General features: G+C 40.5%; 1 protein-coding gene across 1 annotated transcript; it reads left to right on the forward strand.

Annotated features, from left to right (window-relative positions):
- Positions 1 to 29,469: 29,469 nt before the first annotated feature.
- UPP2 (uridine phosphorylase 2) lies at positions 29,470 to 59,025 on the forward strand (the record flags this gene model as incomplete). The annotated part of the gene is given in 8 exon segments (XM_084256516.1): positions 29,470 to 29,531; positions 33,172 to 33,289; positions 39,273 to 39,431; positions 42,115 to 42,229; positions 45,948 to 46,157; positions 48,067 to 48,112; positions 48,114 to 48,208; positions 58,838 to 59,025. Coding segments are annotated over 8 exon segments (993 nt in total).
- Positions 59,026 to 65,757: the final 6,732 nt, after the last annotated feature.

Raw genomic sequence — 65,757 nt, forward strand, 5'->3', positions numbered from 1 at the left:
CATCTCTGAAAATCCATAACCAGTGGTTCAAGAAGAGATGGATTACGGGGTAAGGTTGCTGGACCTCTCCCCACAAGCCCTAATTGGTAGGGATACTAGAATTACTGGACATGAATAAGAAAGAACACAGGTTTTTATAAGAACTCTTCTAATGGATTCCCTTCTACGTAGTTGGAAGGGATACTGGTGCAAGGTAGGGGCATGGTGTGACCGTGCACTGGGGAGGCGTCAGGAACAGTGAATGTTAAAGCACATTTTAGTTTTGCTGCTCCTCCATATGGCCCTAGCCAGAGCTGAGTAACTCAGGAAGAATAAAGGAAACTGATGGCTCCCCACACATCTTCCCTCTCAGTTTTCCCTATGCAGTAGTAATCACTCCTCCAAGTCAAATAAGTTTTTAAACAATAGTGGTTTAAAAAGTTGCAAATTATTGGGCCTCCCCGGTGGCGCAGCGGTTGAGCGCTGGGTTGCGAAGCTGCCCGCGGCCGGATCGACCCCCGGCTGCTCCCCGGCCACCGGAGGAGGGTCCCACATGGCTCGCAGACCTCTCCTGCCGCCTGCTGCTCCCCTCAGCAGTGTACTTCGGTCCTTCTGCCTGCTCTGCTCCCCACTCTGGCTCTGGTGAATTCTCTCACCCTCCCGCGCTTCTGACTGTACCCAGTGCATGTATAAACCAAACAAACAAACAAGCCAGCAAACAAATAAATAAAGCATGCCTCTATAAAAAAAAAAAAAAAAAGTTGCAAATTATTAACTGAGATTCCTGATTCCATGTGTAACCAGATTCCTCTTGCTTTTCTGGGACCTCCTATTTGAATATCCCAAAAAGGAAGAAGTCAGAAAGTCACTTAAGGGCCATAGGAGTTTGGAAATACAGGCAAACCCCCTTCCAGTTCCAAACTCCCGCCCCTCTCCAATCTAAATATGGTAGGCTCTTTAAAGACATGACGGAGTGAAGGTATCCTTGGCCAGCCCACAGCTGCCCCACCCCTCAGCCAGGCACCCATGCTAGTGGAGTGAACTCTGACAATTTAAGCTTCCCATTGTGGCTCGAGTTCCTGCTTGCCTATTCCCCCATCACAGGTTAATTGTTAGGCATTTGATACCCTCAGGGTGTCACTAGGTGACTTTTATTAAAGAATCATATTCTAAAATAGTGGTTGACCATGGATCTATGGCCACCTTCTTCCACATGGAGATATATAAATGAAAAACAAAGCCCAAGAGGTAGATGGTTTACTTCAAAGGTTTGCCCCTGTCCTGGTAGGCTCTGGGACTGGAGAGTAGTTTGGGGATTTGTGCATCTGGCAATGGCTCTGTCAGAACCACAGCACCAGGGGGGCTAAAAGCCTCTCCATCTTTGGCCCCACCTTTCTCCTCTCTTTTAGCCTTTCTAGTTAACTTCTGAGTTGTTTTCAGGTATAAAGCAAACCAGAGAGCCTCAGGTCTTATTAGGGGTTCTTTCCCCTGTTTTCCTTTTCAAATTTCCTCATTGGTTTGCAGCCCCACATTTCTTGGCAACAGAGAATGTATTTTCATACTTTTTCCATTTTAAGGTGGGGTGATACATCGGTGAGTCATTTTCTGCATGAAAATCGTGATCCAGGAGAACAGGCTGTAATGGTGAGACCTTCACAGACCCTGTGGGAAGCCTCACCTCTGGGCACTTCAACGGACTCATGCATTTAGCATCTAAGACTGTTTCAAAGATTTTAGTCTACAGTAGAGCAGTCATCAGCTTTCATTTGGGATTCTAAAATGAACGGGGGAAAGTCACCTGGGAAGAAGTTTGTAAAATATTGCCATTGGTTTCTTATGATCATACATTAGAACTCAAACATTTTTGTTTAAGACCCAAATCTGATGGACAAATTTCAATTGGAAGAGATTTGCACAAAATGGCTCATAAATGATAAGAGCCATTATTTATTTGAACCAACAATCCCTGTTGCAATCTGAAATAAAATCCCCTTGACTCTAGGGTTCTTTCTTCACAATGGTGTTTCATTTTGCTATTTCTAATAGTCAATTTTCTTGACTATTAGAATAAAAATTGACTTCTTGATTTTATTTTCCTTTTGTTTTTTCCTGGGTGGAGGAATGGAAATAGTCAGAATAACAGGTAACCATACAAAGTGGAAGGCTTTCTGTTCTGTTCCTTACACAGAAATTTAGCAGAAAGTGTTTGGTTAAAGAGATTCATGTGAAATAAATAGCTGCATGACTGAGTTTTCTGAGAGTGTATTCTGACACAGACCACCTCCTGGAGACAGGGAAAATATTTTCTCTGTTCTGCATTTATAAGAAACTGTGAGAGTTCTTAGCTACTATTTGCTAAAAGTTTAAAGGCAAAGACTAAGTGACGATTGAGAAGCCAAGAGTTTTGCTCCAATTTGTTTACATGGTTACATGGCTTAGTTTATTTTTTTCCATGTACTACTTTATACTATCCTTGTTTCCTAATAAGGAAGAGATGGAAAAATATATCTCCAACTATAAAATTCTAGTCTCTAAAAAAGACCTTAGAATAAGAAAGATCTGGCATTTACTGAGTGAACCTGAAGACCAAAATTCATTATTCAAGGAATTTTTTAAATTATTGTTTATTTTTCCAGGTTTCTAGTTCTTATTTATTATGATTACTTCTAAAACATTCTTGTTGATTTTTTCACAATACAGTATTTCTCCCCTCAGATGTGACCACCATAGTTTCCCTGCCACCAAAGCACCCAGAATCCTCTACCATATTCCATTGTGTTCTCCTCCCCCAACTTTTGTTTTCTATTATTCCCCCTCCATCTTCTTCCCTTCCCCTCCTGAATGTCTCGTATCTGTGGTCTGCTTTCAAGGGTTAATATCATAGTTTGTATGATCAAGAAATTTTTTTAAATGAGTTTTTATTTGCTGTTATCAAGTGTAAACGTGGAATTTGAGTCAGGATGCTGCTCAGAGGTGGATGACATAACCAGTTGTGAGTTATTAAAATTCACTGAGGGGCCCTCTATAATCTAAGGAATATATATATGGAATGCCTTTCATTTCATAGCAAACCAATTAGTTTAATTAATTTTTTCCTATGGAATCTATAAACCAGGGAAGGAGTTTGCATACTTCATGATTAAATAAATTTTAATTGTCACTGGTGTTCATTAGTCAGATGCTAGGAAAGGAAGAAGAGTAGGGGGCAGGACGCGACAGCACTGTGCTGAGGCTGTATTAAGGACTCTTATCTATCAGAGGGAACAACTAAAATACATTAACAAATTTTATCTGGAAAAAGAATAACTACTACACTTTGCAAATCACAATGCTAATGACATGCACTGTCATTCAGTATTCACAAAAATTACAGAACTGTTCAATATCGTTCCTATTTCATGGGGTAAAACAGACTGAACTATAGGGACACTGCCCAGAGCCTGGCACATACTTTTTATAAACAAATTATGTGCTCTTCTCCTAACCTGCATCATCTTCCAAGTAATTGTCCTTCTACTCCACAGAGCATAATTCGTCTTCCACCCGTAAGAATATTGGAGTGGGGTTAAGCTTGCCAGATTTAGTAAATAAAAATATAAGAGGGTTATACATGTCCCAAATATTATAAGGTGCATATCTATAGCAAAAAAGTTGTTGCTTCTCTGAAATTCAAATGTAGCTGCTGTTCTCTATTTTATCTGGTGACCCTGGATGGGGTGCCATGGGCACTTACTGACAGGGAGGAACCTGGAAGAAAGACCAGGTAAGATTGGAACCTAATAATGCACCTGGGACCCAATGAATAGTGAGGAATCTTTCCAAAGAAAAAATGTACCATATTTACTCTATTTTTACATGAAACTGCAGGAAAAAGTGTGATAGTAGAGATACCAGAATATAAGTAAACTAGAAAGAAGTCTGCTTGTGGCAAATATTCAATAAACAGTGACAGCATTGGGAGCTACTGTTATCGAGAATGGACTCAATTTTATTACCTAGAGTAAGTTGTACCGCTATGTACCTAATGGCTGATATCCTGGGTACAAATAGTAGCCACTCATTACACAAGTATTGAGCAAACTGAATTAAGGTCACAAATTTTGTAGTGATATTAGCTGCCATGTATCAGCTCTGGCACTTTGATGACATTGTAAAACTTCTTTGTTCTTAGTGCCTTTATTTGTATGATAGAGTTGGCATTACTCTAAGAGTTATTGTGCTGGCAATCTTTGGTGTTCCTCAGCTTGTAGTTGCATGCTGCAGTCCTTGCCTGTGTTATTAAATGGTGCTCTCTGGGTATCTCTGGCTTCACATGGCCATTTTATAAGGATACCAGTCATAATGGATTAGGGAACTATTCCATCATGCTCTCATCCTAACTAATTACATTGCAATTATTCTCTTTCTCTCTCTGTATGTGTGTATATATGTATACATATATATATATATACACACACACGTGCATATATATAGACATATTTTAAAGATCTATTTTATCTATTTATGCATACAAGAACTGGAGTACAGACCAGAGGTGCAGGGGGTGAGAGGATTCACCAGAGACAGAGTGGGAACAGAACGGGTGGACTGACTGAAGTACACTGCTGAGGGGAGCAGTGGGGAAACAGGAGGGGTCTGCCACACCATGTGGGTAGCTCCCTGGCCGGGTATGGAACTCAGGCCACAGTGGCTGGCGATAGCTTGATAGCACTGACTTTTTTTTTAATAATAAATTTTATTTTTATATTCCCCATACAATTGCAACCCCCTTATTTTGAACCCAATCCCTCCCCTCCCGCCCTCTACTCCCCATAGAGTGTCTCTGGTTCATAGTTTTTGGTTGAATTTGATTTTCACTTTCTTATAGTTATTCATTTTCCTGGTCCCTTATTTAAGTCTTCTAGATTCCTGCTATGAGTGAGACCATCCGGTATTTTTCTTTTTCTTTCTGGCTTATTTCGCTGAGCATGATCCCTTCCAGCGTTATCCATGTTGCTGCAAATGGCATGTGTTTATCTTTTTTGAATGCTGAGTAATATTCCATGGTATATATGTACCACATCTTCTTGATCCAGTCATCTATTTTTGGGCATTTGGGTTGTTTCCAAAACTTAGCTATTGTAAATAGTGGATAGCACTGAGACTTTAACCCCTGAGCCACTGGGGAGGGCCTTGCAACTATCCTATATTCAAATAAGGTCTGGAGTTCAACACATTCTTTGGGCAGGCACAATTCAACCTAACAAATCTTATGCAAGGTACCACATGGGGTGCAGTTGTTCTGTCTCTTTGGTTCCTCTTAGAACCTCTTTGTTTTCTCATACTTCCATTGTTTTAAATAACATTGATAGTTTTGAGGATACTGGTCAGATATTTAGAGGATGGTCCACTGTTGGAATTTGTCTGATGTTTTACTCATGATAAGTTCAGGGTTATTTGTTACTGGGAGGAAGACCATGGAAGTAAATAGACAATAGAAACCAATGCAAGTGTATTTAGATAAGAAAAGGGAATTGCTCAGGAGGTTGAGAAGGAGCAGAAGCACAATATTCATGAAAAATGGAAGAGAGGAATTGCCTAGGCCTAGGGAGATTTCCTGATTAGTTGTCAGAAAGGTTAAGGAGGGGAGAGATAAATGGAGGGATGTAAAGAAAAGAGACAGGGACAGAGAGTCCCGAGAGATATCAAAGCAAGTGACCCTGTTATGAAATGAGTTGTTTATCACTTGTTGAGAAAGCCTTCAATAACTAAGGGTTTGAATTGGTGGTAGGATGATGGACCATTCATCCATTCTGTCATTGAACTGAATCACTGAAATCTTTTAGCGTATCCCTTGTGTTGTACTATGTGAAAGTTACATTTTCACACAAGGCATCTATCACACATATCTTGATGGGAAGGCATAAGCAACCTTGAGCACCTGGTTGGCACAAAGATAGGTTTTAGTGACACACTTTGGCTGTGCTGGACAAAAGGGCAGAGTAAATCAACCTTGTCCTAGGGAGGCTGTACATACAGTATAGATATTTCAGTTCAAATTTAGCTATTTACTTACTAGGCATGTAAACTTAGATATGTTTTCAATATCTCCATGATTCAGTATGGGAATAACAATAAAAAAGTCCACTTCAAAGGGTAATGTAGAGGAAAAATGAGATAATGCTCTTTCAACATCTTTAGTAGAGCGTCTGGTATGCAGAGCTCTGGAGAGGGCCCCCACTCTCTATCCACCCCCATTTACTTCCGCCACTTCTCTCCCTCATAAGGAAGGGTAATCTTTCTCTCCCCCACCCTTTTCCTCCTCTCAAGTACATAACCCTAGTTGTCTCACACCCTAGTTGTTCACGGTCTCTTAAAGTCAGCCCTTTATTCATGCCTCTCACCTCTCTAATGGCCCAATCCAAAACACCTGCATTCTTCACTATTCATGAAAACTCTCATATCCTAAAATTCTCTCAGCTATTGATAGATGTTAAGGAAAAAAACATTTTGCATAGTTGGTTAAATAAGTCCAACATAAAGAATACAGAGTTTACAGGATTATTGCATTAATTAATACAAATTATTAATTTACTAATTCATGTTATCTTATTCAAGTACATCTCTGGTGTGTGTGTGTGTGTGTGTGTGTGCAGGGTCACTCTCCACGACTTTCATCTAACCTGAGAGCCTGTAGAGCATAGTGATTAGAGGGCAGAATCTGGAATTAGTCTGCTCTGGATTTCATATTGAAACTCAATCTCATATTAGTTATGTGACCTTTGTAAGTCACTTAGAATTTTCATGAATTAGTGTTTTCATCTCTACAGAAGGTCTGATGTGATTGTTGTAGGGTGAAATGAGTGATTCATGCAATGTACTTGGAAGAGTGCCTGGCACACAGTAAATTGCCCAGTGAATGTGAACTATCATGAATGGTGATAATCAAGGCAGTCATTCCCATTCCACTGCTTTTTGGAATCTCAGAAAACTAGGGTACAATTTCATATTTCTTCCTTGAAAGTTTTTCCTACTTATGAGAAGAGCATCTCTTTTTGTTTTGTCCATGACCAGCGAAGAGACTCAAGAACTCAGCATTCAAGCATAAAGGAGTAGGAAGGTTTGTGCTATGGACTGGGTTGAGACCTCCACTCCCAATTCATAGGTCGAACCACTGTCTTCCAACGCAATGGCATTTGGACATGGAGCCATTGGGGTAGCTAATTTAGATGAATTCAAAAGAACAGAGACTCATTGATGAAAGTGCTTTTGTGAAAAGAGACATTAAAAGTTTTTTTTTTTTCTCTCTCTCTGCCACATGAGCAAGGAGACACAGCAAGATTGTCACCACCCAGGAAGAGGGTCATCATTGGGAACCAACCCGGCTGGCATCCTGATCTTGAACTTCTAACCTCCAGAACTTAGAGAAAATAAATACCTGCTGCTTAAGCCACTAAGCCTATGGCATTTTGTTATGGCAGCCCCAGCAGACTGATTAGAGTTTTAGTGATAAGATGATCTCATAACCATCCAAGTATGAAATGTCAGAACTTTTCAGTGAACTGATAGAAATTTACCAACAAAGCTAAGACTTTATTCATTGACATGTGACCTGGTACTCTATGTTAATTGTAGTCACAGCTGGAATCCCAGCTAGATGTCTTACAGAGAATCATAACATTGTTATCTGAGATGGTTAAGAACTTAGAAGTTGTCTGACTCACCTTCCTGCATGGTGGATGAGGTTACTGTGGCAATGAGGTTACTGTGGCAATAAGTTTACTGTGCAGTTAAAAGGGTTAGCAGTAGCCACTCAGTGGCAGCCCAGTTCTTTCCCTGAGAGGCCGGTGTTCTCTTCACACAGTGCCTCTGTGTAGATCATTAGTCACAGGAAGCTCTGCTGGGACTATAAAGATGAATTAGCTCAAATTGGAGTTCCTAGGAAGAGTGCAAAGATTTCCTTTCCTAAGTCCTCTTTATGTGCATGAGAAAACATTGTGTAGTGGTATTGACCTTTTTGTTTGCAGTCTAACTCAGAGATGGCTGACCTGTTTTGTGTGATGGACCTAAGCTTTCTCCTGAGTTCCACCCCATCCCCTTAGTATGTGAGGTAGGGGTACCAGGAATGGTGGGCATGGGGCGGGGGGTGGGTGACAATTTGCCACAAACAGCAATTATTGTCCCTTCCAATTAAACAATATCTTTTACATTGTTGGGCATATTTTGGATCGCTTTCTGCCCTCTGCTCCTGCAAGATGGCCATGTGTTTGTGTGTTTGTAATTTTGTGGGCTGCTCATTGGTGCTAATTTTTGGTGTCTGTTTAGTTACATCTGGACCTGCAACATCTTTAGGTACAAAGATCAGGTAATTTGAACCCACCTTGGGTCTTCACTAGTCCATTGATTCTTTCAGAGGCTTTTATCCCTTCACTGAGGCATGGGAGAACTTTGGGTTTGCTAGACCATGGATGGGCACGCCACTGCATCCCTCAGGCAAAAACCTATTTTTGCAAATCATGTTTTATTGGAACGTGCCATGCCCACTCATGTACAAATGACCACAGCTGCTTTCATTCCACAACCACAGTGTTGGGCACTTGTGATGAGACTGTTTGGTCAGCAATGCAGAAAATATTTACAGCAATGCAGAAAATATTTACCCTCTGGCTCTTTGGAATAAAAGTTTGCTGACTGCTGCTCTTGACCAGTATTCTTCAGTTGAACTTTTTAAGATGGAAATATCTGCACCTTTTAATATAGTAGTTGTATCAGAATTACTCCACCAGCCAAAAACAGTTATTGAAGACTGGACATGTAGCAAGTGTGACTAAAGAACTAAGTTTTATTTAATTTTGATGCATTCATATATATATATTTTTAAGATTTGTATTTATTTATTTATACAAGCACTGGGTACAGTCAGAAGTGTGAGAGAATTCACCAGAGCCAGAGCGGAGAGCAGAGCAGGCAAACTGATGAAATACACTGCTGAGGGGAGCAGCGGGCAGCAAGAGAGGTCGGCACACCATATGGGATCCTCACCTGGAGGCCTGGGATCGAATCGGAGCTGCAGAGGCTGCGGGCAGCTTCGCAACTCAGCGCTCAACCGCTGCGCCACCAGGGAGGCCCTGCATTCATATTTTAATTCAAATGTTTTTATGTGTCCAGTAGATCCTGTACTGGAATGCACAGCTCTGACACCCTGAACAGGACTTGGAGAGCTAGGCGCTCTGCCTTAGGATCTCTTTTGGCCACATCTCTCAGTTTCTGCATCATTGCTCCTGAGACTTCTGTTCACATTCAAGGTTTTAAAACCAGGCTAGGTCACTTTCCTTAGGTGGGGAAGAGGAACATACTATTAGTTCCGGAGGTTCCAGATTCTTCCATATCTATTAGATATGTGACATGCAGCCAGCAACCACCTGTGCCCCAGAGACGGGCTGTAAAGACTCTCAGTCTTCTTCTCCAGGCCTCTGGGTCTGGATTGCTGGTGTTCCTTTGTAAGATACTGTCTCCTTTATCCCATGAGGTCACACACATCAGTACTTCTCCCTTCCTAGGACCATCAGATGGATGAGGGCAATGACAGAATCAGCTTAACTTTAAGGGAAGTCCATCATACTGGCATTCCAAAATTCTGTTCTTGATAGCACTCCTACATTAACTTGACTTACGTAAGGTTAGACTATGTTCAGATTCAACATACATTTGTTGCATATTGAATTTTCCAAGCACTCAATTCATTGCTAGAAAGGACCCAACTGCTTCTTTTCATTTTCGTTTCCTCTCCCCCACCCCCAAGCTGACAATTATAGCTTCATGATCATCCCTTTGAAACTGCTACAGGAAATTTAGAGAGAATACCTGCACCTTTACCACAGTATTTTCTTGAATAATTTACATTTTTCTAAGCTTTTATCTTCTCTGGAAGGTAAGCTTTCCATTCATCCACTCATGGCAGCACTCCCATACTCTTCTCTGCCCCTTTTTTCACCATAGTACTCATCACCTGTCAAACTCCACAATCACCTGTTTAATTCCCTATCTCCCTCTCTATTTTTTTTTAAAGATTCACTTTTATACAAGATTTATTTACTTTTATACAAGAACTGGAGTACCAGCCAGAGGCACAGGAGGGTGAGAGGATTCACCAGAGACAGAGTGGGGAGCAGAACAGGCAGACAGGCCGAAAGCACTGCTGAGGGGAGCAGCAGGCGAGACAGGAGAGGTCTGCCACACCATGTAGGTATCCCCCTGGCCATATGGGAATCTACCTGGCTGGCAGGGAATGAACCGGCACTGGAGAGGCTGTAGACGGCCTCACAGCACTGTGCCCAACCCGCTGGGCACAGTGAGAGAGGCCCTTATCTCTCTCTTTAGAAGCCAGGCTTCTCAACAGCTGGAGTTCTCTGGTTCACTGCTGTAGTGTTAGGACAAGGCTATGCTTGAAAGAAGGTAGGTACTTAAATATTTTTGAATTAACGAAAGCAAAGGGATTATACCTTATAGTATAACTCTGATGCTAAAAATCAAACAAAGCTCATTCCCTGTGGGCATGAAGTTAGAAAGAAGGCCAAAAGATATAAAGAGTATAATGCCTTTGTGGGGAACAGTAGGGGTAAAGTTATGAAGGAACATGGAGCCCCGTCTGTATCATAGACTGAAAATTCCAAACTTGAACAAGTAAAATAATTGCTACAAGAGAAAATATCTAAACTTACATGCCCTCTTTGCCAAATTCCAAATTTATACCATACTAGTCTTGATGATAAATACGGCAATCTAGATTCATTTCTGAAACATTAATTTACCTAGAATTTCAATAGGTATCAGCTTCTGGAGGTATATCTAAACTAATTAATTAATTTTTAATTAAAGTGATACTTGTATGTTCTCATCAGGTATTGCCACCGTGCTGCATCCACCACCGAATTATCCATAATCCACTGTGTTTTATTGCCTCTTAGTTATTTTTTAATATCTCTTATTTTTTAATAAAATAATTGAGTCATGGAGATTACTAAAGTTTCTGTTTGGAATTAACTGGAATATTTTCTTAATGTGTTTTATTTACCTAAGCAACTTTAAGCTGCAATGTATCTTAAGATGGACTTCTTAGAAAATAAAAGGTTACTACCAAACAGAATATCGACAGATATTCTATATATGAAAGCATACCATAAGCATACCATATTCTGTATATGAAAGCATACCATGAACTATAAAATATTCTGCATTAATAAGGCATTACCGCTATCATCAGCAGCAGCAATCCTGAGAAAACTTTGAAACGAAGTTCTCTTTCTCACTTTACCAGGAGTGTGAGAGATGCATAAACATCAGACCTGAACTTAACTCTCTGCTCTTCCTTTTGAAATCTACTTCTTAACTAAAAGATTCAAATTTATTGGAACCACACATCATTTCACATATTCCATAATTTTTAAAAGAAAGAGTATGGTAAGATAACAAATGACATTAAGTTAATAATTGCCATCCTGTATTATGGTATTATAAACCAGGTATTTAATGTATGTTTTCTTATATTACCTTCCCAACATTCTTATATGGCAATTTTATAAATATAGTTTTCTACTTTGAAACGAAATTGTGACACTATTACCATTAATTTACTTTATAGGAAACTAAAATTTGGAAAGATTCTGAGCTTGCTCAATCATATGTGGGTCCATTTGGTTTCAGAAGAATTATCTTCAGTATTTCATATTGTCTCTGTAGGTACAATATGCTAGTCTACCATTTTGAAGCAAAACAGCATCAATATATTGTGATAGAATTGTGCTTACTACTTCTTTCTGCTTCCAGAGCCAAGAATATGGGTTTTCTCTGAATACAATGACTTTCCATTTATCCACACACTGATTATACTCCAGGACAATACATCATTTGGTATATTGTTGGTCTATTTTTATAAATCTTGATGTGCTAATGTCTTCAAGCTCATCAAAGCCATAGTTCTCTTTCCTAGCTAGTTCAAGTCAAAAACTTTGTATATGTAGTTTTCTACTTTGAAACAAAATTGTGACACTTTTACCAAAATCCCAGTCTCTGTATTTTGTTCACCAAACTATGCTCTCATTAGCATAGGAATGAGGAAGAAATTAAGGCAAAGAAGTACAGGATTCAAATCAGTGTGGAAATATCATTGCTCCTTGTCTCCCTGGCACTCCCCACACCCCAAAAAAAAGAGAGCTGGGTCCTGATGAGAGGAGTGAGAAGGGGTTCAGTAACACAGGTTATTAGAAAAACACATGTTGTAGCGTTTAAAAAGTATTCATTTATAGGCTTCTATTTTTTAATATTTTCAAATAAAATTTAGTGCGTCATACCTGTGTCCTCTTGTAAATTTGGATTTTCAGTGTTGTTATACCCCAAATGAGTTAGAGATATGACTCAAACACTACCAGGAAAATGAAGGAATAGGTATATTCTTATAAAGTATATCACAGAATTTAACAGAATTGTATGAAATGCTGATATTGGAAAAACATGATCATAAGCTTAAAAACTGCTGATGTCAGTTCTGTATTGCTTAACATTGAGTGAAGCTATTTTTAGTGCTCAACAAAAATCAAGACTATTTTAAAGAAAAACTTGTGCCCTGAATCATTTTTTGTATTGTACCATGTGTTTGTTTTGTTTTGTTTGTTTTTGCCTGGGGACTGTTATTTTAAACAACACCACTCTACTTTTTACAGAGTTACTTTTGCTTATTCAACAAAGGATGTGCCAGCAACATGATACATTGAGACGAGTGGACATATCACCACAAGTCAATAAAAGAAAGGTTGTGTTTTTGTAACAGGGTGGTCCCCAGAAAAGGGGGAGGTTCCAGGTTTCCTGCCCCACCCAAGGGAGGGTGGAGCTGAGTAGGGAGAGAAGAAGCTGCAGAGGAGACTGAGGAAGGAAGCAGGATGGAGCCAGAAGGAGACCTGGAGGAGGCGCATGGGGCCCAGAGACACGTGAAGAAACTGAGCTTGTCTTTTGGTCGTGGACAGGGTGACACAGATGTGGGTGAGACCCATGGGGAGGTGACAATGGCAGCATTTATCTTCATTTTGATTTTGCTCTTTTCCTTCCGGGCTTGTCTGGTTGTTTCTGACCATTTTCTGTGGGTCCCCACTGGAAGATGCTTTAGACTTGGGGCAGGCTTTGGGGCCTTGCTCTGGGCCAATCCCATTTGGATGGAGTTTTACCCACGAGGGGATGGGTAACTTTGGGTGCTTGATTTAGAAACTAGATTCTTTGCCTTTCCTGTATTGTTTTCTAATTGTATTAAAGTTCCTTCCCATTAAAGTCTCATGTTTTGTGTTAATGCGGCAGATGGCAGAACCCTATATAGAATAGGCAGGTTTACGGGGTTTGGGCTGCCCCTCGCCCTGTAACATTTTGAGGTGAAGCTTTAAGCAAAGGCTAATGAAGAAAAGACAATGAAGAAAGACAGCTTTTGGAAATGAAGAAAGACAACTCATCACCTGATGCCACTGGGATTCAGGCTCAACCTTGAATAGACCCTCATGCCAAGGCCCTGGGGCTTTGCAGGATGCACATAATTATCCTGACCTGCAGGAGGTGGGAGCTGGGCCTGAAACTCTGCATTAAACAGGAGCCTTGGAAATTCAGTAGTGTTATAGGACAGGGAGAGGGGCAGCCCAAACCCCGCAAACCTGCCTATTCTAAATGGGTTCTGCCATCCGCCGCATCAACACAAAACATATGAGACTTTAATGGGAAGGAACTTTAATAAAACTAGGAAACAATACAGGTAAGGCAAAGAGTCTAGTTTCTAAATGAAGCACCCAAAGTTACCCATCCCCTCGTGGGTAAAACTCCATCCAAATGGGATCGGCCCAGAACAAGGCCCCAAAGCCTGCCATGAGTCTAAAGCATCTTCCAGTGGGGACCCACAGAAAAGGGTCACAAACAACTGGACAAGCCCGGAAGGAAAAGAGCAAAATCAACATCAAGATAAAAGCTGCCATTGTCACCTCCCCACGGGTCTCACCCACATCTGTGTCACCTAGTCCACGACCAAAAGACAAGCGCAGTTTCTTCACGTGTCTCTAGGCTCCATGCGCCTCCTCCAGGTCTCCTTGCTCCATCCTGCTTCCTTCCTCAGTCTCTTCTGCAGCTTCTCCTCTTCCTGCTCAGCTCCACCCTCCCTTGGGTGGGGCAGGGAACCTCCCCCTTTCCTGGGGACCACCCTGTTGCAGTAGGAAGAAATGCTTTCAAGACCAGCCTTGAAATGCACAAGTTTGTCTCTATCAGCAAATAAGGTAAAAATTTTTATAGTGAGAAACTGAAACAAAGTCTTCTGTGTGATTGTAGAATGGCAATTTGTGCTAGCAATGTGGTGCTGAAATCCTCACATTAAGAAATTAATGTAAATCCCGTCCTAGACTGGAAACTAGCCTTTGGAGTTTCTGGCAGAAGCAAATGCAAAGCAGCCTCCTAGGGATGCTTTTCATAAACCAATGCATACTGAACATGCATAGAAAACAAACACGGGCTAAAAAAATAGAAATTATAGATAAAACAGGGATGTAATCTTTTAAGAGAGAAATCAGCAGACACAACAAACAGGGAGATTAGCAGACCAAGTATGTGAGATAATGTAACAATCTGAAAGAAGTTATAAAATAACTGCTTAAAATGATGAAGTAGACTAAAATTGGAATAGAAATAGAAATAAAAGGCCACCGTTTAAAAAGAATAGTCAATTTTGAAAAAGAACCCATTTGAATATCAACAAATAAATATCCACTGAAAAAAAATCTCCATGGATGGTGCATCAGTTATCTACTGCGGGGACTGAGAACAGACAATGACAAGCATTTACTGCTTGTGTGTCTGGGTTCAGCAAGGGTTGGCTTTGTAGCTCAGCTGCCTTTGTCTGAGCTTGCCCTCTTCTTTAGGGGGGTGGAAGGGAAGGCTTGCCCTCTTATGGCTATAGGCTGAAGGTAGCCTGGTTTCATTTGGGGTGACTAGGGTGATAGGGTTCTGTTGTACATGTTTTTTCACCCTCCAGCAGAGTAGCCTGGGCATGTTGTTATGATAATGACAGAGGTGCAGGGCGTGAACTACTGGCACACCCTCACTTCTATTTCATTTTCTTGGCTAAAAGAGTGACCTGGCCAAGTCCAGAGTCAAGGTGTAGGGCAGATCACCCCATTTAAAGTGAGAGGGCATTGAATTGCAGTCATATGAAAGGGTGTGAAAACTAGGAGAAGTAAAAAATTAAGGTTGTTGCTGCAATAGATTGCAGATGGATGAAAGAGTTGGTTAAACAAACAAATAAAAACAAAGACCTGAGAAAAATTCCTAATTTGTAGTAGAGAAGCAAAGTAATAGTGTTATAGGACAGGAAGAGGGGTAGCCCAAGCCCCGCAAACCTGCGTATTCTAAATGGGTTCTGCCATCCGCCGCATCAACACAAAACATGAGACTTTAATGGGAAGGAACTTTAATAAAACTAGGAAACAATACAGGTAAGGCAAAGAGTCTAGTTTCTAAATGAAGCACCCAAAGTTACCCATCCCCTCGTGGGTAAAACTCCATCCAAATGGGATCGGCGCAGAACAAGGCCCCAAAGCCTGCTACAAGTCTAAAGCATCTTCCAGTGGGGACCCACAGAAAAGGGTCACAAACAACCGGACAAGCCCGGAAGGAAAAGAGCAAAATCAACATCAAGATAAAAGCTGCCATGGTCACCTCCCCACGGGCCTCACCCACATCTGTGTCACCTGTTATAGAGCAACCCCGATATTAAACGGGTTCCTGGCTGTGGGTCCTCACCCGCGCGCTTTAAAGAGACTTATGAATACTCTACTACAGACACACACAAAAGGGTTAATAAAAGGTTTATTTACAAGAGAAAAAGAAAATAAGGAAAAGGTACAACTCAGGGAGAAAATAGGGAAATAAAGTCTTTAATGCGTCCTACCCGATCCGACGACCTGGAAACCCAAAGTCACTCTCAGAGCTGACCGGATGCTGCAAGCTGGCCGAGAGCCCAAAATGGAGAGCGAGAGAGAGCCCCCCCAAAGCCCACGTGTCTGCCTTTTGTATCCACCTGGCTGCTTAACCCCACCCTCAGGTCCCAGCCACCTTCCCTTTGGTGGTGATGGGATTTGGAGTTCCCAGTGTCTTTGGCTTTGACCTGGGGTGGGGGTGGAGTCCACAAAGCCTATATGGAATTTGCTTTGGGACATCCTTTTCCCCCTAACAACCCAGTCCACGACCAAAAGACAAACGCAGTTTCTTCACGTGTCTCTAGGTTCCATGCTCCTCCTCCAGGTCTCCGGGCTCCATCCTGCTCCTTCCTTCCTCAGTCTCTTCTGCACCTTCTCCTCTTCCTGCTCAGCTCCACCCTCCCTTGGGAGGGGCAGGGAACCTCCCCCTTTCCTGGGGACCACCCTGTTACAATAGAATATATTAAAAAGCTAAGATATTGGAATGACAGACTGAGATGGCCTAACATATATCTAAATAGAGTACTAGAGAGGACAATATGTTCAAGGAAGAAATATTGAGTATTTCCCCAAATTTATACTAGATAAACTTTTTCATAATTTGGAAGCATAATAAACTCTGAGAAAGAAATTTAGTTTTTAAAAAGTCAGACCTAAACACAGGTCAGGGCCTAACTGTATATATAAATAGAAACACAAAATAAGTGATGAATAAAAATATATCAGTAATCACAACTGCTGGAGGACAAGAAAAGAAAAAACTGGAAAGGAGACACCACAAGACCAGAAATCTGGCTCACACAATGCCAAGAGCTGGAGGTGGGGGTAGAAGGGATTAGCATAGCCATTCGCCCAGCTGTAGGAGCTAAGATCCTTAGGCGCCAATGCCTAGATCACAAAGCACAAGAGGGAGCAGGTATCAGACTGCTGTAGGAGGTGTCTGGAGCTCGGACTTGAAGGTAAAGATATGGAGATTGAGGGCCATTGTAAAAATCTGGACCCTTTCAAATTCTACATAACTTTTTCAAAGTCAACAACAAACCACTCCACGTAGGAGTGAGCCCCTCCCAAAGAGAAGAAGAAGTATGTATCAGTGCAGTGTCTGCATTGGCTGGGGCAGCAGTCCTTCTGTCCACTTGTACCCATGCAGGTGCTTGATCCTTTTCACCAACTCTGTCCCTCCGCAGGGCAACAGCCTTCTGCTTGCCCGGGACCTGTGACCACGCCGGTGCTTCTCTTCACTGAACTCCCTAGCAGAGGCAGCTCTCCTCAAGGCCGCCAGCCTGCGACCACACAGGCCTCTTAGCAAATCTGTGCCTTCCTGAGCAGCCCTTCTGCCTGTTTGTGTCTATGCAAGTGTCCTTTGTTCGCTCCCTTTTATAATAAACTCCCTTTCTAAATTTTATTATTTTTTAATGATTTATTTATTTATGCATACAACTGGGGGTGTAGGCCAGAGGTGCAAAGAGGGGGTGGTGATGTTATGGAGCAGCCCCGATATAAAACGGGTTCCTGGCTGTGGGTCCTCACCCGCGCTTAAAAGGGACTTATTAATACTCCACTACAAACACACACAAAAGTTTAATAAAAGGTTTATTTACAAGGAAAAGGGAAATGAGGAAATGTACAACTCAGGGAGAAAATAGGGAAATAAAGCCTTTAATGCGTCCTACCCGATCCGCCAACCTGGAAACCCAAAGGCACACCGTGAGCTGGCCGCCTGCGAGCTGGTGGGGAGCCAAAAAGGGGAATCCCCCAAAGCCGGTGTCAGGTTTTATACCAAACCTGGCTGCTTAACCCCACCATCAGGTGCAAGCCACCTTCCCTTTGGTGATGATGGGATTTGTCTCTCCCAATGTCTTTTGACTTTGGTCTGGAGTGGGGGTGGAGTCCACAAAGCCTGTATGGGATTAGCTTTAGGACATCCTTTTCCCCCTAACAATGAGAGTGATGGAGGACAAGAATAGAAAAACTGGAAAGGAGGCCTCACAAGACTAAAACCTGACTCACATAAGGAGGTGGGAGTTGAGGGGAATAACAGGAACATTAACCCAGCTGTAGAGGTTGTGACCCTCAGGCACCAGGGCCTCATCACAAGGCAGGAGACCCAAGCAGGATCAGATGCTACAGGGAGTGGAGCACAGATCTGAGGGTAAAGATACGGAGATTGGGCCCACCCTGGAATATCTGGTCCCTTTCAGTTTTGCCTGTTACCCAACATTGGCAACAAGCAGGCCACTCCAGGGAGGAGTGACCCCTCCCAAAGAGAAAAGGACTATATCAGTACAGTCTCTGCACAGGCTCGGGGCAGCACTCCCTCTGCCCACCTGTGACTATGCAGGTGCCTCTTTTCACCAACTCTCTCCCTCTGCAGGGCAGCAGCCTCCTGCCTGCCCATGCTTCAAGGCCACCCGCCTGTGGCCATGCAGGCCTCTCTTAGCAACCCTTTCCCTAATAAACCTGCTCTTTAAATATAACTAATGTCTCTGTCTCATGGAGAAACTCGCCTGGAGAACTCCCTTGTGCTGCTGAAATGGGAGCTCTGGTGAAACCTTTCCCAGAGTGAACCTAAGGACCCCACAACTCCTCAAAACGACATCAAGAGGATTCACTAGAGACAGAGTGGGGAGCAGAACAGGCGGATCTACTGAAACACACAGCTGAGGGGAGCAGCGGGTAAGACAGGAGAGGTCTGCTGGGCCATGTGGGTAGCTCCCTGGCTGGGGAAACCTGCCCTTTTGGATGTAACTAACATCTCTGTGTCCTGGAGAAACTCGCGTGGGAACTCACCAGTGCTGATGAAAGGGAAGCTCTGGTGAAACCTTTCCCAGAGTGAACCCAAATGCCCCACTCTCCGAATTCAACAACTCTAAAAACTGTATCAACAATGTTGACAAATATATTTACTCAGATAAAAGATGCTTAACCTCACTAAGATATAGAAAATGAAGCCAAAGGTACTATTTTGAGACAATCACATTGGCAAAAGAGTCACAAGGCTAATAAAACTAGATTTGTCATCAAGGATATGAGAATATGGGGTACATTACACACTGTTAACACAAATGTAAGTTGGCAAAGCTACTTTGCAAGTTAGTGTAATAATACCTAGTAAAATAGAATACATGCAAACGTATGGTCAGGTATTAGTAAAACTCTTATACATACATAAGGAGATATACTTAGGGATGTTCACAGGGAAAAATTGGAAGCAACCTTTAAAAAGTAAGTAAGAAAGCAATCTTTTAAGAAGGCACATTGTAAGAGAATATATTCAGTGTAATCTATAGACAGGGGCAGGTTTAAGGTGTATAAATATATATATAATCTGCTCATATAGTTATATGCACATTCTTATAAGTGTTTTAAATGTACTCTAGAAGGATACCCATCAACTTCATGGCAGCAGTTAAACTCTGGGGAGAAGGCAAAAATAATCTAAAGGTAAGGAAGATGGAGAAGATTTTAATGGATTCTTCTAAGAAATAATCTGCATTACATATGGCAAAATGTTAGCAATTTTTAAAACATGTGGCAACTACACATCTGTTACCGTTATACATTTCTATATGTTTTAAATATTTTATAATTAGAAATTTGAAAAATACTCACATAAAATACTCAGAGAAACGCCTACCATCATCACAATAACAGATTGAAAGGCAAAGCCAAGGTGAAGTGTTCAAAGGAAACTCACTTTTGAAGTCATGACATTCCTAAGGTCAGGTATTAACAGAAATGTGAGTGTCACCACTATTATGTACTCCAGATTTTCTACTTCTTAGAAAAAATTAATGTTTAACTCAATGTGCTGCACTTAGTGGTGTTAGGAGAGAGCCATAAAACACACTGTTCTCTGTCACTCGGCTAAACCAAAATTAGAATCAGTCAGCTTTGAAATTTCATGACTTTCTGGGCCTGGAATTCACTACCTCCAGGATATATTAGCATTATTTCCCCATCTGAGTCCTCTTGGGCAGCAGCAGAAATAACCTTGGTTTTATGTTAGAGGTCAGGACTGAACTTTCCTTGAGTTCCAAGGAAACGAGTCCCTCTTTGCCCTCTCCTTTCAGCATGAGGTTTGTCAGACTCATAGAGAGCTTCCTTCCAACTGTGAGTCTGATTTCCCAGTGTATTTCACGTTCCAGTTGGGGTGCTTTCATCTGGGCTGAGACACAGACACAGGCTTTAATCTCTGAGGCCTGAAGTTATCAGAATGGGCAAGTCACAGGCAGTTGGGAAGCCAGGCCAGAAATGGAGTCTCTCAGTCCCAGGCCTTTTATTTTATTTAACTAAAAGATTTGACAACTTATTTTCAGATTTTGCAATATAAATAAACATTACTTTTTTTTTCTTTTTGTCCTCTAAAACTCTTCCCTCCCTGAGAGGAAGGGAGAGCAAGTGTCCCTGGTCATGCTGTTAGATGACATCCAGAGTCTTAGCACCATGATTTCCTGGTGAAGCGGAACAAGTGATGTAGAACTGATAGACTCTCTTTGTATCTATCTGGTTACTGAGTCATTCCTGGCCAAGTGGGCACCATCGTAGGACTGACTGGAGGTCTCATCTGCGGGGGTCCAGGCATCACTGGTAAGTGACCTCCCATGGGTGACCACATGCAGGAGGAGGTCCTGCTGGCATCATCCCAGGAGAGCAGAGCCATTCATTTGCGTCATGGGTGAACCCCATCTGGGGTGTTGTCATCACATCAGGGTGAGGAGGACCTGGGAGACTGGGCAGAGGTAGGATCCTTGCCCCTCAGGAGAAGGAGCAGAGAATGGAGTAGGAACAATCTTCTCTTGTTGAATATGGCAGTGGTTTAGTCAGTCAGGCCTAAGCCTGCTCTTCCACCATTTTTGACAGTAGCCATGCACATTCTCTTTGTGTTTCCACAACTGCAGTGTGTCTTTCTCACAGACAGACAGTCATGGCTGAGGTGTATATCTCAGTATCACAATAAAACTCGGGCATGTTGCTCTGCAAGCCACTGGTCACTCTGCTGGTCACTCCATTTGGTAAGGTCTATGTTTTTTTTTTTTGTTTTAAAGATTTATTTATGCATGCAAGAGCTGGGGTACAGGCCAGAGATATGGGGGGTGAGAGGATTCACCAGACACAGAGTGGGGAACAGAACAGACAGATTGACTGAAATACCCTGCTGAAGGGAGCAGCAGGTGAGTCAGGAGAGGTCTGCTGTGCCATGTGGGTTGCTCCCTGGCCAGCTGGGGATCAAACTTGTGCCAAAGTGACTACGGACAGCTTCATAGGTTGTGTCTTAACCACTTGTGCCACCAGGGAGGCCCAGGTCTATGGTTTTTAACTTAACTTTCCAGGGTCAGCTCAAAAGACAAGCATTTGCTGCAGGCAGGATGTTGAATCCTCCCAGCTGTTTGGGTAAAAAAGGGCAAAGGTCACCCTGAGGTGGGTTAATTTATAAAGTGTTTCAGGCGCATTTTAAAGGTCAATTTAAATTTTGGCAATGAGATGGTTTGTAATTAATCTTAGGACTGGACTATTATTTTAAAGGGGTTATTTTCTTCAGAAGCACCCACGTAACACACACCCACTACATCTTAGCTATGCTCTCCTTACCCATGAATGAGTGAAATCAATAATCCTTATCACCAGCAGTGTTAGATGTTGCAGAGATGTTCCTCACTTTCCAGTCCCAGTCACAACCCAGCTCCTCACATCCCAGTTGCCTTTAAGATCCAAGTTGAATTCTCTACTTTTGTTGATGCCTTGGTTCTTATCTACTTTAAAGGACTAACATTTAAAAACAGTGATGAGGGGCCTCCCTGGTGGCTCAGGGGGTTAAGACACAGCACTATGATGCTAACAGCAGCCACTGAAGTACAAGTTCAATCCCCAGCCAGGGAGCTAACCCACATGGCGCAGCAGATCTCTCCTGACTTGCCTGCTGCTCCCCTCAGCAGTGTATTTCAGTCAGTCTGCCTATTCTGCTCCCCACTCTGTCTCTGGTGAATCCTCTCACCCCCTACACCTCTGGACTATACCCCAGTTCTTGTATGCATAAATAAATACATCTTTAAAAAAAAAAATAAAAACAGTGATGAAATAGAATTTTCATGATTTTATAGCTGTGCTGACTACACCTGAATTCCAGTCTTGGTTTATTCATTGCAGGCTCTCAGGTACATCTTTTAACCTCCCTGGGCTTCACTTTCCTAAACTGAAAAGCTGGGGAAATATTAGTACTCATTTCACAGAGGTATTGTAAGAATTTAATGAGATAACCCAGAACCTGGACTGGTGTAATGCTGAATTAATCACTGCTGTTACAAACATTCTTTTCCTTGTTCTTTCAATTATTTTTTCTTGTCCTTCAGAATTCCATTCCAAGTTGGGAGTGATTACTTTGAACTTAGAGACAAGCTTTTTAATTTTATTCCTGACTGCTATTGATTCAAAATATCATGCTTCATTTCCAATAAAATGGTTTTTCTTGAAATTTTATTTGATATCCTGTGCCTCACATTTGCTTTTCTCAGACATCATTAAGAGCAGAAACATTCTACAAATTGGTAACCAGCGCATTCAGAAGTCAAGTGGCTTCAGTCTTAAACCCTTCTTTGACCAGGCCACTTGAGGCACTGCTGCCCTTTCTCAGGGGTCTGTGGGCATGTGGAGGCCCTGGTGTCGGTGGTAAGGTCAGCCACTGGGAAGAGGAAACTCAAGATTTGGTCACATGTGGGAGTTTAATCCCAGTAAGGAAGGAACCAAATCAGCCAGAGAATTTGCAGGTTGAATCCTGTTCATTTGAAGGCTGCCAGAAGAATGAGTCTGGAAACAAGGATAATTCTTCAGAAGCCTGGACAAACGTAGCACATTGTGCTTAGTCATCATTTCCTGAATGATTAAAGTCTCCATTTACCTTAAAAAACAGACTGATATGACTACGTGTACCCCCCACCCCCCAAATTCATATTTTGAAATTCTAACTTCGAAAGTGTTGGCATTAGGAGGGGAGAATCTTTGGAAAGTAATTAGATCATGAGGTTGGAACCCACATGAATGGGCTTAGTATTCTTAGAAAAAGAGCTCCAGGTGGGCAAACAGGGTAAAAGGGTACAATTGTATGGTGAAGGATAGAACTGAACTTGTAGTTGTGAATATAACATAGTGTATACCCTTGCTGACGTTCTATGATACACACTAGGAACATACATACTGCTATAATAAAAGAAAGAAAGGGACCCTGGGAAGCTCTGTCATAACTTTTTGGCCATGTGAGGTCACAGGAGATCTATGAATCAGGAAGCAGTCTCTCACCAGACACCAAATCTGCCAATACCTTGATTTCTTTGGATCTCTCAAACTCCAGAAGCTGTGAAACCAGTGTTTACTATTTAAGCCAACCAGCCTATGACATTTTCTTATAGCAGCCTGAACATATTAATGAACAAAGCCTCTCTGACAATAGTCAAGTCTTCTCCAAAGGTCTATAAATGTCCACACAACTTAAAATATATGTTTTTATTTATTATTTTGAATCATTGTTCAAAGGGAAATTTCTGGATATATATATATATATATATAATTTTTATTTATTTATTTATGCATACAAAAATTGGGGTGTAGGCCAGAGGTGTGGAAGGTGAGAGGATTCACCAGAGACAGAGTGGGGAGCAGAACAGGCAGAGCCACTGATGTACACTGCTGAGGGGAGTAACGGGTGAGTTAGGAGAGGTCTGCTGTGCCATGTGGTTTGGCTCCCTGGCTGGTGATGAAACTCGTGCCACAGTGGCTGGTGATAGATTGATAGCACTGAGACTTTAACCCCTATGCAACTAAGGAGGCCCCTGGATATATATACTTTTAAATATTAGGAAATATAATTTCAGAAAGAAAAACAGATCAAAGAAGTTTTATAATAAAAGTTATTTTCCCAAAACAAATTTCAACTTTGAAAAATTCCAGATGTCAATGTTCTAGAAAATATGTCATTATAGTGTATTTTCAATTTGTATATCATTACTGAGTTTTTAAAACACAACTACAATGACTCTAGAATCCTCCTGGACAGGAAGCCGCTCTTCTCTGAAAGGATTGGGGGCCACTGTCATCTGTCTCATGGACTCAGCCCAGGTTAGCCTCTGCAGAGGACCCTGAGGGACTTGGTTCACAGCAAAGACTTTACCTGTCCTGACTTCCCAAGACCCTGCCTTGGGATCTCGTGTACACAGAGTATTGCTTTTTTACAGAATCATGGAGGGATGAGCACTCCAATGAAGAACACAGTGGTGTTCCCAGAATTTGCACAAAGAATTGGACTCTTTATTGTTTGTAACTATAATAGAAATAGTACTTTGAAACATATGACTTGGCTCTTTTTTCCTTTCTGTGTACATGACCATTTTCATAGCCCACATTCCCATCCAACTGCTGTGGAATGGGAGTTGCAGTAGGGAATTAGGATTCTTGGAAAAAATTTTGAGTCCCTATTGAGGCAATGTCTATTGGAGGTAGAAGGATTAAAAAAAATTTTTGTGTTTCATTAGCATATCAAAAGCTAGTTCCCATCAACTTACACATGGAGATTGCTAGAAGTCAGGGGATAATGAAGATATGATTTATTTTGCATCGGACAAAGAGGAACTCACCTTGTACTTATGAGAGTGAGAGGGGAGCAATAAGGATAATTGATTAGACAAGGATACCATCCTCCCTTGGGGATAAAATTCAAGGTAAAGGGTGCTATACAAATATCCAGAGGCGAACATTACAGTCAGAGGCCTGCTTTCTTTGATGTAGCCTAGGAGAGGTTGCAAGTCTAGCAGAAGTTCCATACTCGATATGTCGTGTGTGAGAATTGGAGTCCCAGTGGCAGAGCTAGGAGGCAGGAGAGACAGCCAGAGATGACACCAATGACTCCCAAAGCGTAAATCTGGCTTGCAGGGACCTAACAGTTCCCAAGTGTCCGCATGATAGAAACCTAGGCTCTTGGATTCAGTTGCCTGTCAGAGGCCTGGGACTGAACAAAAAGGCCACAGATCAAGGGGGCTTTGAGGTTGGAGACAAATAGCAGAGGCCACAGACTTCAGAAGTAGGTGCAAGCACAATGCTCCATTAGATAGGACAAGCTGCCTCTGAGAGGCTCTGTTCAGAGACCCATGGACCACAGTGACTATCCACCATCCCACACAAGGTCACAATGGACAGCACCTGACCTGCCACCTCACATGGAGACAAAGGGCAGTACAGAAACTGAGCACATGGATCCGGGAGCCCTTCACATCCTCACTGCCGAAATCAAGCCCCTCCCCAGCCACTGATCAGTAGGCGTCATCTCACATAGGAGCAGCGGACAGAGACTGAGCATGTATGGGAAAGACAACAAATCATCCAAGCAAGACTATCAAACTGAAGACACTATTAAACTTGTTGATTTGCAAGTTTTCAAGTGGTCACCCTCTGCCCCAGCAAAGCAAGAAAGCCTAGAGGGCTAATAGAAAACAAGGTACATTTTTTGGTAACTATGAGTAAAGATGTTAAACTGCAACACATCTACACCATAAAGGATACAACATCACTTTTAAATACCTGCCTTCTTCTAAAAAGGATTTGAGGCAGCAACAGTCTGTGATAGAAAAATAAACACTTAAGATTTAAAGATCCACTAAGTCTTCATTATTAGATATGAAAAAGAGGATGATGATGATAAATTAATACATGTGTTTCAATGCATAGAAGTTTAGCTTAAGAAATGTAATTTGTGTCCTCTGTGTTCATGGAATGTCACTATTTTTGTAAAAGAAATCAGAGAAGCAAGAACTGACTTAGTCATTCTTGCTTGTATCTTAAGCACTTCTAAGATTAAGTATAGTGTATGCTCAGTAAATATTTGTTGAATGAATAATGAAAAAAATAAACCCTACCATCAGAATCAATAACTTAAGACGTTTTGGAACTCTTTCTAGTTATCAATGGTGCTATGAGCCAAATGGGGGAGCAGAGGGACTGTGTGTGGCAGGAGATAGGGACTCTGTTACTTCGCCTCACCATGAGAGGGCTGGACAGAGGCAGTGGGGGAGTGGGGGGGCGCAGCGGAGGAGTGAATGTAGGAACTTTGCTATGCTCTGCCATTACTGTCTCCCACATTCTGTGAGGTTGGTTATGGGTATGTGTGTGTGTGTGGGGGGGGGGTGTATGTGTGTGTGTGATTGTTTCCCGGGCTGGGGTGCTTGTTACAAACTGAGGTGAACTGATATGACCTTTGGTGGATGCTTCCTGGAGAGGTGCCCTAAGAAGACCAGAGACTCTGGGCCCAGAGCAAAAGAGAAGAAGGAAAAGTGCACCAAAGAGGTAGGCAGGTGGTAGGCCTGACCTGGTGGGTCCAGGGGGACCATTTGGTCTAAAATTAGATCTTATAGACATGTGCACACAAACTCACTGATTGCACTGAAAGGAGAAACATATAAGGTGCCTTTCAATTTGTGCCCCATTAAACATACAGAGTGTACTAAATTAAGAAATATTTTTGTAAGTTCAATGTCTTCTGAATAGAACAAGTAAACTATATTGCTTAAAAGAATTAAGCTGTCAATTCATTAAACACAAAATTTTAAAGTGTAACTAATACAACCCTGATTGTGGCCTTTATTTTTTAACATTGCAGAAACTCTGAAAGCCACCAAGGCCCTATTGAGATGTTCTGGTGCAAATATGTGAAAGTGAAACTGTCAAAGTGCTAGTTCGTACATGCCACTTGCTGCATTTCCTCTGTGCATTTTACACACTGTTCTGTGGGCCAGGAGTACAGGCCTCTCTGAGTTTTCATAGAACCTGCCATAATCTTTCAGCTTACAGCATGGTTCTGAGAGCCCCCAGCTCCTGGCTGTGCCCCTCCTCAGAGTGACAGGACCATTGTTTCCAGGGGTGGGTAGGGTTCTGTGTCTATACAAGTAAACCTCCCAGATTTGGCAGAAAGAGTGTAAATGGGGAGACCCAAACACTACCTGGGTGCATGTCAGGACTCTGAATTCTTTTCTTCAATGCTAGAGGTTCAGGCAAAATGGCCCAGATAGAGAAAATTGGGAGTGAGACCATGAACATGCTGGCCCTGTGGAGGAAGTGAAGTGTAGGTCAGACACTGAAACATGGATTTGGCAGAGCTGATGCAGGTCCTGCTGACCAGGCCTGTGCTGAGTCCCAGGGCTCTGCCTGACACCCCATCTGTCTCTGTGAAATATCCAGTGGCTGTGCCTGAGCTCACCTTGCACACTCCTGCCTGCACACTTTCTAAAAAACACTCCTTTTCTCATTTTCATTTAGGGGACTGGCCCATTGTAAAACAGACAATGAAAAAAAAATCCTCTAGGAATAATCTACCTTAAGGGTAGTGTTGAATCTTTTAAAGACTGAAAATTAGGGAAAATGATTTAATACTACCCAGAAGACATTAATTAGTACTCTTTTCAGATTCTGTAAGACAATCCCACACTTCACCCAAGTGATGACCATTTGCCAGAATGTCCTGGGGAGTCATAATTTGGGGTCCATAAAACTTCATTCGCATTACCTGGCACTGTTAGTGGTCAAGACTGTTGACTGATAGAATTTGCCCTGGTCACTTAGTAATTAGTCTAATTAATTTGCTGAAGTAATTAATTATCTAACACATCTAATTAGCAAACACTTTCACCTGTCTGAGCCAGAGGTAAATGCCAGCTTGGATTTCAATGGTCCTCCTCATTGTACCCTAAAAATAGATTGAGAAAAATAGCGTGGAATACAGAGTAAAAGCACGAAGGCCCAGCAGTGATAAGTGGGAGTGTTGAATCACAGAATTACCAGTGGTTGTTGGACAAGAGCAGCAGGAAGACCAACTTTTAGTGGGTTGTGTGGTAAGAGACATAAGTATTATTATAAAGTAAAACAGAAACTATGATCCTATTTTGCAATGGCAGCACACACATCCAGGCTTAAATGCTTTGCAGGCTTAAAATAAAAATTGTCATTAGCTTTACCAAGTACATTTTTCTTAGGGATTTTTGGATAACTTGGGCAAAGTTGCAAATTCCATTTCCTTCCCATTCTGTAAACTTCGCTGGCTGGTCAAGATGGACAAAAGAATCCAGCATGGAATTTTAGAGTTTGTCCAGCGGGGCTATCGTCAGGAAGATGAGTGTCTTCTAACATGGAGACCCCAGTAAAGTCACAGGAATTTGTTGCTTCACTTTCACATACGTTCTTACATGTTCATGCACATTATGAAGTGCCTTGTATCAGCTGCTGTTTGGCCATTTATAAACATTTTAGACTCTGATTGACTTGTAAACCATGAGATTTACATTCCTGAAGTCCTTCCTATCGGAAAACTTCCAAAGGAAGTTTGGAAGGAGGCTTTGCATGGAGGCTGAGGCCAAAATAGGAACAGATTTTAATTCCTCTAAAATTTTCTAGTTCATGAATTTTACAGACACGCTGTTTTCTGAAAATACTAGATTTTATTTTGTTCTCCTACCTGGGCTGACTTCCCACAGCTGGTTCATTGACTTTTACTGACAACCTAGGGGTAAGTTAAATGAAGAGGCTTTGGGAAACAAGTTTTGTTTAATTATATAGACCTTCTGTGCGAATTTGAATGGGCAAAGTTCAGATGAAGCAGTGTTCTGAAGTCCTGACTTTGGATGTCTTCCTCACTTGTTATCAAAGAAAGAGAACAAGTTGGTGAGGGGTAGGATGAAGTGGGAAAATGACATGTTTTGGAACTGAAAGTTCTCATGTGTACTGGACTCATTTTTTTTTTAAAGATTTATTTATTTATTTATATAAGCACTGGGTATAGTCAGAAGCGCGGGAGGGTGAGAGAATTCACCAGAGCCAGAGCAGGGAGCAGAGCAGGCAGAAGGACCGAAGTGCACTGCTGAGGGGAGCAGCGGGTGGCAGAGGAGGTCTGCGCGCCATGCGAGACCCTCCTCCGGTGGCCGGGGAGCAGCTGGGGATCGAACCGGCGCTGCAGAGGCCGCTGGCAGCTTCGCAACCCAGCGCTAAACTGCTGCGCCACCGGGGAGGCCCTGGACTCATTTTTGAGGTAACCTGGAGGAGCTGTTATGGAAACCAGCAGAGGTCTTGCATCCATTTTCAATTGCCTCAAAGTAAATAAGTCTGTATGTTACACCTGACCCATGTGGAGACCAGGACCAAATGTAAAAGAAAGGTGAACTGGTCAACAGTTAACAAATTACCAACCCAGTTAAAAAGACAGGATGCCACGCCTTCAAAGGGAGCCTAAATTCTTGGAGAAATGTTGCTCTGAGAATTGGGCTGTAGTATAAAAGGCCATGTCAGGGATATTTTTGGACTAAGAAGGTAGTTTAGAATGCTAAAAGTTCCATCAGAAATTTCAGAAGAAAATACAAGTTTTAAGGAAGGGTATCATTCTAACTTGGAGTTGAACTACTATGATAAGAGCTCCAGAGCTATAATTTAATAGCAAATCATAGTATTTTTTTTCCTGATGTAAATTTGAGTGACTATCAACATAGTACAAAGTATGGCTTCAATTTTACCTGCTTCCAATAACCCCATGAGATCCGACAGGAATACATATGTTGGGTGAGTAATTTTGATTTTGTATTTGTTTTGATCAGATAGATGTTCTTTGGATTTTATATTCAATGTTCAGTTGATGGACCTCTGCAGTTATATAAATTTCTTAAGTTTAGAGGTAATATAGTTGGATTACATCTCATAATACAACAAAATAAAAAATGAGCAAATTTCCTTCCCAGTAACTTTTTTTGTTCCTTGGTTCTTGGGGAAATTTGGTTGATCTAAGAAAGAGGGCAATATGTCAATTATATATCAATTAAAAAGAAATGAGGGTAAATGAAGTCACAAAAAACCTGCAAACGTTTAACAAAGCTGCATGAGTGAACAAATTGCAAGTTCAACCTGGATTTCAACCTTTATTTCCAAGACTATAAGCTGTATCTGAGATAATTAAAGGGACTCCCAGGGCCTAAGGGAGATTTAACTGTGTTGCAGGATATTATGAAGTGATTCCATGTGCTTTGCGATGGACTTTATGTAGAATTCACTTCTAAAATAAGACGTAAGTTATTCATCTCAGGGGTAGATATAAATCTGCCAGAGCTGTCTGCAAATTTAGCTCCAATTCTTGCCCCAGGTTCACAAAATATAACGGAGCATTAATCTTCATGAGGCTTAAGGAATTTTTGCGAGTTCCTTCTGGTTTGCTGAGTGTCGTATGAAATGTCTTGCTTAGAGCTTCCATCACATCAGTGTTTTAGAAAATTCTCCACTCACCCTTCCCAAGCAGAAGCAGCCTCCTGCCATGTTAATTTCTTCAGGGAAGCCAAGGAGGTAGAGAAAAGGAAAAATTGTGAAGATGAATTAAGAGTAAAATAAGACTTCTCAACCAGCACTTCTCTTTGGTTATCAATATTCAATGCTGACCATGCTGGATAATTTGTCCTGATTTACTAAAAGGCTTTATTCCCAACCCTTTGGTCCATGTTTTAGAAAAATAGGTAGAAAATGGTTGAGGAGGAACTGGTACATGCATATCTATTAAATTAAAATTACGTATTCTGCAAAGAGTCAGATTCATACAGGGTTGAATTTGGGTAATAGCCCAAGCTAGTCTTTCCTTTGGTCATTGATAGAGTGCTCCTCTTAAAAGCACTTCTCGATGAGCCCAAGGGGATTTAAAAAAGATCTTCCATGGACACACCCCTAAATTTTCCACCATGGGATCATTAGACATTGGGAAAGACAGCAAGAAAAAATAATACATATTGCCTAATTAATTCATAAGGGTATTAAAATTAATAAAAGAATATAATTAATGGTTTGCTGGTGTAAGAATTTCTTCTTGAAGATAGAAAAAGTGGAGGAGATCAATGATTGTATAAATACCAAGGGCCAGATCTCCTTGACCAATAGAACCAGAATTTCTAGGAGTGGGAGCAGGTATCAGTACTTTTTAAAGCACCCCAAATTATTCTAATATGTAGTTAGGCTTTACAGTCACTGGAGTAAATGAATGAGATTCTTTTGTAGTGTAATTATTCATAGATTCAGTAAGGAATCCAAAGGAAAATCTCCAAATAGTAAAAGCAGTTTGGCAGAGTCAAGCAGAAAGTGTTATAGAAGTTGGAAGAGGAAGTGGATGACAGTGTTTCTTAAACTTTCGTGTGCATGGGAATCACAAAGAGTTGGTTAAAATACAGATTTTGATTCAGTAGGTCTAGAATGGGGGCCTGAGGATCTGCATTTCCTTCCAGTTGCCCAGGCACTGCTGCTTGTTCATTAACTGCACTTCTCCTGCCTCTCACCGAGAGAAGAAAACAGATGTCTTTTGCTTTGATGCTTTCTCTGAAACACTAAAGTATACTAACATCGTGGAATGTTTTATTTTTGAAACAAACTACGATCCATTAATTATGAATCTGTTACCCTCAATATTTTTGAGAAGGAAATTAATAGTATATAGTTTTACCTCCTGAACAGTTAAATTTAATTCAACAAACAATTTGTTAAGATGTAGGGATTAAAAAAAAGATATAGAGACAGCTTGCATAAGGATATTCTTAATCTTTCTGGAAAGAGAGAAAATGAACATGTGAAATGCTATCTCTCAGTGTTAGTGTGAAGTAAGTGCTTTAGGATTGCAGTTGGGTGGGTGGGGGGGATTTATACTGACTAGGTAGGGAAGATGCTTGGAAAAGCCTTGATGGAGAAAATATTTTAATTTGAGCTTGAGGAATGACAGGCTGATGATACATGAAAAATGAAGGGGAAGAAATAGGCCTAAAACAGAGTTCTCTACTTTGCCTACACAGCAGGTCATCTGGGAAGACTTAAAACATACTTTCAGAGTTTATATTAACTAAGACCTGAGCATGAGTGTTCTTTGAAAAACTCCCTGGTGATTTTGATACAAGGTCAGGTTGAGGATCACTGGAGATACATGAAGATGCAGGATTTTTGTTAAGATGTTTTGAAGTATTTGGAGCAAAATGAGAAGAATGTAGAACAAAGAAGTCCCTGATAGTTTTTGGCAAAGATGGCTCAACCCACTGTGGTGTGGGATAGATCGCTTTTATCTCTAATAATTAATTTATAATTATTAACAAAACAGCACTCGCAGTTTAATATCATTGATTTCTTATTCAATCCCAAACAAGTTGATTGGCTAAAGATGAGTAGGAGGGATATTTATCCTCCACACAGTCATTCAGATATCCAAAACCTTCTACCAGTGACTTCCATTAACTTTGCCATCTCCTGCATTTGGCAGAAGACAGAGTGGGGCAGGGCGGGGAGGGAGAGGGAGAGAGAGAATATGAGAATCAGATTTAAGTGAGATACTGGAAATAAATATGTCACTTATGTTTATGTTCCATTAGCCAGAACTCAGTCACATGACCTTATCTTGCTACAAGGGAAGCTAAGAATAACATTAGCAATGTGCTCAGAAGGAGGAAAAATTGGGCTTTGATGAACACATGGCATTCTTTCCCACCCCTTATTTTCCTTGCCAGTCTCACCAAAACTAGTACCTTTCAGGTTCTCAATATTGGGGGGTATAATGACAGTCATTCTATGTTCACTGCACCTGAGATGTCTACAAACATTATCTTATTCAGGCTGCAAGGAAATCTTGCAAAGCAGTTAATTATTTTCATTATACCCTTTTACAGATGAGGAAACTAAAGAACAAAAAATAAATTTATTTACCCACATTTATACAATATATATGGTTGAACTGGTAATGAAACCTGGACAATTTGACTCAAGACTACTATATTACATCACACAGCATCTCATGCAAAGAAGAAAATGAACATTTGAGCCAGACAGAACTAGACAGAAATGACTGTTGTGAAATCTACTTCTTGTATAATCTTGCACAGCTTCTCAACTTCTTTAAGCATTGGCTTCATTAATAAATTAGATTATTAATATTGCTTACCTAGTAGAATGAGGGTTGTGGGATTAAATGATATAATGTATTTTATCATGCAGTTTTCATGTTTATGTACAATTTCCAGCAAATATGAGACATTATTATACCACATTGTTTGTTGACAAATTATTTAATCCTAAATGAAAATCTGGATCCAATATTTGTGATGGCAGTAATCATAAGTGTTAACTGATACTCTCTCTTGGTTGCGTGCTTTCTTTCCAAATTCCTCTCCATCTTATTTCATATTTTTTTTTCCAGAAAAAGGTTTGTTTATGTTAAAAATCCTTATCTGGATTCTATGGATGAAGATATTCTCTATCATTTGGATTTAGGAACAAAAACTCATAATCTACCAGCAATGTTTGGGGATGTAAAGGTAAAATTATTTCTAACTTCAGGAAAAATGATTATGTTTCCTCTGCTTATATTTCTTCTCATTTTCCCAACATAAACTTTACATCTTAAGCAAGAGAAACATCAGCAGTCCTCCCAGGAACTGCAGCCACACTCATACTCAGAGACAATTTGTACATTCCAAACAATCACTTCCATCCATAGAGGATCCCAAACTGAATCAAATATCAACATGATTATATGCCTTCTCTGCTCCTTGGATATAAATAAAATTTTACTGACAATATCGCTAGGTGTTCAGAGTTCATGATTCAGTTTATTGTTTAACATGTATATTTATAGCTGAATCTCACCAATTCTCCTTTTATTAATCAAAAATAACTCACAAAATGAATAATACTATATGGTCCCATTTCCTGAAAATAACCATTAGCTAAAATTTCATATTAAAATTTTTGTCATTTCATAGGAAATATTTCATGAGAAAATATTTTATGAAACACTGCTAGGATAATTATACTTCTGCATTATTTATTTGTCATTTTAAACTATAATTTTGGGGTTACAGTTATTTTACTCCTCCATATGCACACGTGTTCCCCTTACCCTCCACCAAGGCCCTGTGCCAAAGCCTCATCCTCTTTCCTTCTCCATTTCCTCCTCCCTCCCCCATGCTCCCTCTCATAATCAGTAAGTTTTTTTACTAAGTTCAAGATTTGTTTTTGCTTTATTTTGCAAGTATTTGTTATTTGATCATCAGTATTCCATAGATAAGAGAAAGTGACAGATATTAGATGGTTTCAAACTTATTTCACTTAACATAATTACCCCAAAGTCCATCCATTTTGTCATAAAAGGCATTATTTTGTCTTTTTAAATAGCTGTTTAGTATTCCATTGAGTATATATTCTGGAATTTCTTTTTTTATTTTTGGTAAGATTTTTATTTATTTTTGTGTTAAAGAGCTGGTGTGTAGGCCAGAGGTGTGTGTGGTGGGGAGGGGTAGAGAAAGGATTCACCAGAGAGAGTGGGAAACAGAACAGGCAGATCTACTCAAATACACTGCTGAGGGGAGCAGCAGCGAGCTAGGAGAGGTCTGCTGTGCCATATGTGGGTTAATTACCTGGCCGGAGATCGAACCCAGGCCACAGTGGTGATAGTGCTGAGACTCAACTCCTAGGTAAACAGGAAGACCCCTATTCTGCAATTTCTTTATCCGTTAATTTGATGGACACTTAGGTTTGTTCTATGACATGGCAACTGTGGACAGTGCTATAAACATAGAAGCATATGTCTTTTTGTTGAGTTTTCATATTTTGTTGATAAATACCTACAAGAGGTATTGTTGGATAACATGGAATTGCCATTTTTCTTTTTTTTTTTTTTTAAAGATTTATTTATTTATTTATACAAGCACTGGGTACAGTCAGAAGCGCGGGAGGGTGAGAGAATTCACCAGAGCCAGAGCGGGGAGCAGAGCAGGCAGAAGGACCGAAGTACACTGCTGAGGGGAGCAGCGGGCGGCAGGAGAGGTCTGCGCGCCATGTGGGACCCTCCTCCAGTGGCCGGGGAGGAGCCGGGGATCGAACCGGCGCTGCAGAGGCTGCGGACAGCTTCGCAACCCAGCGCTCAACTGCTGCGCCACCGGGGAGGCCCCACCATTTTTATTTTCTTAAGAAATCTCCAGCCCATTTTCTTCTACTGACTTCCTACCAACTTGCATTCCCACCAACGGTGAATGCGAGTTCCTTTTTCTCCACATTCTTACCAACATTTGTTTTTTCCATTTGTTTTCATATGGGCCATTCTCACAGTGGTGAGGTGATATCTCATTGTGGTGTTGATTTGCATTTTAATTATAAGACAGTTCATGGTCATCATTTAAAATTTGAAAAGTACAAAAAAAACCATGCTTTTTAAAACACATCTAAAAAATATGCCATCTAAACCTCAACATATTTTTTCTTTTAATCCTTTCTAATGAGTATATTTAAAAATTTGAATTATGTAACAGTGTGTAGCATTTACAAGTTTAACTTTGTCATTAATATTTCCTATATTATATTTTATTTGAAACACACTGTGGATATCAATAGTTGTACCATAAGTTATATAATTACTGAATTTTATGTTATTTTCCATTATAAACAGCACTCAAATGGCTTTTCTTATACCCAAATATTTTTCACACTTAAGACTGTTTGCTCAGGGTGATTCACAGAAATGGCCAAAGGGAATATAATTTTAAAACTTTTATTTTCCAAAAGGTCTGTCCCTATCATAATTCCTCCAGTAGAGAATCACAGTTTTAAGCTGAGTTTTATTCACTTCTTTGTAATTATAAGAACAAGATAAAAACTCTCACACCTACTTGTCTAGCTAAATCCTCACATAATTTCTTTGATGGGTTTAGCACATGTTCATTTCCTCCATAAACAAGGAAATTCAGTTTAGAGATTTTGAAAGAGGTTAAAGTAACAAGATACAGTGGCAGAGCTAGGATATTAACGAAGTTCTTTCCAGTCCGATTTTTAGTTTTCTTACTCACTGCACTAACTGGATTCTTTGAATCAAAGTAACTGAGAAGAGTCCAAAAATTAGAAGGGGAGGGGCCTCCCTGGTGATGCAGCGGGTTAAGCACAGTGCTATGAAGCTGTCGGCAGCCTCTGCAGCACGAGTTCCATCCCCGGCTGGCCAGGGAGCTACACACATAGCGCAGCAGACCTCTCCTGTCTCACCCACTACTCCCCTCAGCAGTGTATTTCAGTCGATCTGCCTGTTCTGCTCCCCACTCTGTCTCTGGTGAATCCTCTCACCCCCATACCTCTGGCCTGTACCCCAGAGGGAACGAAGTAGGAGAGAGGAAAGAAGGGCAGGGCAAAGGGAGGGGGAGAGAGAGAGAGAAGAAAGAAGGAAGGGAGAAAGAACCAAAATAAAAAATTGCTTCCTCCTCTTGCCATCTTTCTTAGAGCACAACATGTGAGGGTGTGGGATGGTTTCCTGGCAACATTCAAATATGTTTTCATAAAATCACTAACTGGTACCTTCCAATCTTTCCCTAAAAACTGCAAGTAACATGGAAAATCATTACCTTATAAGATTCTGTAATACGCATTTTAGAAGTGTTTATACTCCTTTGTCAACATACCAAACACATCCACTGCCAGGACGAGATTAACACAACATAGCAAAGTTAAGTCTTCTAAGATGCTTGGCATATTTGAAAGTGAGTTCCTACTGACAGTCATTAGTCAATGTCCTTGACATATTTTTGCAATGCTTCTCCTTCCCAGTGTATTTCTGTCTTCTTTGATAAAACAAGGATAAATGATCATTTTGTTTGGGTTATGAATCACAGTTAAATTCATTAAGGTCAATGTTAGTTGGTGGTTTTCGCTATATTTTACTTCTCATTAAAGCAACCAGACTGAAAATTGTTTCTAGAAGGTGCTATTTAGTAAGTCTGATTTAGGAGTAAATCTTCAAGAATTAAAATGTCTCTGTCTATACATATCATCTTTATGTCTCCAGAAACATTCAGAAATTCCCGTTGATTATAGCAATATCTATAGTTCAAAGAAGAATTCAAACCACAATCCATTCTAACATCTGTTTCGGTTTTATGGTCAATCTGAATCATTGCAATTTACATTCACTGGCAGCAGACAATGACGTTATTTTCAAACTACTGTATTTGTAAAAACAAACCCAAACAAAAAGTGACCTCCTTTACTTAGATCTTGAGCCAAGTCTTGCCATACTAACAGAGGGAAAATTTTCATCATCAATAATAATTTAAAAATTCAACTTGGACCATGGTCTTATCCTGTTTGCCATTCAGCTTTTATGGCTAACTTCCATTGTAGTTCATAAGCAACTTTAGTCTCTATCAGAGAAACTCATAAGAAGGACAAAAAAGACAATAATGAGGGTAGAAGAGAAGCAGAGGGCCTTGATAAAAGGATAATTATATCCATAATTAAGATGAGTGTGGCGCAGGAATTACTACTATACAGAGACAGAATGTATCATATAATCAGACCACCCAGTGGCCATGGTAAATCATTTGTGCATCAGACGCCTAGTCTATAACCTCTGTTAGGTATTTCCTCAAACAGAAAATCCTTTTCCCCATGAGGGACCTCCCAGCTCTCCTGCCCAAGTCAGTCAAGCACCATCAATTGCCTTTACTTACTGGACTTGAATGAGCTTCATTTGCATTAAATCCTTCAACACAGTAAACAATAAGCAAGCTCAAAAGTAGTGATGAGGATAGGATACAAAATAAAGTTTACCTACCTCAAGGAGCAGGCCTGTAACCACTATGTTGCCTTATGTCCCTCATGGCCATTCTTCAGATCCTTGTGCCTCACACTTCACCTCCCCTTAGCTTAGCTCAGGTCCTGAGTGGCTTTGTGCCTGGGGCCTGTCTGTGGGCTGTGCATGTCTCTGATTCCTGTTGCTGCACATCCTCTCCACTGCTGACCCCTGCTGCTCAACCAATGACTGTTGTTCATCCAAATGCTAGTAGACGGCTCCCATGCTCGCTCTGGCACCCGCCTGCGGTGGCAGGAATGGCACAGAGCAGGTTTTCTATGATCCAGGCAGACAGGTGCAGGAGTCCAGGAGCCCTCGGTGGCTTTTTGCAAGCTGGGGGTTGGAGGGTTGGGGGGGTGGGAGGGTCGGGCTGGGAAAGGAGAGTCCTGGAGCCCTCAGTGCTTTTGTAGGCTTTTATTGGGATTTACCAGGTACACAGCAGGCAAGGGTGCCGGGGGCGGGGGGGCTCTCCAGTGTTCTCTTGTGGCCTCTGCTTCTCTGCTCCTTTCGCTCTCTCCTTGTTCCCTTATGGCATTCTCTTTCTCTCTGCTGGCGTCCCCGTGACACCGCCCTTATAAGCCCAGTCTCTCAGCCCAGGTGTACCCACCTACGCATGCCCACACCCTACTCCAGGTGCTCCCCATCAGGCATGCATCCAGGACCACAGATCCATCAGTCCTCGTGGCGGGAGGGCAGAAAAGCCTGATACTTTACTTCCCCTACTCTGGGCTCTCTGTTGTTCTCTCGTGATGTCCCTGCTGTCTCTGCTTCTCTGCTGGGTCCCGGCGGTGCCGCACTTATAAGCCCCGTCTCTGCCCAGGTGTGCCCACCTATGCATGCTCACGCCCTACTCCAGGTGTCCGCCATCAGGACCACAGGGATCCATCATTAATGCCAATGGTGGGAGGGCAGAACAGCCTGACAATCACTTACTGTAGGCACCTGTCCCATCTCTGAGGAGGGGATACCCTAATACACTCATGCAACTACCAGACAGTTTCATTTCCATATTTTATTAGATTGGACACCCTCAATTCCAACACTTTTTGTGATTTCAGACATGTTAAAATAACATGAATAAAAGCATACTAAAAGCCAGATAATTGAAACTTATGAAATACCATAGTTAGATTTCCATGATGCAGTGATAAGTCTAGTTCATTGAGAATTTCTTCTGAATGTGAAGTTGGAAAGACTTGATGATGATTTCTTTAACACAAATTAATATAGTATATTTTACAATGAAAACTTAGGTTGGAGAAATGGAATCAGAAAATATATGTAAAGTTCATATGACAGAAGTTCATTACCTCCTTTTGTTATATTATGTACATTCTTTGTCCTTGGAATTTACATTCTCAGTATATAAAACCTGCCAATGCCGAACAATAGAATATCTATGTCAATTTAAGATGCTGGTTGATGCTTACTATAAACAAAGACACCTGGAAACCAGCTCCAGCAAAATCAACACTTTCTTTACTAATTAAGTACATCATACTTTGTATCTGGTTGCCTTATTTATAAGTTAATGATGCCAATTAGTGAATTCATGAACATAATCCATAATATCTAGACATAAACTTAAGTAAATTAATGAACAACAAAATAAAACCATCAGAGTTGAAAGCTGACCCTTGGTTGTTATCCAGTTACAATGGCAGCTAATTGTTTATTTTTATTAATAGTTTGTGTGCGTTGGTGGCAGTCCCAACAGAATGAAAGCATTTGCACTGTTTATGCACGAGGAGCTTGGCCTGGAGGGAAGTGGAGAGGACATAACGGACATCTGTGCTGGGACAGACAGATATTTTATGTACAAAACTGGCCCAGTGCTGTCCATCAGTGTAAGTACTCAATGTTGCACTTTAGGCAGTCCTCACAGGCTCAAGGAAAAAGTAGAAATTTCTGAATATGAGTCTTTATCCCCTCTTAGGTTGCATTGTTAGACAAGTAAATTGTGTCCAGGTGTGACTTTCATTATGGGACAACGTCCTGGGGGCAGGGCATGGCATTCTGTATTACTTTAGCTTATTAGTTACCACTTAGCTATTCAAGTTAGGGAAAAACCCTTCAAAGCATACCTCTTCTCTTTCTCTAGCTTATAATTGATTAAGCCTCAGGAAATTTCCTCTCCTCTATCCCTTATCCAGTTTTGGGAATGTTGAGCTTTTGGAACACAGGGTCTAATTTTCAAGATTGCCAAAGCAGTGCCTTTTAACACTATAATAATCTCTCTGAAAAGCTGCTAATGCACTTCCACAGAGCTCTTTTGAATTGCTCCCTGTATTCAGAATATCTTAACAGCTCTGGACACACAATGTCCTAAGACAAAATGAAAGTGGAATGACTTAGAATTTTAGGGAACACAAAATCTATTCCCCTCTTGGACTGAGGCTGGCATACACTTATGAGAGTGTATATGTGTGTCTACTGTTTGCCTTTCTAAGTGGGTCTCTCTGCACACAGCTATATCTGAAACAGCCATTCGGAGCATACGTTGGATAGTGCAGCCCTCATGAGGGGCATAGACAGGCATGCCAGAGGTAGGGGAAAAATGTATTGCAGGGGTGTAGCAATTTTGAGGTGCTGAGTTATAAGTGGTTCTGCATCACAAACAGCCACCATCCATTGCTCACTCAATAATACCTGGGGGTAGAAGGATGGAGGATCATGATCACAGGCTGATCAAGAAAGGCCAAATTATGTGATGTCAAGGGGGCAATTAAGTTGATTACCCCTCTGGGGCAAGATTGTCTGAAACCTGCTTTCAAATGAGAGAATCTATTCATTTACTCATTCAACAAACAATTATAGATTATCTGTATTAGAAGGATCCTCTGATCATGGGAAATTTTGTCTTAGTGACTTCTGCTTGACTTTTAGACTTCAACTCTTTGTCCTTTTTTTTTTTTCACAGTAAATGGTTAAGAACAAAAGTAAGGTTTAGAAAGTTGTAGAAATATCATAAACAAGCAGTAAAACTTCAAAAATGTCCCCCCTCAAAAAAGAGCAGTAGACTGATCCTGCTATCCTGTCCAGAAAAATAAGCTGAGAAACATATCAGAGTCAGAGTTGAGCCAATTAGAAAAGGGCCTCACCAGGCACACAGAGGATTTCCAGTGGGGGCCCCTTTGAAAATTCTCCTCTTCAGTAGCTGCTAAGATGTGTGTGTGTGTGTGTGTGTGTGTGTGTGTGTGTGTGTGTGTGTGTGACAGAGAGAATGAGAGAGAGACTTCAGCACAAACACAAAGCCCATTTATCATTTTCTCTGCAAGTCCTATAAGTGGTAATCATAAACCTATCAAACATCTGATTTAGAAGAAACTTAATAGATCAAATAATATTTTATCCTCTTAATTTACAGTGGAGGGAAATGAGATTTAGAGTTTACTCATTAGTAGCAGAGACAGTGCCAAAGCCCACAAACTTAATCTTGGACATACACATTAACACAGGTCTGATTTATGGTTCCAGAAGACTAACGACGCATTTGGAAGTCAGGACATGTTCAAAGGGAACCAGAAGTGGGGAAATCAGAAATTCAGCATTTCCATAGTTTAATATTGTTGGTGTTGAGAGGGAGAGAACTCAGGTGAAAATATCATGGTCATGGCTACCAAGGTCTCCCAGATTTGTTAATGAGAAGGAGAGGGTCAGTGTCTGGCATCACCCACCAATCAAGATGCCCCTGGTGCTTTTCACAAGTCTGTGTGCCTAAAAGTAGAGCACATTGAAGAAAACATTTGACTCTCTTATAAAATGTTAGGAATGAAATAGCTGCCAATTCCAAACTTGACTCCACATACTATGAATTCCAGGAGGAAGAATCTTTTTTGGAGAGTTCCAGAGAGTCAGTAAACCTTCTGACCAATGTTGAAGCCCTATTCTGGTGATGTTGCTTCTACCGTTCCAAATGCTGAGAAAAATCAGGCTTATGGTTATGATCTGCAGCAATTTAACCTCACCTATAGCTTCAGCGTACACTACAGAATGTTGGCATTAGCTATAACCCGGATCTCTACCCTCCTACCTTTCAGAACTCACACAGAATTGGCAGCAAATGATTAAATTTATATGAGACCAATGAAATGGATTTCACTATTTCCTTTAGCATGGTGGAAAAGGACTAATTGCAGCCAAATTCACATTTCCTTAAAATCAAGTTAATTTTACAAAAAGCTTTTCAAGTGTTCACTGTAAATAGCCTCGTGAGGAGAGGAGAAACAGCACTGCCCTGACACACCTGTGAGCCATGCCAGCCCCACCTTCTGCTCTTGATGATGAGGGCCCAGCTCGGTTTCACTGGCAGGGAGGTGTTTCTCTCTGATCCTCACAGATGGACACATCTATCAGCATGTCATGTTGACATCAGTTAAAACTGACTTACGTTTTTCTCAGTTTTGGCAAAGTCATAATGATTATGTAAATTTATCTGAAGGCTGTTAACTTGTAATGAAGGAAGAAAATATGTCCCATGAGCGTATCAGTCTGTGAGATGTATAATGATTCTCTCTTTTCTCTCAACAGCATGGCATGGGCATCCCCTCTATTTCGATTATGCTTCATGAACTCATCAAATTACTGCACCATGCCAGGTGCTCTGACGTTACCATTATCAGAATTGGTACATCAGGGGGATTAGGTGAGATGGGCTGATTTCTACCATACACACCAGGTGTTGTTCCATGCAGAGTAGCTGACAAAATACACCAAGGTACTGAGCCCAGAAGAAACCCAGATGTCAGGTAAACCCATATGTGAAAAGTGTCAGGAGTCCAGATTTGAAGAAATGTGTCCATATTTCCTTTTTTAGCTCGCCTTCCTCCATGGAAACCTGGAGCAAGAAACCTGTTGCCCCTATGGACTAGGTGATCTAAAGGGTAGAGCAGAGAATTACTAGACAATATTTTTTGATGACAACAGTAAGTTTTAGTGATTAAGAGTAAATTTTAAGATTTAAGAATTTTAAAAGTGACAGAAATAAATTCTTTCACATGAGAAAATAATCACTATGATTTGCCTTGTTTGTCAGCTAAGTAAGCGGACTCCAGAGTTACTATGCAAATGTTACTTTCAGCTCCTATTCGTGATAACATCCTTTTCTCAGCCTGCTCTTTTTCTTACCAAAACACCAGAAAAGTCAGATTGGGCTTTTAGGAAAGGGGCAGGGGAGGCTTTCTAAGGTTTTGCCAGAGTCTCTCCTCCTGCCTGCTTCCTTGGCTGGGCAGGCAGCTGGTCAGGAGCCTTGTTTGTGTGTTCATACTGGGCTGAGGCAAAGTTCCGAGGAAACCTTCTTCAGCCTGTACGGGCAGGACAGGGCACAGGGCAGGTTTTCTGATCCAGCAGGCCGGGCAAAGGAGGAGTCCTGGAGGCCTCAGTGGCTTTTCAGACTTTTATTGAGATTTACTGGGTACACAACAGGCAGGGGTGCTGGGGGACTGGGGATTGGCAGGCCTCCCAGCCCCCAGCAAATCTTCACTCTATCTGGGCTCTCTGGCCTTCTCTCTGCTTCTCTGCTCTCCTGCTCCTCTCTTTTCCTTCTCGGCTTCTGCTGGCGTCCCCGCGAACGGCACCCCTAAAAGCTCAGTCTCAGCCCAGGTGAATCCCAGCTACATATGCCCACACCCCTTCTAAGTGCCCACCATCGGGCATGCATTTGGGACCACAGATCCATCATCTATCCTGATGGTGGGAGGGCAGAAAAGCCTGATACTTTTTACCTTACCCTACAAGCTTTTTCTTCAGGAACAGATCTTGCCAGTGGGGTGATTTTACCATATTGCTAAATGTAAATGCACACAGACAGGGCATTGTAACTGGAAACTCTACTCAGCCACGGATGGCTGAGTCATGCTTCTTTAGAAACAGATGTGCTTAAAAAGATTATGTCCTTTCCACAGCTGTGGTACAGAATAAGGTCTAGCCATGGCCCTCACAGATGGAATGAGAAAGACAACTATGGCTGTTGAGCCAAAAAGAGAATGCTAACAGTGTTAAATCAGGCATCCTTCTGGACTGTAGCTTAGCTAATGTTGCCACAAATAACCAATAGTAGGATACAATGTATTTGTGGATGAAATGAATAATACTCTTATTAAGGTTGCTCATAATTCTTGGGTTGTGGAATATAAGTATCTTTCTCCACAGCCCAGCAATATACCATGGAGATTGCTCTGGTTCCACTGATATTAACATGTGTCAAGTAAGCATGGGGGATTCTGTTGACCATTCAGCTTGTGGTCTTGGGTTCTAGTTCTTTTGTTTCATGGCATTGTGCTACATGTGTCCAGAGGCGGCACCAGCGTCATAGTAAATAGCTATAAATGGAGAAAAATTAAAGCACTCTGTTGGGGTGGATACCTTCATTTTGAAGTTTTTTTTTTTTTTAAAGATTTGTTTATTTATTTATACAAGCACTGGGTATAGTCAGAAGCACGGGAGGGTGAGAGAATTCACCAGAGCGGGAAACAGAACAGGCAGACTGATGAAGTACACTGCTGAGGGGAGCAGTGGGCGGCAGGAGAGGTCTGCGCACCATGTGGGACCCTCGCCCGGCAGCCGGGGATTTGAACCAGCGCTGTAGAGGCTGTGGGCAGCTTTGCAACTGAGCGCTTAACCGCTGCGCCACCGGGGAGGCCCCCATTTTGAAGTTTTGACCTCATTTTTAAGAACTCTGTTTCACAATAAGATATGTTTGTTTGATTTAAGCATTATTGCGTTTGAGATGAAGGAGGTATCATTTATTCCTTTGCTGACATTATCACTTTTTCCATGAGCCAGCAAAATTTAATGAGGGTAAAGTACTTGATTAAATAGAATTTTCACCTTTGAGAAAATTTTACCATGATATAAATGTTCTAACTCATCTAAATATTAGGATGGCATGTCATTTTTAATAAACACACTTTCAATTTCCTTCCCAATCACTTTATTATTCTTAGGACATTGTAATTGAAGGTCTTTTATTTGACTTTCTTAAAATGTATTTGACCCACCAAGATTCTATCACAAGAGCCTAACTTGAACCTTGTAAAGTTTTCTGTAATTAATCTTATTTTGATCAATGTTGGAATTGATAAAGACTCAGAAGGATATGGCTCTGTGGTATCAGTACATAAACTTTCGCTATAAAGTGCCAGATAGTAAATATTTTAGATTTTGCAGAGCATATGGTTTCTGTTGCAACTTCTCAAATCTGCCTTTGTGGTATGTAGAAAATTTGTAAATGAATGGGTGTGGCTATGCTCCAATAAAACATTATTTATAAAGAAAAGAACAATTTGGCCCAGTGATTATACTTTGCAGATAGCTGCACCATGGCATCTCTATGGAAATATTCCCTCATTCAACAAATGTTTGAATACTTCTAATGTAATAGGCAAAATGCTAGATCTGGAAAGACAGCTGTGAACAGACATTGTTCTTGTCTTTGTAGAGCTCAAGTTTTATCAGGGAAATAGAGAAGTTAGTGAGTACTTACCAAAAGTGTGATGAAGGTTAAGATAGGGAGAGTCTAGGGCATTATTGATGTATGTTCCTTTATCCAAGCTCTGAAGAAAAATCAGAATGGTTCAAAAAGTCGGTCAAAAGCTGGACCTGGGGAAATTTAATGTAATCTTTCTGGCTTTTTTTTTTATTCCTACCTCCCTCCCCCCACAATGGATCTACTCCTTTTGAAGGAAATGTCTTAAGCAGACACCTTAAGAATGAATTGAAATAAGTCTGATGAAAGAAAGGGTGTGGGGGAAGATGAGAGCACACTCCAGGCAGGAAGGATAATAATTGGTAGGAAAATGGTCTCTCAAGTCCCTGAGACTTGAGAGTTCCTTGAGTTCCTGAGTCCCATAAGTAGCCCAGAACTTGTAGCAATGAAATGTCAGCCAAGAGGTTTGATTTACAAGGGATCCAAGAGGGAGGAGGTAATGGATATGAGAATCAAAAGGAGAGGATAGAGATGCAAAGAAATTATAGTAATCAAGGAGGTGCAGAGAAGATTAAATATCAAGTAGTCACATCACTTTATGAAAGTTATTTGCTGGCAGCTCACTTAGTTTATTTCAGACCTAATTTATTCAAATTTGAGCCCGAGGGCCAGGACTAATTTGCATGTCCAAGAGTCATGTTTGTCTTGAAATCTAAACCCTATCACATTGTAAATGGGAATCTGGAAAGACAGCAAATATAAATGCCTGTTCTGAATGTTATTATTTAATTGTATTTGGAAAGAAAATAAAAGATGAAACTGGAATCATTAGCGACTGCCATTAATTAATATTGGCAGCATGGATTACATACAAAGCATCAAAAGCAAATCTTAAATGACACTTTTCTATAATCACTTATTTATTCCCACATTATAGGAATTGCACCAGGGTCAGTTGTAATAACAGACACAGCTGTAGATTCCTTCTTTAAGCCACGGTTTGAACAGGTAATCTTGGACAACATCGTCACCCGAAGTACTGAACTTGACAAGGACCTAGCTGAGGAACTATTCCACTGCAGCAAAGAAACTCCCCACTTCCCAACCCTCCTTGGACATACGATGTGTACCTATGACTTTTATGAAGGTGAGAATAATTTACAATCTGTGAAAGCAAAGGAAAATTGCCAACAACTTGGTTATTCAAACCCAAAATTTACATTAAAAACTCTACTTTAGAAAATTAGTAGTTAAGGGTTTTTAAAAGGAGCTCTAACAGTCTTTTTTTAACTTACTAAAACATAGGAACATAAGGTTATAAGCAGCAATGGAAAAGCACCCATAATGAATTTATATTGACACTAAGTTTAATCCTCCAAGAAGAAATTGAATACGCAAATGCAATTAGTAATATTAGCAAAATCTTATCTCTGGGAGAAAGGGAATATACTGATTCTATTTTTCTGCCCTTTTTAGATATATTTACTTATATCTCAAATGGGATCTGGTATGCAGGACAGAGTGGAAACAGGAAATGGGGAGTGATATTTGGGGGAGGAAAATCCTAAAGGGATGGGCAAGTCTCCGAGAGGTTCTTTCATGTGTCAGTCATGAGGAAAAGGTCTCCAATTCAAGTTTAGGGACAAACTGGAAGTGACTGACAAGTAGCAGCTCTTACCACAAGGGGCAAGGGGTTGGGAGAATAAACCCTCAAGGACATTCCAGAAGAAAGGAATCTAATCGGGTACCATGAGGGCTTTCCAGAAGTTTTACAGTGTATGTTCTAGCATGTTCTCTTTGTGTAGGGTATGTTCATCAAAATGCATATCATTCCACTTGAAATTATTTTCATTTTCTTTGCCCTTTAAACAGGTCATGATGTAGAATATTAAAAATTACATATGAAGATAGAGTATATTATCTATACATTTTGCTTCTGGTCAGTAAAAGTGGTGTCACCACACATGTGTGATAAAACACAAAAATGTTGGCTTTGATGGGCTTGACACCCTCTCTAACAGGTCACTGGCCCCTTTATGGGAAGGGTCGCTGACAGGTTGAAGCCAGAGTTTGCAAGTGGAAACCTGTTGGAGTCAATGTTTTCTTCAAGTGCGCAACATTTTTTCAAATATGAGTTATCTTGCCAACATTTATAATTTCTGGGGAATTTCATGTGAAAATTCATATTTTTGACCTTTTGAAATAGCATAAGAGAAAAAAATATGAAATACATGCATGGCAGCCCTGGCAAGTCCCAGCCCCCAGCCAGGGCTGTGTCCTTGAAGGAAGAGGAGGTCCTTCAGACCAGGCAGATCTCCTTGACTTTATCTGCTTGACTTCTGGGGCATCTTATTTTGAATCAGCTTAAGTAACACCGTGTTTGTTAGAGGCATTGGCTGTCAGCCCTGGGAAGGAAACACGGAGAAGCAGGCCTTCACTGTGGCAGCAGCAAGCTAGATAGTGGGATGGGAGAAAAAAGAGAGGAAAGGAGCCAAAAAAACCAATTGTGTAAATAATGGAGAAATGAAGAGCTACTGGCCCTTCTGCTACCCTAGGCCTTGCTTGGGAGTGGAGTGTGAAGTCTGTTCCTGATGCGCGTAGGGTGGAGGGGTAGACAGCATCCAGCTCTTCTCTCCCTCTGGCCCCACTGGTTTGATAAAGGTGAAATTAAGTGAGAAAAGGTATTAGAGAACAACTTAGAAAGAGCAATCCCAAAGGGATGGAATGCAGCCTGAGAGGCCTGAAACAGGGGAGAACATGGACAAATCACTGTGTGTATGTTTACACCCTCCCAAGGGGCACAGAGAGAGCTAAGGGGTTCAAAGCACTGTCCTGGTCCTCAGGTAACTGGGAGCATGTACCGAGGCTTGAAGCCTCCTCTTCTCCCCCAGCGCCTGCCCCCTGGCCATCCCCTGGGCATGGGGGCAACCTGAGATTTCTCTCAAAGGGCAGAACTCTCAGTGCCCCTCCAGCTCGTGATGACTAAAAGGACTCCGTGATGCCAGGGGCGCTGTGGTAAGACATCAATTTGCTAAATGTTCTCCATTTTCTTTCAGGCCAAGGTCGACTAGATGGAGCACTGTGCTCCTTTTCCAGAGAAAAAAGATTACTTGAAGAGAGCCTACAAAGCTGGTGTCAGGAATATCGAAATGGAATCTACAGTGTTTGCGGCTATGTGTAGACTTTGTGGTCTAAAAGGTAAGCTGTTCATCAAAGCCTCAGGTCCAATTCTCCTGTTTCATGAAATTATTTTCACTCTGTGGGAGAAAAAAAAAGAAGTCCCGTTATATCTTACTTTGGGCTGACCACACACCAGATAAATGTTTATAAAATATGCATGATCTCATGTGTTAAGAGTGGGCAGGACATTATCTCCATATGTGAATGAGGACACTGAGTCTCAGGAATCAAAAGTAAGCTGCCCAATGTCACCAGCTACTGGGCTGTATAGCCAGGACTTGACAGAACGTTCATTTCCTTCATCCTGGTTGTGGCAGTATTTTCCATTACAATTAAATTCATCAAGACTTAACTTTTAATGACCCTAACATCATCTGCTCAGAATAAGATATTTTTCTAATGACCACAAAACTAGTATCAAATTGAAAAAATGCTTTAAAACATTAAAAATAGTTTCATATGTTCACTTAACATCCCTTCCATATTTTAAATTTCCCTAAGGATATCTTTGTAAAGAATTTTTTCTTATCCAATAGAGAATCAACATCATGTGCTGTCTTACTTGGTTATCTTATCTCTGTACTTTCATATTTAGAATAGTCCTCCTGCTTTTCTTTTTTTTCTCATAAGAGTGGCTTGTTTAATAAGTCAAGTTATCTTGTACAGTATCCCACATTCTAGATTTGTCTGTGTTTCAGCCTGGTATTCTGCTTGTTCATCTCTATTGCACCTTTCCTGTAAAGTGGAGTAAAATCTAGTGGCTTGATAAGATTCAGCTGGATGGTAAAACACTCCATATTAACATTGTGAACTTCCCATTGTGCTGTATCAGGGAGCTGGAATGTGAGGATATCCCAGTTTTAGAATTTTGGGTTGGATCACTTGGTTCAAGTGGCAACTGCTAGCTCTAACCCTTAAAAAGTAAAAGTTTTCTCTTTGTAGGTTGCAAGCAATCTCTGGGGTATAATTTGTCACTGCCTGAATATTCTGTAAGTCAACTGATTTTTACCCAATGATTTTAGCAGAGGCTGCAAAATGATTTTCTAATTCTATTATTCCTCCTACATTTATTAGCTGGCATTCTTCTTTAAAAAGAACATTTCTTCCTCCTCCTACTATCTCCCTCTCTCTGTCTTTTTTTTTTCTTTCCCATTTTGTTGTGTAAGGATTTTGTTCAAATCAATTTGTTCATAAGTTATGTATCTTTTTTTTGGTTACTCAAATTATCCCAAATTTTGTAAGGGAGAGCCTTTCTAGGGCACGTTTTTGCCCTTTCAGTACAATCCCAATGGCTCTTAAGAATTTTCTAGTATTCAGACACAACTTGTATGTTCCTTGCCTCAGGTCTGGAATCAACCATTTCTCCAAGAAGCTTTGGTGCCTTGTGGTGGAGATGGTATTTAAAAACCAAGTAATGGTGTTATATATTTTACTTTTGGTGAAATTATTCCAACAGAACCACCAAACTTTGATCAGCACCCACAAAATCTGTTGAAGTAAAACATAACTTGCATGAGCACTAATCAGTATAATTATTCTATGTGACTTTAAATTATTTTTATTGTCATCCTCTGGATAAAGAATCATAAGTTTTACTGATGGAAAAAGGTAAAACTGCAAAGTGATATTCTTTATTACATTGGCTATAAAAGCATCATATCTAAGGCATCATCTAAAATAATGTTTGGGGTAAGAAGCAGTCAAGAAAATATTGGAGCTCCTCCCCAACACCCCCCACCACCAGAAGTCACAGTTTTGCTTTTCACAAAAGCAATTATCTTTTTTTCCTTCAGAAACTAAGTCATCCATTCAAATGTGTTTTATAGCATGCCTATTGGGTACATGGCATAGTACTAGAAAGCATGGTCTTTTAATAAGATCTTTGGCTGATAAGATTTATCTCAATAATTATCTTCCTAAAGAAAGAAGGACCCACTCCTGTTCATCAGCTCCCAGCCTGGGTGCACAGACACTGGGACTACAGCAACAGACAACACAGACAAAAATCTCTGTCTTTACAGAGTCTAGTGAAGAAGACTAATGATGGCAATAAAGAGGAAGGAGTAATACAGTGGTGTGTGAGGTCCTGAGGAGTGCTATGGAGAAAAAGAAGGCAGGGAACAGGAAGGGGAATGACCGTGGTAAGGCGGATAACCCTCATTTTAAATAGTGTGGTCAGGGAAAGGTGCACGAAGGTGCCACTCCTGAAAACCCCACATGCACATCTGAGGAATAGCAGCCTAGGAAATACAAGTCTAAGCCACAGGGCAGGTGCATACAGGGCACGTTAAGGACCATGGAGTCAAGTGTGGCTGGAGGAGAGAGAGCAGTGGGCAGATGGGAGGGTGTAGATGATGTGGTCAATTTGGGGACTGTGCTTTGCACTCTGAGTGAAATGGGAGGGCTTTAGAGAAGTTGCTGCATCTGACTTGTGTTTTGACAGGTTTACACTAGCTATTGAGCTGGAAAGAAACTACTAGGGTCAAGGGCAGAAGAAGGAGAAAGGTAAGATGGTTAATGCGGTACCGGTGAGAGATAATGAACCTGGTAATAGTGGAGGCAGTAAGTAGTCTGATACTAGATACATCTTGTCGGCAAATCCAACAAGATTTGTTGGCAAATTTGATTTGATGTGATGTTGAGAGAAATATAAGAGTTAAGGATGACTCCCAGGATTTTGGCCTGAAGAACTGGAGGGATGATGTTGCCATAATTGGAACAGAGAAAACTGGGTGAGGATTTGAAGATAGTAGATTTCAAAGGGAGTAGTGAGCAGATGGATCAATGAATTGATATTGGACTGCAGAAGTAAATTTGTAATTTACTTATGAGGCAAGAAGTTTGGGCTGCAGAAGTAAATTTGTAATTTAACAGATTATAGATGACATTTAAAACTATGCAACAGGTAACATATAGATGATAATGAGAATGAGTGTTGAAACACATGAGAACAGATCCTTAGTTAGACACTGCAAGTTAGGGACACTGAGAGAGATACAGCTAGGAGACAAAGGAGGAGTGGCCAGGACAGCTGGAGAGTGCAGCATCCTTTGCAGGAAGAAACCTGCAAAGAAGTAAAGAAATACAGCATGTCGAGCCTTCATTTCATTTGTCCTTATGGTCCATCAACTTTAATATGAAAAACCACAAACATAATGTAAGTGGCAACATTTCTAAAAATACATTTTAGAAGAAAATTATAATTCCTAAGAAGAGATTAATTGTAGGCCCATTATCCTTAATTACTCCCATCTCTCAGCATACATATGCGCACAAATCCTCATAGTATGTGGGTAATATGTATACACACCAATCCTCTTAATATATGGAGGAAGAACAGCAAATCATTCTTGTCCTCTTCAGGAGGTCATCATTAATATCCTCTTTCAGGGAAACAATAGCATCTGCTTTCCCCCCCACAAGTCAGTGAGAGTGGGAGCCCCAGATCTTTTGTTTGTTCGACCTTGCCCGAGTAGCAGTCCACACACACACAGCCTGCATTCAGATATTTCTGCTCCAGGAAATGTCTCCTCACATTTCTGTGTTCTAGAAACAAGTGGTCAGTCAGTTGGCCCTCCACTCAATATGCAAGTGAAAGAGTTTAGTAACCAGTTAAACCCAAAATTCCTACTTACACAACATGCTGTCCTTAAATAAGTTTGATAATGAACTTCAATTCTTTCATGGGAGTCACTGATTGGCAGCCAGGGAGAGTTCTAATCTTGTGAGCCCTGGAACAAAGTATTTCTCTCTTTAAGGATGTCGACAAAATGCTAGAGAATTTGTTCTGTTGTGAGGAATTTTCTGTCTTTGCTGCAAATCCTTGTGACCTTGCTCTCTCTGTCACCTGGTGGTGCCCTCCTGGACTCTTTCCTCTCTAGCTCGCTATATTTCTGTTTCATGTGTAATTCCCCTTTTCCTGTGGCTGTGAAGCCACTGGACACTGATCTCAGCCTACCAGTAGCTTTCTTCTGGGCCACTGCTGCAGCCTTTTCATTGAGCAGATGCTGTCTGGGCTGCTAACATTCACACTAAAGGTTGCATCTATAACTCTAATTTTATAGTTCTTGGTAATATTTCTGTCTGAATTTCTTTGTGGTGACATGATTGCCTTCATCTATCACTGTCTTAAAGGGTGACATCCTAGTACAATGTCCCCTGGAAGGTCAACCACTGAGGACACAGACAAAACTCATGCCTGTGACACTATCATGTTCTCATATTTTATCCCCACTTGATGGCCTTCTTCCTCCATGATTCTGAAGCTGCCACCTTTTAGTATTAACTCATTTTCAACCCTCTCTGTGCAAGGTAGAAAAGCTTGCTTTGGGGGAGAGCAGAAGGTCTTTTCAAACTGCTGTTGAAACATAGATAAGTTAGGGAGGACAGCCATACAGTAAATAACACAGGAAAATAGGTTTCCCCGGGCAACCCAAGCTGCATTTGGGCTCCCAGGCCTGCCATCCTGCTGTTAGCAATGGCTCACCCCACTCTCTCCCTCCAGGTAGCCTTCTCTAGTGGCCTTTCCTGCCCCTCTCATGCTACCAGATGACTAGATGACTAATCTGAATTCATACGAAGGCAATGAAGCTTACTGATCTCAGCTTATAAATAACAATGTTTTACTTAAACAAAGGTGGTGTGGAAATCCATTGTACTAACTCAGTGGAATCACTCACTGAGTGTGGATTGGTGCAGAAACAGGTATTTCTGCATCTGCCTGGCACGGGGAGTTCTTAGCTTTGTAATTAATATCACATCTCATGTCACCAGAGAAACCTCGCATGACTACCTAAACTAAACTCACATCCTCTTCTGTCTTTCATCTCTGCATCATATTTACCACTATAGACTATTTATGGTTTATTTACATATTACCTTCATGCACTAATATATATAAAATAATGTCTGAAGTATGTATGCAGTACTCTCTCCAACAAGAAAAGGGACCTTGTGTGTTACTTTCTTGCTATATTCCAAGCATGTAGAGTACTGTCTGCCACATAGCATTCAATAAATATTTGTTAAATGATTGAACAGCAAATGTGCAAATGAACAAATGAAGGATGAATGAGTGAATGGAAGTATGAAAAGAATGACTACTGGACTCTCACTTATCATGGAAAATAACTACAGAAACTCAACTTGTTCCTCATTCTTCAACCATATTAGTAGCGTAGAATTATCCATAGGACATCATGGGCCTCCTAACTCCAAATGAAAGAGGCAGAGCCTTGAGTTCAGCTTCCCTTTGCAGTATGGCTCATACAAATACTTCTGCTATATCTGTATCTCCTGACTCTCTTGGTTTTTGATATGTGGACAAACTGCTTTAAATGGTGCCATAGACACACATAACTCACTGTTGTTATACTAATCTGGTGAGCCCAGAAGAGTCGTGGGAACACAATGTTGTTTTAACACAGATCCTGGTGAAGGGAAGTAGTGTCATTCAAGAAATTATTTTACATAAAAAAAGCTGTGCTTTCAGAATAATACAGACCCACTGTACAATGCTGAAAAAATATACTCATCATGATTTTATAATATGCATAAATCTGTCCCTCTCTTAAAGCAAAAATCTACTTTAATTAAACCCCTAACACTAGATTAAAGATGACAATCCTTTTGCACTGTGAGCTTGTGATAACTATGTTCAATTGGTATCCCTTTTTATAAGACGGTGCTGTCTTTTGACACATACTTGCTTGCATGGCAATATATGAAACCTAATATTTATCTAAGATTAGGTTCTGGTTAAATCCTCTTCTATGTCTTTAGTTGTTTGCAGCACTCACTGTGGCTTTTCTTTGGAGTAAAGGAAGAATTCAGTGTTATTTCTTTTGACAGATACTGGTAGCTTTGGGGATATATTCAGTCTTCATAATATTACTTTATTACAGTTCAATGAAAGCGAGCACAATCTTGACTTTAATTTCATTTTTATATTCTTCTGCTGGCCTCAGCAATGAAGGATATTGAGCTCTGGGAACTGCATGGTGATCGCTGATAAAGTAAAGAAGATATTACAATGAGGATTAAAGATTTTATTCAGTCTGGAGCTGAAGTATTTCTTAACTCTAAAATGGAGAAAAATCAGGGTTTTTGGAAAATTTATTACACGAGTGCAAGGCAACCAATTACAGCTCTCCGCTCGCCCAAGAGAAAAAGAAACTGTGACTCTGTGAGGTTAAATAATTTATCCAAGTTCTCATAGTTAATAAGCATCTTAGCTGGAATTTGAACACAACTCTGTCTTACTTGGGACTCCATGCTCTGCTGCTTCTTCCCATGTACATATAAGGTTCAAAGTTCAAGAACAGCACCCCCCCCCACCCATGAACATTTTTCTATTTTAAAAGCTTTGAGCAGATAGTTGTGCTACCTCAACAAGCAAACCCTCAGGGCTAAGCATAAACCAAAACACTTAGTGTTGGGTTCAAATCAAGCATCAAGTTGGTGCTTATTCAGTTGTATGCACAGCCATTGTTTCACCAAGAAAATCAGTCAGTATATTTAGGAAATCAGGCAGAAATGGTAAATAATTCATTCATTATTTTTTCAAAGACAAGATTGAAAAGATGTTTCTTCTTGCTTTGCCAGCTTTTACATATATTGAATCAAAGTCAGTGTCTATTTTTTTTTTTAAAGATATATTTATTTATTTATACAAGCACTGGGTACAGTCAGAAGCGAGGGAGAGTGAGAGGCTTCACCAGAGCCAGAGCGGGGAGCAGAGCAGACAGAAGGACCGAAGTACACTGCTGAGGGGAGCAGCGGGCGGCAGGAGAAGTCTGCACGCCATGTGGGACCCTCCTCCGGTGGCCGGGGAGCAGCCGGGGATCGAACCGGCGCTGTGGAGGCTGCAGGCAGCTTCACAACCCAGCGCTCAACCTCTGCGCCACCGGGGAGGCCCTCTAGTGTTTTATTTGATTCATGTTAACTCTACTGTCCTACACTTTCTTGCACTCCTCCCTCCCCCAAATCAGCACTCTCATACCTTAGAGAACTTTGTGGAACCACTGACTCGACCCTCTGAGTGGTTGGCATCACCTCTAAACCACCACCCCCAGCTCCCTGCTGTGACCCCAGTGAGGCTTCCTCCATTCCCCTTAGGGGATCCCCCACCACAGCACATCAGGTTCCATCTTCTGCTCCTTCTGGTAAGGGGACTCATCTCTGCGTGGGAAACAGTATCCTGCAGAAGTTTAAGTCCACAAGGCTGCAACTGAACTTACTGGAGGTGATGACATGGTTCTCATATCAAAAAAATGAGGAGAGGCACAAAGCTGAGGGTGTGGAGCAGGGGGGGATTACTGAGGTCCAGCCTGCTCCTCTCTCAGAGAATGAAATGAGATCTGGAGCAGAAGTGATAGACCTAAGGAAACACAGCTAGACCAACAGAGGGTCTCGACCTCAAGTCTCCTCACCCCCACTTCCTCCACTGTTCCACGGGGTGTAAAAAGCCTCATTCTTAGCTATTGATAGATTTGGGAGTGCAATACTAAATCTACATACATAGATTTAGTTCTGAGTTTCCTGGAAGCCAAGTTGAAAATGGAGGCACTTTAAATTACTCAACTTTCATTACCCAATAAAATAAAGCATTTGAAGTTTACCCTTTAAACTATCCAAATACTCAACTTTATCCAAATGTTAAATTTCAATGAAATTATTAGTTGTATTACAATGGATATAAGTGGATATAATATAAAAGTGTCTTCAATAGTACTCAAAAAATGATATGGGACAATTCATGATGGATAATGCTACATCTTGGTTTTGTCTGATTCAGCATTTCTTTGGGAACCCAATCTGTTCGGGTTCAGTTATATACATTTTTTGTAACTTAATTTTATTTACAATAGAATTTAAAGTTTAAAGCAGCAGCTCTCAAATAATAATGTGCAAATAATTTAACAAAGAAGAGTTCTTTTAATGCAGCTTCACTGCTTTCTCTCACCCCTCAGCCCCAATTCTTTATGTCCAGAATAAAGTCTAAGAATCAGCGGTCACAAGCTCTGGCTCTGATGCAGGTGGCCAGTAGGTACATTCTAAGAAATACCAATCTAGAAAAACATGTTGTTCTCATGACTCTTAGCTTTAATCAGTCCCTTTGAATATACAGTTCCTCCACTTGGTTTTTAATAAGCAGCCAGTAGCCTGAGAATTGATTTCTCAGGAGAGAAAGAGGAGGTACAAAGGCTCTGGGTTGTTGAGATGCCTGTGCTTTCTATACCAGGTGTACAGGGAGTAAAAATGGGGTCTGCTTAATAAACTTAAGACCCTTGAAGAGTGGAGAGGGTCATGAAGAGTTGGGGAGAGATGGAATAGTCATAAAGGCCAATGTGGGAACCCCAAAGCTGACAGTTGCTGCCTTGCCATCTTCCAAGGTTCAGCCCGTTTGACTTCTATCTTTGCCTACAGTTCATGGGAAAATCTTCCTGCAAGTCCTTTCTGAATCAGAGAGGTGGGAATAAAGTTGGGGGTTCACAGAGTTGTATTGATTCCCACAGATCTTTGGGTGGGCTTCAGGGGCCCCAAAGCCCCTGAGATTATACATGAATATGTTGTGTATACATGCATGTATTTTTGTAAAAAGAGGTTCTAATTACCACTTTCATCACATTCTCAAAGCAGCCATAAATGGTGTGAGAGTTGAGAGTCACTGGGAACTCCATCCACTGAGTGCATCGAGCTCCAGAGTCACACCAATGTGTTACCATCACATTGCAGCCTGATGTCAGTTAGCTGACAAGCTCGTTGGCGAAGCGAGGTCACTAAGGGTCCCTCCACATGAGCCATTCTCCCCACCCAGTCTGAGGATTATGGTGGCAAGGCTGTCAGGCTTAATTTTGACAAATTGTTTGGGCCAATTAGTCCCTTTTAATTGCTCGTGGAAATAGTAATTTTAGGTGACAAGATTATTATATGCTACATGTTAATGGGTCCTTCAGGGTCCAGAAAACACCACCGAGATTGCTATGACCTGTTCTTTTCCGTCTTTGGCATTACCCTTGAAATCTCCAGAAAAGACATTTAGTCAAGTTAGCTCCCGCTCTGAGAAAAGTACAGAGCACCGGTTTCCTTTGATCCTTCTGCCAAGTGAAGGATTAGAGAAGGATTTTCAACTCTTCCTTGCTACAGCCAGCCCATATCAGACTTCACAGTCTTGCAGATCATTAACTTGAAAAGCTGGGGAAGTTTCTAGTCCATCCACTTGCTTGTTTACCTGTTCAGCCAAGTTGCTTTACATCTGAGCGCGTTTTGAATAAACAGGGTCCTAGGTGATGAAATATTTGACTCAGTTCAAGTTGAATATTTTCACTTCACTGAACAGTAAGGTCAGTTGGACCGTAGGTCACGGCAGGTCTGCCTAATGATTCACCACGTGCCAGCTCAGGACAGGGGTGGAACAGAAGGTGGAGAACTCCTCCTGGCAGTTTAGGAAGCTGGGCATTGAGTGGCCTTTTACTAGCTGTGTCACACTGGGCCATTTGTTTGACCTCCCAAAGCTCTCATTTCATTATCTGTCAAAAAGGGATAAAAAAAATATCTAGTTCATGGTACAGCTGTAAGGATTAGGTGATACCATCAACACTAGCATATAGCAAGAGCTGAACCAGGGGAAAAAAAAGATAGCCTCTATGATAATTACAGTACTTTTCTCCTCCCCAAATCCAGATCTTATAAAGAAGTCTGAAATAGTGAGAGATCAAAGAAATATTTCAGTCATGCTCAACTTTATCTCTACGCTCTAAAAGTTTAGTAATGGAGCCATATCTTATCCCATATACATCGGTCCTTTTTTAAATGAAGCAGGTGAAGATGCAGCAAATTACACTTGTTCAGTTAAAAATCATTGATACCAATTTCAATGTGGATAATCACATTCCTTGAAATCCATGATTTCATGTGAAACCAACAATGAAGAATTTGTAGAGAACTTTAGTTACCTGCTGGTTCTTCCTGATGGAACAAACTGGGCACTGTCTTCCTGGCATTTTTCAAAGATGAGGTTTGTTGTTTTTTATTTTTTCCCTTGAAAAAGACTTGTGTTCTTTACCCCTAGCTTCTTTTCTAGTTTATGATTTTATTTCTATTCTGTAGAAATAAAAGGTTAAAATTTCACTCCTTTGTTGAAGCAGATTCTAAGATTTAAGCATTTTATATCGTATTTTTCACCTCAAGTTTCCTCAGCGTCAGCACTCACCTTACTGTGTTGCCTGAGGTCAGCTCTCCAGCTCTTACCTCTATTTACTTTACTTTTCAGCCAGGGCTGCGGGAAGTAAAGGCAAACATTGCACCAAGGAGTAAAATGTCATTTCAAGAATAATGGCTAGCGCTCCTCAAAAAGAGCTTTCTCTATGGACTGGAAATCGGTTAAAAGCTAGAGGTGTGTGTGTGTGTGTGTGTGTTGGCTGGTAAAAATGTCTCCAGAAGAACTTATTTATTTAGATGTAATGTTTAGTGGGATTCTACAGAAATATGAATTATGTAGAAAACTAAAGGGTTCTGGGGGTTGCCAGTACAATTCAGGGAAAACAGCACAAAATACATGTGATAAGAAAGTTGAGGTCTTTGGCTAATATTTCTCTACAAAAGAAAAACCCATTTGTTCAGGAATCGTGTTACTTGCTCTTCTAGCTGCTGTGGTCTGTGTGACGCTTCTGGACAGACTTGAAGGCGACCAGATAAACCTGCCCCATGACATTCTGGTGGAGTACCAGCAACGGCCTCAGCTCCTAATCTCCAACTTCATCAAACGGCGGCTTAGACTTGGTGACCACACATCATCATCACCGGGAAGCCAATCTGTCCCTGCAAGTTTGTAATTCAAGTTGTAATGCTGGGGTTATATATTACTTGTGGCATTTTCATATAGTTCTCATCCATATGCTCAGTGCACATTAGAGTGGTTTTATAAAACCCCGTTCTCCTTAAAAATGAATTTATTGCAGAAGAATTTAATACATTAAATGAAATTTAAATTTCATTTTAGAATAAGTTAACTAAGTCAGTCTAATAATTAAAATTGTAAAACTCCTGGATTGTGACATTTGGAGTTTCATGTGCAGCATTAATTAAGCTCATATTAGAATAGACCAGCCACTTGTAGATATGGCTAGCAGTCACTCTGTTTCTGAAACCAATCCAGAAATGCATGTTAGAACGTTGTCAGGCACTTCTAGGTGTTGGACGAGTGACAGAAATTGATCATTCTTATTCAAAATATTTACTGAAAAAAGTCTTAGTGTGATGTAGGTCTATATGAAAAAGTTACCCATCGGGAAATGTGACCATACTTCATTTTTCCCCCTGTAAATGATTTCCATGCACCAGGAATATGATTAGAGGCTTATGTTTGCCTATATTTATGATTTTATTACAGACTATAACAATTCTAGCTCACATATTTATTTTTGAATGAAGACCTCTAATGCAAAGAATGATCCTCATTATTCTTCAGAAATTACAGATGTTGAAATCACCTTTAAGCAATGTTTTTCTTTTTAAGGAAATGCCTTTTGAGGAGGTTGTTTAATCTAATTTCAATATTAACATAACAGACTGAGGAATTAGTGGCAATTGGATTTAGACATGAGTCCAAATTCTCAAGTCATCCTCCTGTGAGACTTTGAAGCATACAGGAAGCAATATCTGCCCACATCTCCATCCAGTCTGCCCCTCTGAGAGGTATCCGGTTATTTACAGGCTTCACCACACTCTCTGGTGTTCTTCTAAAGTTCTTCTAAAGCTGACACACAGAGCCTCCCTGGTGGCATGAGGGTTAAATCTCAGCGCTATCACCCCTGCGGCCAAGCCCACATAGCGCAGCAGACCTCTCCTGTCTCACCTGCTGCTCCCCTCAGTATGTATTTCAGTAGATCCGTCTGTTCTGCTTCCCACTCTGTCTCTGGTGAATCCTCTCACCTCCCCTCTCCCTTGCGCCTCTGGCCTACACCCCAGTTCTTCTATACATAAATAATACATAAATAAATATTTAAAATAAATATAATGCTGACATACATAGGAGTTTCTGGGTTAGTTGGAGGATGGCTTAGAGTCTTGTAAAGTATGGCATGCTGTGTACGTATATTTATATGATTGTGGCTCAATTAAAGTTTAACTCCATCTATGATAGAAATTATTTGCATCTTTTTAATCAATGACAATAAATAATTCCTTGAAAGATACCATCTTTTTGGAAACTTATTGGCAATAGATATGCTTGGACTGCAATTTTTAAGACACCCAATAATCACCAAATGAAAAGACCAGAGCAAAAAGTAAGGTAGAAGAATATTGCAGTCATTAATGGGGTTTTTACTTGGTTTCATATTTTTTTAGTCCAAGTGGAAACTACCAAATAATCTGTTTGTCCATTGGTTGACAGATAAAGAAAACATAACAATATACATGTATGCACACAAAAGAATATTATTCAGCCATAAAAAGATGGAAATCATGCCATTTTTCACAAAATGGATAATACTAGAGAACATTATGCTAAATAGAATAAGCCAGACAGACAAAGACAAATTCTGCATTGTATCATTTATATGCAGAATCTAAATTAAAAAAGGCAAACTCATAACAGCAGAGTAGAATGTTGGTTGCCAGGGGCTGTATGGTGGGGGAATGGAGAGATTTTGGTCAAATTCATCAAAGGATGCAATTTTTTAGTCTATATGAATAAGTTCTGAGGATCGAATGTACAGCATGGTGACTATAATTAGTAGTGCTGAATTATATCCTTGAAATTTGCTGAGAGTAAATTTGAAACATTTCTCATCAAAAGAGAAAAAACAATATCATTTATGTCCCCAGCAACTTGCACAGTGCCTCGCATATAGTAAAAGAGAGTTACGTATATTATATATTTCTATATATTGTTATAAACTTAATGTTTGTGTCTCCTCCTCCTACCCCCCCATCCCACTCCCATTCGTATGTTGAAGCACTAACCCACAATGTGGCTGTATTTGGAGATGAGACTTAGAAGCAAATAGATAAGTTTAAATGGAATTACAAGGATGGGGTCCTGATCCAATAGGATTAGTGTTCCTATTAGAAATGGTACCAGGACACTTACTCTTTCTCTGTGGACACACACCAAGAAAAAGTCATGAGGACATAGTGAAAAGGTGGCCATTTGCAGACCAATAAGAGAGTTCTCACCAGATACAGGAGGGATTAGAACCTTGATCCAGGACTTCTAGTCTCCAGAACTATGAGAAAATAGATTTTGGTTGTTGTGCCACCTAATCTATTTAGTCATGGCAGCCTGAGCTGACTATGATTATATTATATATATATATACATAAATATATGTGTATAAATATGTGTATCTACACATACAAATTTATTAACTATTTTGGGCACTGGGACATACATACACAATACACACATGTATATATAGTATCAAATTACATACATGCAAAAAAATCACACAAAATAAACAAATGCGTTGCTGACTTCCTTTCATGTTAATTTTATCCAAATTTTATCACTTGCTCAATCTTTCAGAGCAACACAAGCAACTTAATACAAATTTGCTATGTGAGCTCATTAATAATCATGACCAGCTCTTATATTTCATGTTTCATTCCCAAATACCAACACACTACACAGCTGAAATGTTAACAATCGCTTAGGAAAACGCAATCTTCAGTACAAAATACACTAACTCCTCCCAGCTTATTTTTTATACAGTTAAAAATGTTATTAAGTGTTTTGTACCCTGTAGGTGTTTAATAAAGACTATAAACTATTGCCTAAGGGATTTTAACAAAGTCAGTTTGAATTTTATTTTCTTCTATTGAAAACATAGCCCTTAACATTGGGGACTTGCTGTGGAGTCCACTGGTAAAATCTGTGGATCCCACTCTGCAGGAAAAAGCACATTCATATGTATACCCCCAAATTTGCATATAATTTCATGGGTTCACACACATTCCACAGATTAGGTGATGATAGGATTCCCACCTCTACCCAAGACCAAACTTCTTATCAGTGCCACTGCCATATTGTTGCCTCTGTGGTTTCTGGTGACTGCTCCCCCGGGGGCCCACATGGATCAGGGCTGCTAACAGCTGCTCCCAGCTGCACTATCCTTTGTGGCTCCCTAAATCCTACCTACTCCTTTGTAAACAGTCTCTTCAGTAAGTTCTTTCAGTTACCACTTTAATTGTGCCATCTGGTTCCTGCTGAGACCCAATAATACAGCCTCAGAAACACATCTGGGAACCCAAAACCATTTGTGAGAAACACTGACTGACTTAAGAAACTCAAATTATTCTAGATGCATATCTTTCCATTGTAATTTTTATTTGCAAAACCAGAAGTTAATATTTTTTTATTTTTAACTGGTAGAATGCTTTTTAAAAGATAATATTCTATATAAGAATGAATTCTTATATTTAAAATTTCTCATGGAACTTTCCAGGGCTTGCTGCTTGAGAAACACAGTATTTGACTTGTTTGGAATTAAAACCCTGAACAAAAGACAGATAAATGGCCTCTGCTTCTTGCCTCCAAGCTACATCATACTGTCAAGGAAGGAAATTAAAACTGTTTGACACACATTGAGTTTCATAAAGCTACCCTTTCCTCCACAGAGCCCATGTGCATCTAGATGTCTGTATCACAAGCAGAAGATTTTTTCAGGATTTGTTCTATAATCTTCATATCAGGATTAGAACTAAATAACTAATCTTTAATAATTATAATTTCTGTCCCTTCTAAAAAAATTAATGAGCTAAAAATGTTTCTTTCCTTAGTCCTTTAGGACTTCTAAACACCCTAAAATAATACCAAGTCATCTGTATTGCAATGTCTCCTAAAATGAGTACCTGACATAATTTGCAGGCTACTTAATTATTCCCTCATAAATGTTTTTTCCCATTTCTGGTTTGTTTTTCTAATCCTCCCAAATAGGCATTACTCCATTCAGAATTAATTTAACATCTATTTTTCTAGAAACTGAGCATAGCATTTTCATTTGAGAAAAGTCTATCAGTAAACTACTTTTCCCTCCTGAGATCTTAAAAAATTATTTTTATAAGTTTAAAATAGTTTTAAAAAATCATCAGACACTCTAGAAGCCAATATCATACTTTGTAGAGAATTAGTCAAGAACTATCCTACAAAAAGGTAGTACTTTAGAGTTACAGAAATCATCTGTGTAATCTGATTTTGTCCCATCCCGTTAGAACAGGATGAACAGATTTTTAAAAATCTCAGTTTTTCTTTTCATTTTCATATCACTGTATTTTCTCATCTTACTTTGAGTTTCTTTGCATATATATTTCCTCCAAACATTGAAACTAACAAAAAACCATTGATGAAGCAAACAAAATGTCATCCATGTTTCACCAGCTTTGTGTAAATAATGTAGCAGTGGACAAAGGTCCACCACCCAGGTCTGTTTCCTAGACTTTATCATCCTGCCTTCTTCCTTCCATTGGGATGCCAGAGGTTTCCACTGTTATAGGGCAATTTCATGAGTGATTTAATGTTGCAATGCCAATAACCCACTCTAAGTAAACAAACGAATGCTAGAATGAATATATTTACATATTTATATTTATAAAGAACCTAATTGGTGAGTGAGCAAGACCAGTCACTTTCTTGAAATAATTAACAGCCTACTAAATTTGAGTCACTATGAAAAATAGCTATAAACCCAAGTGCAACCTGACAGATTCCAAAAAAGAGGTAGACATAAAGATATCTTCAGCAATCAACAGAGGTTATAATCATATGGAGATAGAAGGACTTGAAAGGGTTCTTGGACAAGGTGGATATTTGAGGTGAATTTTATGTAAGGGTCTTAATTTTGAAAGAGACCTGCAGAGGGTGTGACCATCAAAGGAAAAAGCACGATAGTAAGACAAAGGAGAAAAATATAGGACATATGACTAGAATAGTGGAGAATCCTTTTGGCTGGACCTAGAAAGGTAATTTTGGGCTCTATTATGTGGGTCCCTAAAAGATCAGAGAGAATTGGACCTCATTTCTAGGCAAGTGAAGTGGCTTTGTGCATAGAGCAAGACTGTTTAGAAGTCTGTTGGTGGCCAATGGGAGGGGGAGGGTAATAAGATAAAGAAAAGTAACAAGAAACTGTCTGAGTGTGGATGACCAAGACTTGATTGGCTACCTTTCACAATATCCCAAGGTTGGGGAGGTGGCAAAGATGGATTAAAGATTAGCTGAGGCCATCGAAGACATTATTTTCTTATTAGACTAGTCCGCTTCCTTACCGGTGAAGGTCAGTGCCTTCAAATTTTCACCTAATAAGTTAAGCAGCTTATATATTTCAGAATAAAAATTCCCCTTCTATGTGACGGTGATGTGTTTCCAAAGTCTTTCTTTTGTTAAAAGGCTAAGGAAAGTTCAAACATGACAGAGTCAGAGCAGTAGCTGTGGGAGAGGATGGCATTTAAAGGGCTGATGAGTGAGAGATGTCAGCGATGATCTCAGTATCTATGCAGATGAAACGCTTTAGGGCTTTTTAGCTAAAAAAAAAATTAGCTTTCCCGAAAAGGACATAAGTATAAAATTCAGTACCATTAAAAAGCAAAGTTTCAATGAAATTCTAATATATACTACAACATGGATGAACTTTGAGAACATTATATTAAGGTAAATAAGTGAGTCACAAAAGGACAAGGAGTATATAATTCCACTTATACAAGGTAACTAGAATAGTCACATTCATAGAGGAGGAAAGTAGGAGAGTGTTTACTGGCGGTCTAGAGATAGAAGGGAGGAGTTACATAGTGGGCATAGAATTTCAATTTGGGATATACTCTAGATTAAATTGGTAGATGTTATGGTATGTGAATTTTACTACAATGAAAAAGTAAAGCCTCAAAGAGATCTGTGTTGTGGTTTCTATAGTACCAAATTCTAATTTACTAATAATCTGTAGAGAGAAAGTTCACACTATGTGGTGTGATTGATCCTGCCTGCTGACTGGCATTTCTACATGGGCTTCTCTGCTCTACACAAGGAGTCAAATGGTTTGAAGGAAGGAGCCTAACTTCCTAAGAAATTTCTTGATGAGAAATCAGAACAAAGGAATTGATTGGGTGTGGTGATGGTTACCAACAGAGAGAATGTTTAGCTTAATGTTCTCATCTTCAATGTAACAGCAGATCTGCCAAGGAGGCCTAAAACTTTGCATCAGCAAATTCAGTTACTTTTCCTCAAGATAGTGTAGCCAACTAAGGTTATTTTTCAAAGCATAGTCCACCAGAGTCAGGGATGCAGTGACAGAATATGACTAACACATCAATAGCTATTTGAAAGAAAGATTAAATCTAAAATACTAGTGACAAGAGAAGAACTCGAACAGGGAATATTTCTATGGGATCAAAGTTCACTGATTTTAAAGTGAAATTTTCCTGCACCACCTCTGGTGGTCTCACTGTTATTTCTTTTATAATTTATTGAAGTGACATTAGTTTATAACAATATATAGTTTCCAGGGGTACAGCATCATAACTTGACATCTACATATGCTACATTATGAGCCCGACCAAAAATCTAGATATCCACTG

Source organism: Talpa europaea (genome assembly GCF_964194135.1).
Source record: "Talpa europaea genome assembly, chromosome: 1".
Classification (NCBI taxonomy): Eukaryota; Metazoa; Chordata; class Mammalia; order Eulipotyphla; family Talpidae; genus Talpa; species Talpa europaea.